Genomic DNA, 72,089 nt, shown 5'->3' with positions numbered 1-72,089 from the left:
GCCCCAACCCCCCCCCCCCCCCCCCCACTTATCTATTGCGGGGGCGAGAACTGGGAGGTTGCCCTGCTCGGCTGGGAGCCCTTCCAGAAATGCGGGTGTCTCCCGGACATTCCGGGAGAGTAGGCAACTATGCGTTAAAGAAAAGCAGCTAATGAATCTCTAGAGACTGAAGTGTCTTTTACATTTCTGTCTCCATTACTGAAGTCACGTTGTCTTACCTGTCAGTCTTTGATTAAATCTTGGTCTCCATGAAAATGGCCACCTCCATAGGCATCAATGCATGGACATAGGACACAATTTCTGAACTGTGTCATCATGCCACAGATGGCGAAGCCAACCACGTCTTGTACTGGCTCAGCATCAGGGAGAATGCCAGACTCTTCAGGGAGTGAGGGAGATCACCCCTATTTCAGGGAGTCTCCCTGACATTCAGGGAGAGTGGGCAAGTATGGTTGCACTTCTGGGTATTTAGACAGGCAGTCTTGATTTATGAACAATAATGGGATCTATAAAATGTTTTTTCAATGTTTATCAGAGTAAGAACACACAGTTAAGGAAAGTAAATTTTTTTAAAAAATGAGTAGCTTTACACCTTGGCAAAACCATGTTGCATTGGAGGGGGATGTAAATTTAAAATGTGATGGCAGATTTATAGTTGGGGTGGGGCATGTCCTAGATCAACTTAAAATTTTAGTGTACAAATAAAGCTATCAAGTATTTGTGTGCTACATGAAAAAGCAGCCAGTATTTATCTTATGTGCAAAATAATAAACTAATTTGCACCCCTTGCATTGTAACATGGTTTTGTCCGTGAGAAAAACTTACTCAGTTATTTACTTAACTTTCCTTAATGAATTAGGCCCTAGAATATTAACTGTTAATGCACACTAGGCTTAAAGAAAGGATTGCGCTAACAAGCTTGAAACATTGATGTGAAAGGGTAACTACATCATTTCTTACAGAAACAAGTAGTGATGTTATCACAATTACACATTTGCTTCTCTTTTCTTTTTATCAGCCTGCTGACTTTCTATCTCCGCTTATCTTCACGATAGAAAATCACTTATCGACGCAATTTATCAATGAAATATCGCCAGTGATAATGAATGACACTTGGCTCCCTTTGGCAACGCCGTCCTGGAGCGGTAAGGCTTAACGTACCACTTTCGCAGGCCAGTCACGGGGGATAGGCGCATGCGTGACACGACTAGCAGGTAACGGAAAGCAATGATTTTGGCTTTCAGTTCCACTTAGTACCATTGTAACATGGTTTTGTTCAGGAGAAAACTTACTCATTTTTTTTGCCTTACTTTCCTTAATGAATCAGGCCACAGACTGCAGTAGACACACAAGCTTAATAAAAGGTCACACCAGAACACAAGAAACTTTTATTTGATCCTGAAAAAACATAGTAACTGTTATTAGTAAAATAATTTATACATTTTAAATGTATTTATATATACACCAGGTAAATCTGAGAAGATTGCCAGAAAGAAGACTTTGTTCCAAGTCGGGTATAGTTAACTGATATGCCCCCCTGACGCCCTTTCAATGCCATGTGTGCCAACGACAGTTGCAGGGTCATTGAAAGGGATTATTAGAGTGGGAGCTATGATATTGGCTTAACCAATGTTATATTAAATATATACATTTCCTATACAGTGCTGCAAAATATGTGGTGCTATAATGATCATCCAACGTCTAGGGGTTATTTAAAAGTTCTATTTTTAAATCTCCTGGTCTCAGAGCATTTAGAAGACAGGTGACCTATACGGCTTCACCTGATTGGTCAGGTGATGTCAGCTGCAGCTTCCTATTGGCCAAAGCACAACTTTCCAAGTCATTATATTCACTGTCTACAGGAGTATGTACATTGTATTTATGCTCCATACCTATTTCTTTTCTGTGATCACTCATGTTTTTTATTGTATACTACTAAAAATTATAACAGACTTGCTTTCATCACAGAAATGTCTCTGTTGTCCCTCTGTATTACACACAAAATACCTTCATTGTACGGTGGCTCGGTGGTTAGCACTTCTGCCTCACAGCACTGGGGTCATGAGTTCAATTCCCAACCATGGTCTTATCTGTGTGGAGTTTGTATGTTCTCCCTGTGTTTGCGTGGTTTTCCTCCGGGTGCTCCGGTTTCCTCCCACACTCCAAAAAACATACTGGTAGGTAAATTGGTTGCTATCAAAATTGACCTTAGTCTGTCTGTGTGTGTTAGGGAATTTAGACTGTAACCTCCAATGGGGCAGGGACTGATGTGAGTGAGTTCTCTGTACAGCGCTGCGGAATTAGTGGCGCTATATAAATAACTGGTGATGATGATGATGATTGTCCAACATTGCAATAAAGTAATAAAGTAATGAAGTGATTGTGGTATCAGAGCCACGTTCCTTTCACCTTCAGTGGCTGTTTGAATTAATAAATTGACCAGACAGATGGGTTATAGCGTTACCACTGGATACAACTGTATCTGCACAGGCCAAACTTAATCTGCACGGTCCGTTAGAGCTTATACCAGTGGTGGTCTAACCTGTGACACTCCAGGTGTTGTGAAACTACAAGCCCCAGCATGCTCTGCCAGCTATCAGCTAGTTATCTACTGACAAAGCATGCTGGGGCTTGTAGTTTCACAACACCTGGAGTGTCACAGGTTAGCCATCACTGGCTTATACTGACCTGTATACAATTGCTGAGCCAAATCTGGCGACCGGTATACACTGCTCACCCCAATTCTGTACATAGTATACAGTTGCAGTCAGTGGAGCTTACAGTCTAAATTCTCTACCCAGGGCCGTAACTAAGGCTGTACGAGAGGGGGCGATCACCCAGGGCGCAACGCCGAAGGAAGGGGGGGGGGCGCAATTTTTTTTAGGTTCATTTGGTAAAAATTGAGGGCCTGGGGGGCAGTTTTCTTTCTCTCCCCGGACGCTAAAACTTTAAGTCACTACTCTGTCTCCACTACACAAGCACACACACTAACATTAACATCCATGCATGTTTTTTGACTGTAAGAGGAAATTGGGGCACCCCAAGGAAAACCAACCATAGGGCCTGAGTTACTAAGGGGAGCAAGGCAAAAAAAGGATTAAATATGGTTCTGGAGAAACCATGTTACAATGCAAGGGGTGCAAATTAGTTTATTATTTTGCACATAAGATAAATACTGGCTGTTTTTTTCATGTAGCACACAAATACTTAATAGCTTTATTATTACACTGAAATTTAAGTTGATATAGGACATGCCCTACCCCAACTGTAAATCTGTCCCCACATTTTAAATTTACCTCCCCCTCCAATGCAACATGGTTTGCCCAGGTGCAAAGTTACTCTTTTTTTTTTTTTGCTTTGCTCTCCTTAAAGACTCAGGTCCATAGAGAAGAAACATACTCTGCACATATAGGGCCTTGGTTGGAATAAAACCCACGGTCCCTACTGCTGTGAGGCAGTGATGTTAACCACTTTTTTGTTTTGATAGGAGGTGCTATTTTTTAACAAATACATGTGAATACCTTATTTTTTTCCCATTATATTTTATATATTGTGAATTGCTTCCTAGTCCTTTTAGCCTCTTCACCTCGGGCCTGATTCATTAAGGATCTTAACTTGAGAAACTTCTTATTTCAGTCTCCTCGACAAAACCATGGTACAATGCAAGGGGTGCAAATTAGTATTCTGTTTTTCACAGAAGTTATATACTGACTGTTTTTTCATGTAGCACACAAATATCAACTTTAAATTCAGTGTACAAATAAGCTATCAAGTATTTGTGTGTTACATGAAAAAACAGTCAGTATTTAACTATGGGCAAAACAGAATACTAATTTGCACCCCTTGCATTGTAACATGGTTTTGTCCAGGAGACTGAAATAAGAAGTTTCTCAAGTTAAGATCCTTAATGAATCAGGCCCTAGGTCTTTAATGATTGCTTTATATCGGAGGTCTTAAATTTTTATTGTGCCTTTACCCCTTTGGCAGTCTGGTGAAGCCTATGGACCACTTCACGTAGCCGCGGACTACCTGCACCAAATATGATATGAAAGTATCAGTGATTTCAGTGGTCATTTCAGAAATGCAAGATTTCAGTTAAGATGTCATTTTTATCCCCATCCAAGTTCACGGACCCGATGATATCTCTCATGGACACATCGGGGGGTCCGTGGACCCCAGATTGAGAACCCCGACTTTATATCCTATACGATATCCAAATATTTGAGGAAGCTTCCCAAGGATGCGGGCTTGTACGTCTTCAAACCATCGCCGTTTGCATGAATGGCACACCTGTGTTTTGGGCGCGGAGGGAACCTGTGCCTCTGACTCCAGACGCCATGCTCCCTTGTAGCTGGGATTTCTAATCCCAGCTTAGGAACGAAAGAAAAAACACTGCTGCAGATGTTCTGAATGCTCTGTTGGGAATCTCTCATCCCGTCATGCAGCTTAAACACTTTGCTGTTCACAGTCGGAAGAGGATGGTTTGGACAGGGGGAAAAAAAAAATCAGAGAGTTTAGGGGTCACGTATTGTTGAATAAACATTTTAAAATATGTTATGACATTTAGATCCAATGCAGCTACTGTCATTAAACAGAACTGGTACAACATAGCTTACTTCATTGCTGACAAGGCACGCTGGGACTTGTAGTTCACAGATGGCCAGAATTCTGTGTCAGGGCAGAATCATATGTTTGCATTGTGTAGCTACATCTAGGCTGGGTACACACTACAGCAGGGGTCAGGGAACTTTTTTACTTTCACCCCAAAATATATTTAGATACGCCGACGTTACCCCCCTTGATTTGAAAAGGAAGGAAATCATATATTATTAATTATTGTAATTCAAAATATTTATTGAATCTATTCAAAGTTTCTTTGAAAGCTTCAACTTCAAAACTTCAGGTTTGGAGAAATGATGTTGCTTTATTTTTGATACGAGAGCATCAATATTGGGGGCATTTTGATGTCAGAGCAATTTGGATACTGTCTTCAGCGTCCAATCGATTTCTCTGCTTTGTTTTTATGTTCGTTAGAGTGGAAAATCCTTGTTCGCAAAGGTAGGTTGTTGCAAAAGGCAGCAACTTTTGACTGCCCGCCTCGTGCAATTTTGAATGCCTTTGTAAGTTGTTCACATTCAAAAATTTGACAGATCTGCTTTGTTTTCAAATGCAATACGGGCTTCATTATTGCATCAAAACTCAAGAAGTGCCTCTGCCAACCCTTGAGGCTCTTCTGGTACAACAGCAATTTCACATTTAAAGGGGTCTACAATCCAACTGACAGCATGTGAATCGGCAGCATTACCCCCAGGAATTTCATTTTTACCCCATTTGGGGTAATTTACCCCTGTTCCCTGACCACTGCACTACAGGGTTTTCAGCTGATTATCGGGCCAATCACAACGATCGTTTGGCCCGATATCGCATTAGTGTGTATGCTCCAACGATTATCGTTCCAAAGCACATCGTATCGTCTCATTTGATTTTATAACGGACTAAAAATCTGGTTCAAACGATGGATCGATGACGTTCCGATTCTGCAGTGCGTATGTACTCAGCACCAGCAGTGTCCATAGATCTCTATGGAGTGTGCAGAGTCACCATCTTTTCAGCCGATGGTTATGACAGATGAAGAGCACAGATCTGACGGTAAATCTTGTAAAACGTGTATAGTGTGTGCACAGGAATCGGCTGCTGATCGGGACTTTCAGTCGTTGGTAAAATCGTTATAGATATCACATCGGGAAAATTTTCCTGTACTGTGTACCCAGCCTTAGAGCCAATGCACAAACTTATTTGCGCTTATTTGTTGACTCAAACAATGAAAATAATAATAAACTGGACAATAAAAAACATTTAAAGCTTCCCTTTAATCACCATTACAGCTATTTACATTAATGTAGCCTCTATTTCTGATGTACGCAGTTACTGGGATTTTTTTTTTGTATTAAATAACTTCAGACAATAAATAATTTCTAACCTCTTTGAGGGTTATCACTGATTGGAGAAGCCATGACTCTACCCATCTACTTCACTTGGCGACCTCCGATAACACTGCTTGTTTTAAGACTTACACAGACTTTTAGACCTACCCAATTATCATAGATTGTAAGCCTGCGAGCAGGGTTCTCTTACCTCTACGTATGTCTATATAACCCAGTATTGTCTTATTACTGTTTGTTCCCAATTTAACGCGCTACGGAATCTGCTGGCGCTATATAAATAAATGTTGATGAATATAAATAAATGTTGATGTTGATGATGATGATGATGATAATCGATTTTTTTTTTTTTAAGGAGATTTTTGGATAACTGAAATGTTTATTTCTTACCTTTTTACTTGTCTTCATACTGGTTACTGTCCGCCCTCGGCAAAAACAAGTTGGGATGTTTTCTAGCTGAATGACCCAACATCACTCTGTGTTTTCACTCAAAATGAGGGGCCAGCCATGGCTTTACAAGGCCTAATCTTTATTCACAGGTGGGTCGAAATAACTGGATGTCTGTGGAAAAGCTGCACCTACCACTTTCTTGTTAGCCGATGACCCTACACATGCGCTATGGAATTCATCATTCAACCTGATTTTCCATTCTGACAATCATAGAATTTGACGGCAGATAAGAACCACTTGGCCATCACGGTGGCTCAGTGGTTAGCATTTCTGCCTCACAGCACTGGGGTCATGAGCTCAATTCCCGACCATGGCCTTATCTGTGTGGAGTTTGTATGTTCTCCCCGTGTTTGCGTGGGTTTCCTCTGGGTGCTCCGGTTTCCTCCCACACTCCAAAAACATACTGGTGGGTTAATTGGCTGTTAACAAATTAACCCTCGTCTGTGTGTTAGGGAATTTAAACTGTAAGCTCCAAAGGGGCAGGGACTGATGTGAGTGAGTTCTCTGTACTGGTAGGGTAATTGGCTGCTACTAAATTGCCCTTAGTCTCTCTCAGTCTGTCTGTGTGTTAGGGGATTTAGATTGTAAGCTCCAATGGGGCAGGGACTGGTGTGAATGAGTTCTCTGTACAGCGCTGCGGAATTAGTGGCGCTATATAAATAGACGATGATGAATGATAGATGTCCGAAACAATCGGAGAATATTCTTACCTTACCATATCTGTAATATTCATTCTCCTGCCTGTGTTAGAGTCTATCCACTACTGATACCCTGGTATTGAAGCTTGGGGTGTGTATGTACTGAACTGTATTGCTGCAGTGCCCCCCCATCATTCTGCTAACGGATAGAGGATTTACAGTACACATGTTTATAAAGCTGGAATTCCTCTTTAAACTATAGACTGTGTTTTTGCAAGTGTCCCTCTAAATTTTCCACGCTTTAAGTAAAAATTAATAATCATTTTATTTTTAAGTACTTAGCCAGCCATCTGCTCCAAATGTTTCCTAATGTTCCCATCCCAGCGCAAATAGTATATTTAATTTATATTTATATGACCATGCTCTTTAACCATATTTAAATGCCCTCAACAATATAACCTTTGCTTCTCTCTGTTAAATTCCCAAATCTTTCTGATTTAAAAGGGGATCAAACCAGTGGTTGAAGGAGCACCTGAAAGCCACATTTCCTCAATGAATAATGACGGCGCAGTCTCTCTATCTGGATTATAAATCACCGGGAAAGCCTGAGGAATCTCTGACCTTAAGAGAAGGATTTCACTCCAGATAAAAGTAATGAATTTTACCTAAAAGGGATCCAAAACAAATTTATGTGACTGGTTGGCCCCTTGGCTCTGCTTGCAGTGAATAATGGACGTTCGAGTGAAAGATTTTATGAGCAATTATAAGAAACAGCTTATTTACAGTTGCCCCTTTGACCAACCGCAGAGCTTAAAAGGGTCCGAGAGATGAGTGTGTCTAGAAGCAGCAGCCGGATTTGACTGTTCTGCACTGAAGACCCTTCCTGTATGTGTCATCTCAGATTTGCTTTCCAAAAAAACCCGCACACACCTCATTTCAATCAGGCCCAGTCAGCGCGCTGCAATGCGGATTTATGTGGAACTAAACCCTAATTAAAATAACAAAAAAGAGCTTCTTTTAATAAAAAAAATTAGGAATATTTTCCAGAGCTCATATCTGCTGTGATTAATGTAGAACTAAACCTGAAAAAAAAAATAACAATTTGGATGTTAGAACAGCTAGGCTCATTTTAAAACAATAATTGAGTTGCTAAATGCATGCAGCCATATTTCTCTCAATGTCCACTCCACATCCTAAGTCATCAGGGGTCATTTACGAACCAAAACAAAAAATATAATGGTTACGTCTGGTTTTATACAGCTGCATGTGGGGGGTCATGTGGCAAAATAGGAATGTTTTGGGCAGATAAGGGAGAATAGATCTGCCCATTATGATCAACAATCTATTCTTGATTATGGGTGTCTGTGTGTAATTGACTAAAGTAAGATATTACAATGGATGCATGCTTAGAGTGGACCATATTGCGAATATCATATAGTTTGCAGCTTATTATTGCAAAGGAAACAGTGACATCACAGAGATAGTGTCTGGCGAATATTTGTAAGATACTAGGGCCTGATTCATTAAGGATCTTAACTTGAGAAACTTCTTATTTCAGTCTCCTGGACAAAACCATGTTACAATGCAAGGGGTGCAAATTAGTTTTCTGTTTTGCACATAAGTTAAATACTGACTGTTTTTCATGTAGCACACAAATACTTGATAGCTTATTTGTACACTGAAATTTAAAGTTGATATTTGTGTGCTACATGAAAAAACAGTCAGTAATTTGCATCCCTTGCATTGTAACATGGTTTTGTCCAGGAGACTGAAATAGGAAGTTTCTCAAGTTAAGATCCTTAATGAATCAGGCCCATAGTAACTAATAAATTGATAGGCTGCATTCTCACATTAGCCCACAAATTATGCATTGTGAGCTCAACATGTGCTCAGTATTATACGCACTTCGTATTAAGACTTTCTGTTCGCCCGAATTCATCAGGGCACGGACCTCAAGATCCATGCCCTGATAAATTTGGGTACAGGGCTATTACACAGGACGCTGCCGTAGCCTGTGGGTCTGGTGTATTACAGCGGCCGGACCTGCATGCTCTATACAGTGTAAAATAAAAAGTGGGTCTCCCCCTTCTAACGATATTAACCCTTGTGCTGCCAGCCTGGTGCTGGTAATAGCAAAATCGGGGGGGGGGGGAGGGAGGGTCAGGCAATAAAGGGTTCCCCCAGATTTCACAAAAACCAGCAGTAGATATAGGCAAATCGAGGAGGGGGGAGGGTTCCTAGTGCCTGGAAACCCCCCTACAACCCTGGGGCACTGTATAATTGAGGTGGCTGGACCCTGCTCCCGCTTCACACAGCTCTGCTTCAAAAGTGAGAGCTGCGTGCACCTAACAGTAGTGCACGCAGCATTGCCCCTGTATATTATGGGGATAGGAAGAGTTGGAGAGCAGCCAAGCACTGTCTACAATTATAGCCACGCCCCCATGCATGCTGGTTACACCCACTGGCGGCGTGGTGTAGAAACCCCCCTCTACAAATCCTGCGTTTGCCCCTGCTAGGCAAGCCAGTCAGGGCTGGTGGCATTATAGCTGGGGAACCCGCAGCAGGGGGTCTCCTTGCCATAATGACAAACCGGCCCCAGGCGGTTCAGCAGGGGGCTGAATTCTCTATGGAGTGGGGTCCGCAAAAAAAAAAAAAAAAAAAAAGTGCTGGCTCCTCTCTAAGGACATTCAGCCCCGTGATGAAAGCCCTAGGGTTCTTCTCACACCCCTGGGTGGTGGGTGTGGGGTAATAAAGTGTGAAAAAAAATAAAAATGTATAAAACACTTTTTTTCTTTGTGGAACTACAAGTCCCAGCCAGCCCAGGCTTCCATTAACAAGGGAGGAGCAGCAAGGTTAGGTGGAAGTAGGAGGGAGAGGGAAGAGAAGAGGAGAAGGGGGAGGAGCCAACTAGAGAATGTAGAGGAGGAATGGGCTGCGCCCACGGTGGAGACATCACTGGATACAAATGTGCAATAATGTCTCTTAACTTCCGTGTGTTTATTAAGACCTGAATGAGGGTTCGATGAGCAGTAGCTTAGGACAAATCAGGGGAAGTTATATTTAAAGGACCACTGAACCCCAAAGTCGAAATCACCAATTATGGTAAAATAATTGTTCAGTGTTACCCTAATATTTCCCCACAGCTCTGATATAAAGTAAAGGGTAATGAGTTGCTGTGATATCACCGTCTCTGCCCCTTTGTACCACGTACTTCATTTGTTCAGAGCAAGTCTGCAAAGCTGTTAGTCAAACTCTGCCTGCTCCGAGAAACACCTCCCTTCCAATATGAAAACCTGCTGCAGAGGAGTAAAAGAAAGCATACTTTTATAACATCACAGCACTCTTGTCTGACATATATCCATATAATTTGCAGTAGGTAGTGTATTATGCCATATATATTATTTAGCCAAATATTGTCTTTGTTTGCTCATTAATAGCAAATGGTCAAGGAGATAGTGCTACAGCTGGCCTTTTTTTTACCTCTGCAACACAGAGTGGTCTCTGCATGTAGATATAATTCAAATGGGGGCAGCGCGATGGCTCAGTGGTTAGCACCTCTTCCTTGCAGCATTGGGGTCATGAATTTGGATCCTGACCATGACCTTATCAGTGTGGAGTTTGTATGTTCTCCCCGTGTTTGCGTGGGTTTCCTCCGGGTGCTCCGGTTTCCTCCCACACTCCGAAAACATACTGGTAGGTTAATTGGCTGCTATCAAATTGACCCTAGTCTGTCTGTGTGTATGTGTGTGTCTGTGTGTGTGTGTGTGTATATTAGAGAATTTAGACTGTAAGCTCCAATGAGGCAGGGACTGATGTGAGTGAGTTCTCTGTACAGCGCTGCGGAATCAGTGGCGCTATATAAATAGCTAATGTTGATATTCCAAGTCACTGACTCCGCACATTAAGATAAACCTGCCTTGTTATATCCATTGTTCTTGTTTAGCTATAAACACAACAATTAAACAACTAGACAATCAGAACAGAGAATTCCCACTGTAGGTTTTTCTTTAACTTCGTATAGATGCAACAGACTACCAACCACTTTTCCAGACATCGTGCCAGCAAATGTTACGATTTTAGAACTGATATAAATCAGTATAAAATATTTTTGAGTGTTTACGTCACACATTAAAAGATGTTTATTATATTTAGCAATATATTAGATTTTTTGTGTGTTTTAAACTAGGCACAGTCTTGAATTATGATGTTGTATTGGATCTGCACTAAACTCCTTTAGTGAATAAGTGTGTATATCCCTTTAAAAAAAGGAGGAAAAGTTTTTATTTAATAAAGCATTTTGTTCACACGCGTGTAAAGCACATAAAGCTTATCCATATATCCTTAAACATTGTTTTTGTTACTGTGTCTGGAATGTAAATTGATAAAGTGATTTGTCCAAGTTCATAAGAAGATGACACAGGTTTAATAGCCAGACTTTACTGAGACATTTCATTCTCCATGTTTTAACATCAGAGATCTTAATCTCTGAGCAAGCTTCCTTAATGCTGCATACTATGGCCAGTGCTCCAAAAACAGAAAGGAGCTGGAGTGGAGTGTGAAGTAGCATATCGGAGCTGGAAGTAGTAGACCAGAGCTGGAACTACCATACTGGAGCTGGAGTGGAGCTGGAACTAGCATACTGGAGCTGGAGTGGAGCTAGAACTAGCATACCGGAGCTGGAACTAGCATACTGGAGCTGGAGTGGAGCTGGAACTAGCATACTGGAGCTGGAGTGGAGCTGGAACTAGCATACTGGAGCTGGAACTAGCATACTGGAGCTGGAGTGGAGCTGGAACTAGCATACCGGAGCTGGAACTAGCATACTGGAGCTGGAGTGGAGCTGGAACTAGCATACTGGAGCTGGAGTGGAGCTGGAACTAGCATACTGGAGCTGGAGTGGAGCTGGAACTAGCATACTGGAGCTGGAGTGGAGCTGGAACTAGCATACTGGAGCTGGAGTGGAGCTGGAACTAGCATGCCGGAGTTGGAACTAGCATACTAGAGCTGGAGTGGAGCTAGAACTAGCATGCCAGAGTTGGAACTAGCATACTGGAGCTGGAGTGGAGCTGGAACTAGCATACTGGAGCTGGAGTGGAGCTGGAACTAGCATGCCGGAGTTGGAACTAGCATACTGGAGCTGGAGTGGAGCTGGAACTAGCATGCCGGAGTTGGAACTAGCATACTGGAGCTGGAGTGGAGCTGGAACTAGCATACTGGAGCTGGAGTGGAGCTGGAACTAGCATGCCGGAGTTGGAACTAGCATACTGGAGCTGGAGTGGAGCTGGAACTAGCATGCCGGAGTTGGAACTAGCATACTGGAGCTGGAGTGGAGCTGGAACTAGCATACTGGAGCTGGAGTGGAGCTGGAACTAGCATACTGGAGCTGGAGTGGAGCTGGAACTAGCATACTGGAGCTGGAGTGGAGCTGGAACTAGCATGCATGAGTTGGAACTAGCATACTGGAGCTGGAACTAGCATGCCGGAGTTGGAACTAGCATACTGGAGCTGGAGTAGAGCTGGAACTAGCATGCCGGAGTTGGAACTAGCATACTGGAGCTGGAGTGGAGCTGGAACTAGCATACTGGAGCTGGAGTGGAGCTGGAACTAGCATGCTGGAGTTGGAACTAGCATACTGGAGCTGGAGTGGAGCTGGAACTAGCATACTGGAGCTGGAGTGGAGCTGGAACTAGCATGCCGGAGTTGGAACTAGCATACTGGAGCTGGAGTGGAGCTGGAACTAGCATGCCGGAGTTGGAACTAGCATACTGGAGCTGGAGTGGAGCTGGAACTAGCATACTGGAGCTGGAGTGGAGCTGGAACTAGCATACTGGAGCTGGAGTGGAGCTGGAACTAGCATACTGGAGCTGGAGTGGAGCTGGAACTAGCATGCATGAGTTGGAACTAGCATACTGGAGCTGGAACTAGCATGCCGGAGTTGGAACTAGCATACTGGAGCTGGAGTGGAGCTGGAACTAGCATGCCGGAGTTGGAACTAGCATACTGGAGCTGGAGTGGAGCTGGAACTAGCATACTGGAGCTGGAGTGGAGCTGGAACTAGCATACCAGAGCTGGAACTAGCAGAAGTTCCCTTTCCAATCTTAAGAAGCCAAGGAACAGAGGTGGTAGGGGATTTCCTGATATATTATCTAGCCTCCCATCTGAGTCAGTTAACAGCTACCTATGCCCCCATAATAGGTTGGCTTGGCTAAATATAGAAAGACACTTTCTCAACTTCAACTTTCTTGCTTCCATGTGAGGATTATCTGAAACCAAGAGACCCCATCTATTGAATGTTCTCCGTTGAATGTTCTCCATTCCCTCAAGTTTCTCTCAAGAACTGGGACTCAAGTAAGACCCAATTCAAGTTTTCATCTGAGTCTTCAACTACGACCCCAATCTGGGATAACCAAGACTACCCTCCAGGACTGTCAGGCCACCAGTTTACATGTTGGGTGCAATCAGGTATTTGAGTTATCTATGACCTGGCTGCTTGGAGACATTGGGTTGCTATGCAAGATATTCGGCGGAAAATCCCCTATTTCTTGCCTCTGTTCTTTTAATGTTTTCACAATAGACATTTCCTTGTGTCTCTACCCTTAGTAGATGTTCTACGGGACCCAAGTTCTTTCGAGGACATCTGTCTCCATTAAGGAAGGGTATGATCTCATCCCTTGACTCTCAGAGCCGTCATGAGGGGGAATTTGAAAGAGACTTGGGTACTCCACCTGACGAAACATGTTGGGTGGAGACCAGAGATAGAATTGCCCACAAGCATCATTTGCATCCGCATCAAAGAAACCGCGGATAAAATCTACTACATACGGTGTTACACATCTGATAAGACTTTCTATGATGTGTCCAACAGCCAGCCCATATTGCTGACGAGCAAGTGGCCACAGGGGCGCTATGGAATTTGCTGGCGCTATATAAATAAATGTTGATGATGATGATATGTGGCATTATCTACGTTCTCGACCCCCCAGGATGTTAAGGTAGACAGCCAAAAACTGTTTCTTTAATTTAATGGCAGGGGCTAAAGCGTTGATAGCTAAAAGTTGAAAGCAACTAGATCCCCCCTCTATTTTGGCTTTTAAGAATGACGTCTGGCATATTGCCATATTCCCGAAGTGACCCCTCTAGGAAGGCCTCTACCCACTGAGCCAGGAAAAGAACCTCCTCCATCATTTCTACAGAATCTTTCTTTGGGATCCCCGCTCCTGGCTTGACCGGACCCCCTGTCTTGATATCATAAGGAATGTTTATTTTCATTTTATTTTTCTCCCTTCTTTTTGAAGTTTATACGCTTTGGGTCTACAAATTATCTGCTAATATATGTTAAACAAATACTTAAATGGCATCCTGTACCCTCCCCCACTCTACTCCCCTCTTTCACCTCCCTTCCCCCCTTGTTTCTTTTTTATAAATACCATTTAAACATGACTTGAAGATAAGCAACGGTTTTGTGTTGCAAAGCTGTATTGTTGTATCTTGTTAATACCATTTTTTCAATAGAAAACAAAAATTAAATACAAAATTACACTAACATTTCTAATTATTAGTACAATTACACCAAATATGCTACATTTATTTTAGATGATCAGTAAACCGAAAAATAAAATCAGTTTATTATTAGCTGCAAGTAAGTAGCGGAGCTGCTACGGAGTTCCCCGGAGCCAGCCTAGAGCCAGAATTAGAGTCAATCGTGAGCCAGCACATCTGGAGTAATGCCAACCCTACTGAATGGTATAGGCACGCAATAGTGTGCAATGATATACTAGATAATGTTCACTCTGTTGTAAATTATAATGTTAATTTTCATCACTGAGGACCGTATGAAGGCATAGGGGTCTCAGACCGAGCATTTCACACTGTGCCTAGAGGTGACGGGTGGTATAATTATCTACAGAAGATGGTATGTTATTTATTATATCGTATTGGAGTAAGAGTGTCCATCGTCATCATATTAATGATCACGGTGTAATTAGTACAAATTAACCCAGTTTAAAAAAAAACAAAAAACATTTTTTGGTAACACAATATATATTGTATGTATGTGTCATTAATACGGTCAACATTATCCAGGCTCAAAAGGATAATTGTCTATAATTTGTGCTCCTGGGTTTCTGAAAACTATAACATAACAAAGTAGAATTTAAGGGCCTGATTCATTAAGGAAAGTAAGACAAAAAAAAGGAGTAAGTTTGCTCCTGGACAAAACCATGTTACAATGCAAGGGGTGCAAATTAGTTTATTATTTTGCACATAAAGAAAAAACTGACTGCTTTTTCATCTAGCACACAAATACTCAATAGCTTTATATTTACACTGACATTTAAAGTTGATCTAGGACATGCGCTACCCCAACTATAAATCTGTCCTCATCTCTTAAGTTTACCTCCCCCTCCAATGCAACATGGTTTTGCCCAGGTGCAAAGTTACTCCTTTTTTTTTTTGCTTTCCTTTCCTTAATGAATCAGGCCCTTAAAGTTTACTCAGGCCAGCGACAGAGCAGAACAAAAAAAGTGAAATTCCGATGAAATGTAATAAAATAGTTGTTATTGATAAATGCTGGAAACTGAAAGTGTGTATTCGGTGACCCAAATGATAACAGTCTGGTCTGATTAAACCTAAATGTTTTATAGTATTTTTTTATTTTTTTTTTGCTGCTCGTTAGTACACAGGATAATTTATAGAAGATTCCAGACCAGCAGTTCGTCAGCAACAAATAACCTCTTTTATTTTTCAGACTTATCCTACAGGACGGTAAAATCGCTCCTCTATTTATTTATTTAATTGCACCAGTTTCCATCCAGAAATATATTTAAGGACTAGATTGCATATGCCATGTTGAACCAGCAGACAATATTGTCATTAGTTCCTTTTGAATCTCTTCCACAATAGGAAACCTGCCAGAAGTATGGATCCAGCTTACCCAGTGCCACTTAGCTCTTTAAATGTCAGAACGGCTTCGGTTTCAGTGCGACTGCTTATTCTGTTACATAAATACAGTACATACAATAGAAAATCAGATCAGATGCAATTTAAGTATTTACATGAATGCAGAATACATTTAAGTTATATAGTCCTGATGGTGACTGCTGAATAATTGCAGGGATTATATATGTGTGCATTACTTTAAATTGTAAGATCCTTTCATTCAGGCTCTCAGTCCTATTTTGTCTATTTGTTTGTTAGTGTTTTTGTCCCAGAATTCCGTTTCAATAGCCAAAAAGGTATTTTAGGAGCTTTCTGAAGCCATGGACCCAATTATTATACTGTAATATATCTAATGTCATATTTAATTATTATATTGTCCTGTATGCATATATATGTCTTACTCTGTATAGCCTACACATGTGGATACTACTAACAGTGTAATCACAACGATTTTCTCCTGGAGAATTTGGTAACAAATTTCAGACTGTTAAAAAAATATATTAAAAAAAAAGGAATTGCAAAATCAATACTTTAAATTTATAAACGAATACACGTTGTACATTTTAATGCAGGCACAGGATTTAATTTACAACAAGTGATTATCTGTGTTCAAGGAGATAAACAAAGATAAGACATTTTTCAGCAATAATATAATTGCCGATGAGATTCACGATCAGCTTATAATTGCACAATTAATTCTTTCATTTCTTTATTTGCAATGATTATCTGTTATCTAAGTGACTCGGTGGCAAGATGATTAGCATGGCTCTATTTAGTCTATTTTAAAAAATACCAGTAACAAAACGAAAATAAAATAGGTGTTGATTGTAAATTTGCATTTGTGCAAGCGAAACATTTTTACGCTTGTGTCAAATATATAGTAAATATATACATAGTTTACATATGTTGCATTGCATACAAGTTGTAAAGTTTAATAAAATATAAGTATCATTTTGCTTTTCATACATTTAGCTAAATTAAGCAACAAAGCAGAACAGTAAATGCAATGTGCATTTGTGTGTTTCAATGCACTAAATAAAGATTTTTTTATTTGAAAAAACTACTTGTATAATATATTGGTGCTATTTAAAAGATAATAATAATAAAATAATAACAGTAATAATAATAATAATAATAATAATAATAAAAATAATAACAATAATAATAATAATAATAATAATAATAATAATAACAATAATAATAATAATAATAAAAATAATAACAAGAATAATAATAATAATAATAAAAATAATAACAAGAATAATAATGATAATAATAATAAAAATAATAATAATAATAATAATAATAATAATGATAATAACAATAATAATAATAATGATAATAATTATAACAACAATAATAATAATAATGATAATAATAATGATAATAATAAAACAAGTCTAATACATACTTTCTACAAACCATAACTATTTTGCTAAGCTCTTCCGAACAGACCTTTTAGAATATATCTCTCTCATTATTCATCTTTGCCATTCACTACATAATATTTTGTCCGTTAGATTGTAAGCTCTATTGTATGCTCTAAGCAATGGGACCTTCTGTCTTGGTGTATGTTCCTGTATTGTTGTAATTTTATCTTTACTAATATATTAATCTAATAAATAATATTTTTTAATTTTTTTTAAACACAATTTACTTGTATTAAGTATGAGATACAAAATACATCAACATGCATCTGTCAAAACAAGTAGAAACAATCTGTGGCTCTCCAACTACAAATTCTAGCAAGTCCCACCAGCCAGAATAGATGCGACTTGTAGTTCCACAACAGCTGGAGCTAGATAGGCTACCTCTGTATGAAAGGGTAGCTGGAACAGTACAATGTTCTGTAGATCTCTAGAGGTTAAAATACCACAAATGGGGAGGGTTCAAGTTTATAGGCTGTAAAAAAAAAAAAAATAATGACACCCCATATTATTTAATATTGTATATGACATACACTTGCAATTGCAGTGTTTAGTGCTATTAAAGAGGTATTATGGTATTGTGGTCACAGATAGAGCACTGATGCTCTTGAATAGCATGCTCCTTCCCTTTCAGCACTGTTCATTGGAGAGAAAGCCCCCCTAGCAGGTGAGTGAAGGAGACAAGGCAGCATGACACAGCCAGTCAGTACCCAAGCCCCCCCACTACCATCCCAGCCCCTGCAGCCAACAGCCAATCAACGTGCCTTGCCTGAGAGCATCCCAACTCCCTGCAAAATCCACGCACAGCCCCTTATATGGCTCGTCTGCCCAAATTTGGAGATCTCCATGGACACTGTGTAAATGAGACATACTGTCAGGAGTCCAGTGGCTTCCACTGCAGCGCTTAGGAACAGTCACTTCAAGCTGTACAGAAGGAAAGGGCAGGGTTTTACCAAGAGGCAAAAATCTGTGTCACTTTCCAAACTTTCCACCCACTCATTAGCGTGGGCTTCAAGCTGCACCATTGTCCTCTCTTTTTTTTTTTTTTTAACTGAGCCAGTCGCAATTTTGCAATAAGTCATCAATTTGCTCCTGCAGACTCGGGGGGAACATTGCCAGTAGGTATCGTCTTTCTTCTTCTTGTGCAATCTCATTACACTGAATGCTAAAGCAATGTCGTGCATGCATTATTTAACCCTCTAACGCCCCAATCTGTACACCTTACAGCTCCAAAGTTGCAAAACAAAATCCAACATTTCTTAGACGTCCCCTCCCCTGTGCGTAAAGTCTGCAAAAGCCTTCATTGCATGCAGAATGAATAAGCGTCTTCTCTATCAATGCAATGCTGCAGACTTTTTGCAATTTTGCTGATGTGTTTTCCTGTACTTTTCCCAGGTTGCCAGCTCTCCAGCACAAGACAGATCGCTGTAAGACCAAATGGACATTGGTGCGTTGTGTGACTTGCCTCTCCCTCCCTCTGCTGCTGGAAGGAGGATCTGAAGCCACATTCACGTCTTCCTGTTTTCTTGGAGGGTAATTTGGACTCTGGACACGCTTTTGGGGGAAGCCTGTTCTTGGACTGGAAGAGGATATACTCCTAAAACAACCAGGCAGATCCCACTAAAACAAGCCGCCGCTTTTTTTTTTTAATTCGTTTATTACGCTGCGTAAACTTTGTGACTTGCGAAAACCTCGTGCGGTTTTTCTCCCGGACCGTCTGACGTTTTTTTTTTTTAATTTTTTTTGCTGCTGTCTTCTTGGAGAGGTGGATCTCTGTTTCTGATACTGTATTATTATGGCCATGGTAGTTAACCCTTGGCAGGAAGACATTCCAGGGGTACCAGGTTCCCAGGTCAGCAACCCTCCAGGAATGTGCAATCAGGACCCGGGGGGCGCACCTCAGACACCAAATACCCCTAAGGGATCTGTGCCAGGGCAGGACCCTGTTCACTCTGGCGACAAAGGGGTGCCCAACGTTGACTGTATGGTATGTGGGGACAAATCCAGTGGCAAACACTATGGGCAATATACCTGTGAGGGCTGCAAGAGCTTCTTTAAGAGATCAGTCAGGAGGAATCTTACCTACACCTGTAGGGGCAACAGAGACTGCCCTATAGACCAACATCACAGAAACCAGTGCCAGTATTGCCGCTTGAAGAAGTGCCTCAAAGTTGGCATGAGGAGAGAGGGTGAGTACTGCTAGGGGTGGGGACACTTTTGGGCTGCAACATCTACAAGCACTCAACCCTAGCTATCAATGCTTCCTCCTCCCCAGTGATCTTCTTCAGAACATAACCCCTTAAACTCCTTTCTATGGGGAAACTACAATTACGTTTTTATAACAAATATATCAAATGTTAATTATGTATGAATGAAGACTGCCCTTATAGCCTTTGTTTCTACCCCAATCTATGTTAAGAGGCGCTGGTAACAATTTGTTTAGTTAAGATAATCTTCTTTTAGTGCAGAGGGTTTTATGGAACACTTTGTAAACTTTGCAGAAAAGCAGAAACCAAAGTAAGTGACACAGATTATTTTGTCTGTAATTCCATCCCTATCACTACAATGTGGTAATGTATTGCAGAATATATAAAAGATTACGTAAGATTACTGAAGTGTTTTGTAAAATGATTTCATTTTAAGTGTCAGGAGACTGTTCTATAACTGCTATATAACTCCAAGCGTAAACGATTAAAACAGCCATTAATAAAACTTAAGTGTGTACTTTAATATCTGTGCATGACCACAATAACTTCAACATTGTTTTAAGTACTTCAAATGTAAAACTTACTATAAAGTGTACATTAAGTACTTTATGGGGATTAATATAATGTGGAACAAATTAAAATAAATACCCAAAATTACTTCTGGAACAGATAGGCATGACAGCTGAGCAGACGTTTTTAATTACATTTGAGATTAAAATATCATTCAGCCTGTAGAACTTCAGGGTACTTATTACAATTGAAAAAAATAAACAAATATTGTTAAATGTATCAACTCAGGAAAATACTGTTTAATATAAGATCAAAAAGTTGTCAGACTTTTATATTATTTAAAAAAAAGTTGCTTAACAAATGGAATTGCCCCAGAAATATTACACATATAGTCTTATTATGGGCTGATAATTAACTGTAAATCAATCCCATTATACTGTGTGTCTTTATAGTCTGCCTGGTGGGTTATTTTTATTTGATTAAAGCTGACTATAGTCTAGCAATAAATTAATTTTCTTCAAAACCACTCTGTAATTTGTTAGACATTTCACATAAGGAAAAAGGCACGCAGGCTAATTGCAAGATATAAATAACAGGGTATAGGGTGTATATTGGACGTGTGGTTCCACTAAGTGAGCTTATCTATAAAGGCATTTAAATCAAATAAAATCATTTGTTTTATCTGAATGTTCACAAAGGATAGTATTAACTGTGTGACTGCCACACCAGTCAGTGTTTAATGGCAATGCACTGCAAACCAAAGTGATCTCTGGTAATGTCTGAGATCATAATAAGACGTCACTCTGTTCTGAATGGGACATATCATTTGTTGCAATACATGCAGGATTACATGTGTAAGTTTATATAGCAAAAAAACAAGAACAACCTGGTCTAACAGCATTCCTATAGCTTATCAACACCCATAAGTGTATACAGGGCTGAACAGCTACAATTTACACTTAGCACAACCAGTCAGCTTTTGCAGAGCCATGAGATACATTAAAATGCATTCATATTTTCAGCGTCTATAAATCTGATCTGCAGCAAGCAAAAAAAATTGAATTGCTGTTTCATTGTATCTTACCCAGGGGAAATATCACCTATCCCTGTCTGCTTATATATAATAATTTCAGCAGGAATATTTATATCCTATAGCAATTGTTTTGTTTTGTTTTTTTGCCTAAATGAATATGACACGTAATGAGAATTTTTAAAATGTTAATATTTTAAAAGTTAAAAACTGGAAATGAACAATTGTTCAAAGCAAAAGGTTGAAAATATTTATTCGTATGTGTGCTGATAAGTCTGTATATAAATATATATATATATATATATATATATATGTGTGTGTGTGTCTATATATATATATATATATATATATATATATATATACATACATGCGCAGTGCTATGGCGTATGCTGATGCTCTCTAAATAAATGTAATATATTAATGAAATATATTACTTTATTTATATATATATATATATATATATATATATATATATATATGCATGTATACATGCTTGACAAGCATGTATACATGCATATATATATATTAAGATAACTAGATAATGCTAATTACCAAAGCAGAATATGTCTGCTCACCTATACAATTCTGCAGATATTAAAGTATATTTCCATGTATCTAGGCCCCCCCAGCTGACTGTTTCCTTCCCTGAATTCCCATTGACACTGTGTTTCCCAGCAGTGTTCTGCAGCACTCCCTGCAACTTTATGAATAAGTCATCTACACATTTAATCTAACACGGATCCCATGTGATCATACATGAGACGTCTCATGATTCTTTACAGATGTGATAGTAAGAATCTGCCTGTGTCTGAATCCCAGTGATCATTTCAGATCTCCCAATAAACTCTCACACGTGTGCAGTTCTAATTAGTGTAGAAATAGATCTTTTTTGCATTTATATTTATTTTTCTCCAAAGTAAATTTTTGTCCAATAAGGAAAACAAAATAAACTAGATTTTACTGAATTATTCATAAGTATTACAATATAGCTGTATTATTTATAAACCCCTCTGTTTTCTTTCAAACTTATTGTTGAATATTGTGATTGATAATAATAATAATAATCATCATAATAATAATATATATGCAATTTTAAATATATTTATCATTTGCTGATCTTTTAAGTGAATTATTGTAAACTAAACACAAACACGTGTACAGAGCCCAAGAAAGAGCAACACATTTATACACTCACATTTAAACATAAATGTTACTAACATGTTTTTACTATAAAGTAAATCTGGAATATAAGAAATGAGTAATAATAAAAAAAACAAAAAAAAACCAGCAACACACAAATACAGTATAAATGCTCTAAACTGTTCTCATGTATTTTTCTTGAACAAACAGATGAAATACTTTTTTGATCTATAACCGTGTTATTAAATTCTCATAATACAAATTAAATGTAATATTGACATAAAATAATAACACAATTAAAATGACAAAAAAATGAATTCTGGTCATTCTTTCTGAAAGACAGATAAAATTGTCTTGACAAATCTCTTGTAAACCAGAAACCCTTTTTCTAATATGATTTGATTAAATCATTTGTCTTTTACAAAAATAAGTTTTATAGATAATGGTTTCAGAAATGTTAGACTAAACTTTGATTTTGTATTTTTTTATTCAATGATAAGAGTGTTATCATTGACCTTTTGAAAAGTGAATGTATTTGACTTATTGAATTATGTAAAACTTAATAATGTAACATACATTAGTTTCTGGTAGTGAAAAGGAGAGGAGTGTGCCCACCTTTAATCATTAGCTTTATAGGCGTTAAAGTTGAACATTTTAACTCTATGTCCGCCTGCCTAATTGTCCAGCATGTTTTTATTCACAAAGCCATTAGATCAGTATAGTCTGTTGTCTATTTGTTTCACAAATCTATCCAGAGTCAAATAGAATATGGTAATACCATTATGACTTCTGATATCACTTCCTGCTTTCACTTAATCCTCCAATTATTGGGGAACGTCTTCGCCAAGAATTAAAATATTTGTGGACTTCAACAGAACGAAATATTATTTTCCAATTGTTTTGGATAACTAGTTTGTTTTCTTAGTATATAACACTATGAACATTGTCTATTCTCCCAAAGCCTTAGCATGCCTTAAAGGTTTGTCCGGGATTAGAGCACCTGAACTCCTTGGCTAGTTACTTAAATGGGTTTAGTTGTTAAGGTGTTTTGTTACTATACTTGTATTGTTTTGGTTTTTAGCTGGTCATTCCAAATGGTTAAATGGTTATAAAGACTTCTTAGGATTGTGTTTGGGCTCTCGATCCCTATTGCATTAAATCCTCCCCATATCACATTACAGGGTCAAATATTTAACTGTAGACCATTACTTAAACTGGGTTTTGCAGTATATGTAAAAATAGAAGGGGCGCCATATCACACACTCCCTTCTGCAATGAATTGTGGGTGGATTTTTTTTGTTCCCATTAGACTCAATTTACATTGAGACACAATTCCTTTTCTGAAAAAGCCACCTACATTTTACCCTGTGTGGTTCCTCTTGTTGCAAAAAATAAATAATCCCTGGGAAGTTCGGCTATTTCAAAGAGCTCCCACCGCTTTTGCCAAGGTTGTATCTTTAAAATCCGCCTAAAACAACAGTCCTTGCAAGGCACAAACTGCTACTGAGAGTGAATAACTGCTGTCCTGTGATTGAATAACTGCTGCCCTGTGATTCCGTGGACTGACCCAGGGACTGTTGTGTTTGCAGAAATTTTGTTTTTCTAGCTCCTGGTAGCAATTTGTAAACATCCACAAAAAAAATACCAAGTTAACGTCATGCGTTTACAATAGTACAGAACCAAAGCTGCACAAGAGATTTGAAAAACATAAACAGATAAATAAAAAAAACTAAAACAAAAATTAAAATGACATAAATAAACAATTGTCAACAATTAGCCTTTATTTGATAAGATCTTTCACTAATTGCTGATCAAATAAGGTGGCACTTCTACAGAGCATTGTGTTAGAAAAGTTTAAAGACAGCTACTTGTCCCCTCTGTTATAGTGCATAGAGATTAAATAGTATATTTTGTTTTAAATTATTATACTTGCTCATCAGTTCTGATTAATGAAAGGGTACAGGATGGGTGCCATTTGATCCCCAATCTAAACACCTTCCAATTCACAGAGGGTTAATGGTCCCCATCGTCATCTGATCCTTACTGTAAATAAATTGCACAATATTAGGTCCCACCATTGAGAAAGCGTCTTGAATGACAAGCTGTCTAAAACAAATCAAGACAACTACAAGTTACTCTGGACAGTTTCGGAATTTTTTCTCGTCTTCACTTTTGACAGCCAGGTGAAGTTTTGTTCTTGTTACAATGTAATTAAAATAGCGATATTACAGGAGTCGAAAGTCCTGATTTTCTGGAGAGACAGGCAGTGATTTAAATGGCTTCAGTCAATCGGTTTTAAATTTTCTTTAAATGACAGATATAAGTGACTAAAACGGAACACTGTCAAGCAGCAAGAGACGTGCCTGAGGCATACAGTGCTGAGAGTGTGTATCAAACAAACACAAATAAAAAGTTATGGTGGGTTTGGAAGAACAAAATCTAGACTTTCGTAAAGAGAATATTTTGGATATGGGACAAAGTAAACGTCACATTTTGGAGCCATTAAACAAATATGTTCTTTGGTTTTTTTTTTGGGTTTTTTTTTTTAAAGGTAGAGGCAGACAAAAAAGTGTGTGGATTACACTTGGTCCAGAAACCTATGCAGATCTGTAACGATAAATGTTAGCTCCTGGGGCAAGAAGGAAATGTGACGCCCTTCTCCCCACAAACCCTCAATTGTAGCCCAATTAATGTAAAAAATTAATTCCCTGTGTCCCCCCTTTATATTTGTGCCCCGGGCGGCTGCCCGTCTTGCCCAGCCCTAGTGACGGCCTTGAACCTACGGGTAGGAGAATCAGCTTCTCACTAAAATTGGCCCTAGTATGTGTGTCTGTTTCTGTGCCTGTGGTAAGGTAATTAGATTGCAAGCTCAACTGTAACAGGGACATATGTAGATGGTCGAACATTCTCCTACTGTAAAGGGCTGTGGTATATGTAGGTGTTATATGACATAAATAATGTTTCATGCGCACTTTAAGGGTTATATTTACTAAACTGCGGGTTTGAAAAAGTGGAGATGTTGCCTATAGCAACCAATCAGATTCTAGCTGTCATTTTGTAGAATGCACTAAATAAATGACAGCTAGAATCCGATTGGTTGCTATAGGCAACATCTCCACTTTTTCAAACGCGCAGTTTAGTAAATCTAGCCCTAAGAAATTTTTTTTTTTTTTTTTAAAATGCCACCCTATCCATTTAATAAAAAAATAAATTAGTAATTAAATATGCAAAGTATCTTAATGAAACATCTTACACTTAATTTACTCAAACACAGCTGTTATCTCCCATATATTTTAAATTGGACCCCCCCCCCCCCACCATCCTGGTATTAAAAGAGGAATTTTGCTGCATATAAACAACAGATGAATAAGGCATTAGGCGTTTGTATGGAATCCAGCAATTGTACCAAGCTGAACGCTGCTTTCTAAAGAGCCTGTCAACTCGCCACAATAGAAACTACAGTACGTATCAGAATTCCTCAGCGGCCAGAGATGGATAAATTACTCAGAGGGTAAAAATACAGCTAGAGGGATTGTTTTTTTTCTTTTTTTGCATTTTAAAATGATGTCTCACTTTTGTGGATAAAGTACTGTAATGCATTGATGCTTATAATGTGGTTATTACCTCTAGACAGTGGACTTTGTCATTGCACATCTAGACTAAAATGACAGCGCAACTATTAATGCTAATTTTACAGTCAATTCATATTTCGAACATAAATTCATTATTCCACATATTAAAAAGAGAGGAGTGCTGTGCAAATTGCAATTTACAAGGGGGAGGAGACAAAAATCTATGCTCTAGATATATTAAACAATTAGGTAATAGATTAAGAGGGTGATTTATTAAAGGTGGGACTTTATATCAGTGTTCTTCCTGTTCAATTTGGTGGGGAATTAAAAAAACAAGACTCATATTCCGTTTTACCCACCTGATCGGGCAAAAAGGAGGTCCCAGGGATAACCATATCCTTTTTCTGAGCCGTAAAAATAAAGCAAAAATAATATCTTGGAAATGTTTTGCAGTCAGTGCATTAATGACAGTGAATATGTCACTGCATGGTAGCACAGAGGTTAGCATTGCTGTCTGACTGTGGTCATAGGTCAAACTAAATGCATGACGTTTGTATGTTTGTTGTTGTATGTATGTTTGTATGTTGTTTGCTTGGGTTTCCTGTGAGGGCTTCAGTTTTCTCCTACAGTCCAAAAACATTTTATTCGTTTATTTTTTAGATTGTAAGCTCCACTTGAACAGGGATCGATGCAGAGGATTTAAACCTTCACTGTGAAGCGCTGCATAATATATTGCCAGATAACATGGAGTGCTTACCTAAGAGGACATTAGGCTCACTATTAGAAGAAAGAGGGTTCACTATTAAAGGAATGAAGCTTCGCTATTAGAGGAATGAAGCTTCACTATTAGAGGAATGAAGCTTCAGTATAAGAGGAATGAAGCTTCCCTATTAGAGGAATGAAGTTTCCCTATTAGAGGAATGAAGCTTCACTATTAGAGGAATGAAGCTTCACTATTAGAGGAATAAAGCTTCAGTATTAGAGGAATGAAGCTTCCCTATTAGAGGAATGAAGCTTCCCTATTAGAGGAATGAAGCTTCCCTATTAGAGGAATGAAGCTTCACTATTAGAGGAATGAAGCTTCCCTATTAGAGGAATTAAGCTTCACTATTAGAGGAATGAAGCTTCAGTATTAGAGGAATGAAGCTTCAGTATTAGAGGAATGAAGCTTCACTATTAGAGGAATGAAGCTTCCCTATTAGAGGAATGAAGCTTCCCTATTAGAGGAATGAAGCTTCACTATTATAGGAATGAAGCTTCCCTATTAGAGGAATGAAGCTTCACTATTAGAGGAATGAAGCTTCACTATTATAGGAATGAAGCTTCACTATTAGAGGAATGAAGCTTCACTATTAGAGGAATGAAGCTTCCCTATTAGAGGAATGAAGCTTCCCTATAAGAGGAATGAAGTTTCCCTGTTAGAGGAATGAAGTTTCCCTATTAGAGGAATGAAGCTTCACTCTTAGAGGAATAGAGGTTCACCTTTAGAGGTAATAATGTTCACTATTGGAAGAAAAGTAAGTTCTTCTTGTATAAGATACTGAATATTATATCCAGGTAGAGCAACATTTGCTAGTAAAACATTGCAATACATACCCAAATGTTCAATAAGCATTTATTGGTTTACAAAACATTAACAACATCACAAAGTTAGTGATAACTGCAGCAAAGTCTTCACACTGCAAAATATTGTATTATGTGGACTTTGTGATATGTTAAATCAATAAGAGCAGTACAGTTTAACTTAACATAGTGTGTGTCACTGTTACTGTTTAATTCATTACATTTCTAGTTAGACTTAGAGGTCATTACTATATTTCTATAACCTAATCCGGGTTTCCCTGTCCTAATTATCTGTTTCGTAGCCAGATTTAAGAAAATAAATAAAAAGGACGATAAAATAACATGTGTGAGCTAAATTGGAATTTTTTGGAGGATAAAATAACAAGTTCGGTGTCCACAGTCTTAAATCACTATTCTGTATTGTTGTCAATGCTTAGAAGCTCAGATTGGTTGCAGGTTGTCGTAGCCCCTCCCACTTGGAAGTTGGTTAGGCATAGGCATAGAATAACAAGAGCATCCTGACTGGCTGTAGTATTAATCCAATCGGGGCTCAGCTGCACAGAAAATGTGTTTTGTGATTATAGGTGTTCAATCCAGGATAAAGATAGACTTTGAGTTGAGCAAATCCTACACCTTTAATTAAATACAGTTGGACACGTCATGTAAAGTATATAGTGGTGACTGACAAGCCACGCCCACCCATGACAAGCCGCGCCCCCAGATGATCAATCAAATGATTAATTTGCTGCCAAATCCTTTTGGGAATAATTAGAAGTTACATGTTTATCAGTTTGGGACCAGTTTTGTGCATACTTGGAAAACTCTCCCGGAAATGTCCGAAAGACTACCGAAATTCGAGTCGGTCTCACGGACTCCCGCATCCCGCAACTTCTTAGCCTAAATGACTCGATTCGCGGTGAATTGCGTCATTTTGGCCCCGCTCCCCGCGACAAAACTGCGTTTCCGTCGCAGGGCGGGGCCAAAATGACAAGTTTGCCCGTGCCCCGCCCCTCCCACCCTCTAGTCACGACCCTCTCCAGGACTACACTTGTCGAAAGTAGGCAAGTATGGTTTTGTGCCAGTCATTAAAACATGGGGTGTGGGCTTTCCTCTATTCCATGGGAAAAGAATATCTCCTTTTAATATAATTGTCTAACATTAATTTATTACTATAAAGTAAACACTGCAATTTACTGGGAAATGTAGAGGTAAAATTTTCAGAAAGAAGTTCAATGTTGATACTTTAAACCTGAGTCATTAAGGAGAGAAAAGCATAAAAAGAGAGTAACTTTGCACCTGGGCAAAACCACGTTGCATTGGAGGGGGAGCTAAATTTCAAGTGTGGGGACAGATTTATAGTTGGGATAGAACATATCCTAGATCAACTGTATATTTCAGTGTAAAAATAAAGCTATCAAGTATTTGTGTGCTAGATGGAAAAGAAGCCAGTATTTATCTTATGTGCAAAATAATAAACTAATTTGCACCCCTTGCATTGTAACATGGTTTGTCCAGGAGCAAATTTACTCCTTTTTTTGCCTTACATTCCTTACTGAATCAGGCCCTATATCTCAAACAAAATCATATTGTTTGCTAGAGATTTTTTATAAATAAAGCTAGATTTGGGAATGTAAACATCGAGATATCCCATCACCTCCTGGGAACCTTTCAAAATCGATAGCCAAAACGTTTCCACTCGACACGGCAGCTAATCGGTTAAACCATTTGCCAACATCTCATCAGCTCAATGAGCGCTTAATATATTCAGTTCACTTGACCTCTCTGGAAAATTACCATTTTATATCAGAGGATGGGCCTGATTTGCACTGAAAATAAGAGTCTAGCGAGAGACAATCCCGGCTGCTCTATGACGCCCGTGACACAATTAATATAGCTTTTCCCTTTGCGGTTTGCTTTTCAAAATGAAGAATCAAGTTCATTGGAACGGAGTATGATTTGCATGGCAGATACTATTTATTTGTTACTCTAGTAGTGATTTGATTATTATTATTATAACTTTTTGTTATAATGTGATTTGCAATTGATTTAGTTATTTTCGTGCTGTCTTCTGGTAAAAAAAAAAAAGGAAAAAGTTGTTTCTAACCTATCTACTTGTGGCCTAAAGATTTCAGCTGACCTTTTAGAAGTGAGTGTGAAAAGATAGTTGTGTGGGGCCTCTTACTTTGCTGAAACAATGTTGAAAAGCTCTGACGCTTCGGCCTCCTGCATGCACGCGTCAACTAGGCGGCTGGATGGCGTCAGCGGCACCAAGACAATCGCTCTGTGAATTACGGGCCGGTTCTTTGGACCCGAAGCCACGCTACAAGCAGCGGACGACAACTCTAATGCGAGCATTGAATTGGGACTTGAATGGGTTAATTGCTATTAACTTCCCGGGTTGCAAGAGAGACCTGGACGGTTGTTTCCCAAGCCCCCTTTCTCGTTATGACGTTGCAGAATTATGATCAATTCGCCTCTGTAATTAGATTGTCGAGCAGATGTGCAGACTGCACTTAAAGCCAAGTATCCATTATTGTAATGGGTCAGACTCCCAAGTGCTGTGAAAGGTCCTCCTCCCTTTCAAAATGCTAACTGGCTTTTATTATTCTATGTCCTAATATACAGAAGACATTATATATATATATATATATATATATATATATATATATATATATATATATTTATATATATACTGAAATTGATATTTTATGCTGGCTTTCTACCTCAGTCTCAGTGATTTTATTCTGTGCTGCAAATCAGTAGGTAGTTGTGTGATCAGTTGCTCAAAGCCCACGTGGACGGCATGGTGGCACAGCGGTCAGCATTGCTGCCTCACAGCGCTGGGGCCACGGGTTCCGTTTCAACCAGAGCCGTGTCTGTGTGGAGTTTGCACGTTCTTGTTTTTGTAGTTTTCTCCCTCAGAAGAGATAAATATACTGGATGGTTAATGTTAGTGGGTGTTTGTGGTATTAGATCGTAAGCTCTAGTGAGGCAGGGACCGGTGGGAGTGATTTAACATTGTCTGTAAAGTGCAGCGTAATATGTTGGAGATATATAAAGGATAATAGCAAAGAGCCTTCATTAGGCTAAGTAAACGAATGAGGAGCTCACCAGTTAAGACATCACTTGACCTGTTTATTAAAATAACATTTTATTTTAAAATAATGGCTGCCTGTTACTGTCGTGTGTTTAAAACCATATTAGTCATAAAGAGTTTATTTGAAAATGTACCATATATTTTTAAATGGCCACATTTAGAAGCCACTTGGACACAGATGATCCTCAGCTACCATTTAATCAGTATTTTGTTATGAGGTAATAAAACAAGATGGCTGAACTTATTACCCACAATGCAACCAGATGGATCAATAAGAGATGAATGTAAAATAGGCCTTAATTGCCAGTCCTTTGTGAGTTATAGGGATTTCTGTATCTATTTATTAAAGAGCCAAAAGCCCTGTTTTTGCCGGACATAGGGCATCGCCCTATCTATCAAGAGATTACCGCTGGCTGTGTTATTACTGGGGGGGTTTCCACACCACGCCGCCAGTGGGCGTGACCAGCATGCATGGGGCCGTGGCTATAATTTTATACAGTGCTTGGCTGCTCTCCAACTCTTCCTATCCCCATAATATACATGGGCAATGCTGCGTGCACTACTGTGAGGTGCACACAGCTCTCCCTTTTCGAGCAGAGCCGTGTGAAGCGGGGGCAGGGTCCAGACACCTTGATTATACAGTGCCCTAGGCTTGGAGGGGGGTTTCCAGGCACTAGGAACACCCCCCACCTTTTGCCTATGCCAACCTCGATAAAAGTTGTCCTGCAAGGCATAGGGAAGCCTGTTTGACAAGGCTATCCTTCACCTATTATCTCAGTACGGAAACAACAGAAGATCATCAATAAAAACTGCTTTATTATGTAAATAAAACATTTTTCAAATGGGCGTTCTGTAAATCAATTTTTTTTTTACAATTGATATCTATTTTTAATGACTTTTTTTATTTAGTTTTTTTTTACTAAGTGGAACTGAAAGCCAAAATCATGGCTTTCTGTTACCTGCTAGTCGTGTCACGCATGCGCCTATCCCCCGCGACTGGCCCGGTAAAGTGGTACATTAAGCCTTACCGCTCCAGGACGGTGTTTTCGAGGGAGCCAAGTGTCATTCAGTGTCACTGGAGATATTTTATTGATAAATTGCGGCAATAAGTGATTTTCTATCGTCGAGATAAGCGGAGATAGAAAGTCAGCAGGCTGATAGAAAGAAAAGAAAAGCAAATGTGTAATTGTGATAACATCACTACTTGTTTCTGTAAGAAATTATGTAATTACCCCTTTTCTCGTCAGTGTTTCAAGTTTGTTACCGCAATCCTTTCTTTAAGCCTTATGTGCATTAAAGGTTAATATCCTGGGGCCTGATTCATTAAGGAAAGTTAAGTAAATAATTGAGTAAATAGTCTCCTGGACAAAACCATGTTACAATGCAAGGGGTACAAATTAGTTTCCTATTTTGCACATAAGTTAAATACTCGTGTAGCGCACAAATACTTGATAGCTTATTTGTACGCTGAAATTTAAAGTTGATATTTGTATTTTTCATGTAAAAAGAGAGAGTATTTAACTTATGTGCAAAACAGAAAACTAATTTGCACCCCTTGCATTGTAACATGGTTTTGTCCAGGAGACTACATACTCAATTTTTTACTTAACTTTCCTTAATGAATCAGGCCCCTAATTAATAATTGTGCTTTAATAAAATTTCTGTAGAGATCTCAAGTTTACCCTTTTTATGTTATTTTGGGATTAAATGTGAAAAATAGACCCGGTTCCTCCATTATGCAAATATAACCCCTTTCCTATATCTGACCATTGAGTAGTTACACCCTTCAGTATAATGTATCTAACATGAGCCTGCGCTGGCGGTTTGTACTGAGTAACGCAGGATAGCTGGCTAATCGCGCTTCTAGGTCCAAACTAGATGTTTGTTTTGTGACACGCCAGGGAGGACCGAGCTTAGATGAAGAAGTGTGTTCTCCCAGTCCCAGCGTATCATAAACTGTGCAGGAAAAAGTAGGTTAGATACACTCTACTGTAGAGCGTATCTAACCAACAGTTAGAGACAGCATAGGGCTTACGTTTGCAACATAAATCTTCTAGGTCTATGTTACATACTTGACGGGGCTATTTATTATTAAGCATTGATAGAACTAGTTTTCTATCACTAATACCTTGCAGGGGCCGCTGAGTGACAATCAGCCGCGTCCTGAGATAGCGTTGGGAGGATTTGCCGGAGAAGTTGGGATTTAACCCATTGATAGAGATACAGAAGCAAAGTCTCCTGTACACGTTTTCCATGGAGGAAAGAGGTTTCTCCCTTTAATAGATCTTTTCCTTTAATTTACTATTAATTATTAATTAATAACTTAATCAGAGGTGAGGATTCAAAGTGATTATTTGATTTTCTGGTTGAAGAAATGTTACCCATCCTTGATCTAATGGCACCAAATTCAAGCCTCACGGACGTAATGAAAAAAAAGAAAAAAGTTACATGTATGTGAGCATTGGAGGAAGATTCAGTTGACGGCGCTGTGGTGCACAGACATTGCACCGCGCACATTCGTGGCATTTACGGTAGAAATCTCCGCCGTAGTGGAGTCTCGCGGACGTTCCGGAGAAACTTTGCGGCTAATTGAATCTTCCCTGTCCCTTGGTCAGGCTGACATTAAGTCGTACCTCACAAGATTTTAAAAAGCAAAATCGAGGAACAAAATAATCCTCTCCTACATGTACCCAGTCATTTTCTGATAGACAATGCTCCATTTGCGGTCAGAGAATTGGGAATCTATTTCCAATGCATAGCCTATGCATAGGACAAGATGTACGTAACAGTTTTTTGTTATGTATTGCAACCTAAAGGCACATGCTCCTAATAGGAATTACAGTCTAACACAATGTAAAACATTTTCTTGCAGCAAACTCGGGTTTCAAATACAATACGGCATAGATTACTCAGCTAGCTGATAATGCTTAGCTAACAGAGATCTTAATCATCTGTTCTCTAATTTACAATATATTCTATGGGGTATATTTACTAAACTGCAGGTTTGAAAAAGTGGAGATGTTGCCAATAGCAACCAATCAGATTCTAGCTGTCATTTATTTAGTGCATTCTACAAAATGACAGCTAGAATCTGATTGGTTGCTATGGGCAACATCTCCACCTTTTCAATCTCGCAGTTTAGTAAATATACCCGTAAGTGTATTTTATCAAATTGGAGAGATTTATAGTGTTCTAGTTAACATAACATTATTTTTAGGCTATGAGGTCATATAATACTCTTGTTGGTTGATTTTCGTTTATATATGCATGTATCATATATATATATATATATAGCAACAGTATATGAATATTGTGTATCAGATAAGCAGCTTTGCTTGTACACAAAAAAGAAAGGTGTTGCCATGGGTCATAACACACTTGTTTGATTTATACCTGTTTATTAGACACTGGTTCGGAGCCGTCACACTATTATTAGTGTATTTTTATCTTTTGGGAAAAAGCAGCCATTGTTTCCTGTCACAGGATTCTTAGGCCTTAGCGGGTCATGTGAATATTTCTTTGCTGGCTACTGGCTACGTCAATAAGGAAATAACTTACATGAAAATCATATGTCGGAGTTTACAGGCTAGTTAGGAAATGTCTCCTTTCGACACACCAGCCTGTGGTCTAGCCTGTGGCCATTTCAACGTAAATAAGTCCATAGCTATGTTAGGTAATCACTCAGGGCTTTAGTTTATAGTGAAAACTTGCAAAAAAATTAAAAAAAATTCTGTGTAAATGTGTAAGACGGCAGCGTAAATTCAATTATCCATCCTTCAGGACTTGAATAGTGATCCACTTCTTGTCTTCTCTTCACAGCAGTCCAGCGTGGACGAATGTCTCACCCACAAACCAGCCCGGGCCAGTACCCACTGAACAGCGTTGACCCTTACAATGGTCACTCGTACCTGACGGGATTCATCTCCTTGCTTCTCCGGGCAGAGCCCTACCCAACCTCTCGCTATGGAGCCCAATGCCTACAGCCCAACAACATCATGGGTATCGAGAACATTTGTGAGTTGGCTGCCCGTTTGCTTTTCAGCGCCATCGAGTGGGCAAAGAGCATCCCCTTCTTCCCCGACTTCCAGCTCTCCGACCAGGTCTCTCTGCTGCGCATGACGTGGAGTGAGCTCTTCGTCCTGAATGCGGCCCAGTGCTCTATGCCCCTACACGTGGCTCCCTTGCTAGCAGCGGCAGGCCTCCACGCCTCGCCCATGTCCGCCGACCGAGTGGTGGCTTTCATGGACCATATCCGGGTCTTTCAGGATCAGGTAGAAAAGCTGAAGGCACTTCATATTGACTCTGCTGAGTACTCCTGTTTGAAAGCTATTGCGTTATTTACACCCGGTAAGTAATATATTTATACACTCCTACAGTTGTCTACAGTCAAACAATAATAATCTACTATAATTTGAATTTATGAGTAGTGAATACTTGTGGAGTCTAGTCCCCATTGTCTGGAAGAGTGCAGTCTCTAGATTCAGAAACATCATCATCATCACCAGTTATTTATATAGCGCCACTAATTCCGCAGCGCTGTACAGAGAACTCATTCACATGCGTCACTGCCCCATTGGAGCTTACAGTCTAAATTCCCTAACATACACACACAGATTAGGGTCAATTTGATAGCAGCCAGTTAACCTACCAGTATGTTTTTGGCGTGTGGGAGGAAACCAGAGCACCGGGATGAAACCCACGTAAACACAGGGAGAACATACCAACTCCACACAGATAAGGCCATGGTCGGGAATCAAACTCATGACCGCAGTGCTGTAAGGCAGAAGTGCTAACCACTAAGCCACTGTGCTGCACTTAAGCTGGGCACAAACTGTATGATCATCCAATACAGCATTGTTTAACAAATTGTTAAAATCAGCCATAGCTTTTATTTTGTTTGGCCAAATCGTTCTGAAAATGTATCGGGTGGCTCGTTAAACGTCCATCGAACAACGTTGGATCAAAATGTTTTTTAAATCTTTGGGCTAGATTTACTAAGCTGCGGGTTTGAAAAAGTGGAGATGTTGCCTATAGCAACCAATCAGATTCTAGCTTTCATTTATTTAGTACTTTCTACAAAATGACAGCTAGAATCTGATTGGTTGCTATAGGCCACATCCCCACTTTTTCAAACCCGCAGCTTAGTAAATCTAGCCCTTTGTGTGAAGTCATTGGTCTTTTGTGATCACTGATTGGATCAATTAACGATAAAAACATTCCACAATTTGGTTGCCAAATTTGTACTTAAATTGGTTGGTGATCATTAAGCGACTGAATTGTCGGTCAGTAAAGAGTAAATCTTAAAATCCCTGGCCAGCTTTAGTCTAGCCTTTAATAAAAAAAAATGTCCTGCTCCCTTGGCAATGTAATGTAATCTAAACTTCTCTTAAATGAATGTTTAACACCAGGGGGTATATTTACTAAACTGCGGGTTTGAAAAAGTGGAGATGTTGCCTATAGCAACCAGTCAGATTCTAGCTGTCATTTTGTAGAATGTACTAAATAAATGATAGCTATAATCTGATTGGTTGCTATAGGCAACATCTACACTTTTTCAAACCCACAGTTTAGTAAATATAGCCCCAATGAATAATGATGGCCACAGACAATAACTTTCTTCCTTTCTGAACAATTTAATTGCTGAACAATGAAATGAAAGAGCAATTGAATCAAGCATGGAACCTTCCTATTTTCTAGCAATCTAATTGATGTGCAATCTGATTGTTCATCAACAACAGAATGATCACCATACACAAACTATAACAATACACAAACTATAACAATACACAAATTATTACAATACACATGTTTCAATCCGATCCTATCGAGATGAACATTGTCACTCCCTCCGTGATTGGATTTGTGAAATATTTGCCCATCTAGATATGGTTTGATAATTTCTTACCCATACACATAACTATTTTGCAAGGGGTGCAAATTAGTTTATTATTTTGCACATAAGATAAATACTGGCAGTTTTTTCATGTAGCACACAGATACTTGATAGCTTTATTTTTGCACTGAAATGTAAAGTTGATTTAGGATATGCCCTACCCCAACTATAAATCTGTCCCCACATTTTAAATTTACCTCCCCCTCCAATGCAACATGGTTTTGCCCAGGTGCAAAGTTACTATTTTTATGCTTTGCTCTGCTTAATGACTCAGATCCTTATTGTATAAATTGGCAACATATAGCGCTGTGTAAATGGGGATAGTGCCTTCGATTTCACCTTAAAGGTCCCCAAAATTGAAATTTTCAGATATGAACCATTAAGTTAAAATACCATGCTTAGTGCTGGCCTAACATCCCACTGCAACTCTGTTATAAATTAAAGTGTCACCTTTCCACTCCGTTACTGACAGCTGAAGCTCCTCCCACATCTATAGGACAGTGTCCTGATGGGATCTGATTTAGGTCAAAAAGCTTAAACTGCAGTGATTTGAACTGCTGTGACATCACAGGCCCCGTCCCTGTGCCTGAATTTACCAATCCACACAGTGCAGGTCTGGCATGCACATCTTCCAAGCTGTCAGTCACTCCCTGTCTGCTGACGTAGTGACATCCCTTCTAACATGGCAGCCTGCTGCAGAGGGGTGAAAGTGAACATGGCAGACATATTTAGTTACGTGATAACTTTACAGTTATTTCATGTCTATGACTCAGCCCAGTAATACACAGCCTTTGAGGTATAATAATGTTAGTCAGGCTATACTTGCTCTTTAAGGTGTTTATTTTGTATTCTTTTTATAGGCTTCTATAGGGTTACAGTACCCCAAATCAAAAAAAATTATTGCAAAAATTTCAATTAAACACACAGGATGGAAAAAAAATAGAACCTGTCAGCATAAATAATTTTAGCTGGATGTGACCTAGGGTTTTCCTATCACTAAATTTCTGAAAAATAACCAGAATTTTTAAGTGCATAGCAATTATAATCTTTTGGCTTTCTATAGTTAATCAACTCTGGGTGACTTGTAATCATATTTGCCAACTCTCCCGGAATGTCCGGGAGACTCCCGCATTCCGGGTGGGTCTCACGGACTCCCGGGAGAGTGTGGCAATCTCCCGCATCTGCCCACTTCCTAGTGAAGTGGGCACAATTAGGGCCAAATTGCTGCGATTCTCCAGGAATCGCGGCATTTGGCCCCGCCCCCACTGTAAAATTACGCGTTAGCGTCATTACGTCATGAGGGGCGGGTTCAAAATGATGCAATTTAGGAGCCCCGCCCCCCGCACGCCCACCTCCCCCAGAGAGACTCCCGGACGCCAACTCCAAAAAGTTGGGGAGTAAGCTTGTAATACACACACAGATTCCACGAGCTGTCCGATACATGCGCCAAATGCATTAACGGTGCATGCAGTTGCTCTGAACAGTCCTTCGTCCCTCTCTAGCGACCACACCCCCTGTAATTCCGCCACTGATTTGATTGCCACTTTAAACTGTATACAGTATGGGTAAAATTGTTGCACGGAGTCTCCCGGGGAAAAATTGTTACACGGTGCCGCCCGGGGAAAAATTGTTGCACGGTGCCGCCCGGGGAAAAATTGTTGCACTGAGCCTCCCCTGGGAAAAATTATTGCACGGAGTCGCCCCTGGGGCTCCAGCGAATCGTGCCCTGTGTAGGGTAATGCATCCTGCCTGTGAAAAGTCCCATGTTTAAAATGTTTTTTTCACGTAAATGTTCGACTAACATGCATGTTATTTAGTAAATCTAGCAGTTTCATATGATCTGTGTGCTGTAGCTCCTCAGCACCCAGTCAGAACAGCTGCCATGTTTTCACTATGTCAGTAAATACCTTCTCCAACCTGATAGCTGGGCAGACTGCATGATGGGAAATAACTCCAGGACTTGGTGATAACTGGGATCGTTCAGGTGTCACGTCCAACGTTTCACCTGCTGTGACCTTTCAAACCCTAGAACAAATATTGCAATCCACGTGTATAAGCTGCAGTAAATTACCCTGCGACGTGACTGCACGAGATAAAAAGAATAGCTTTATATATTTAAGGTATCATGTTATCACAATATACAAAGGCCTAGTGTATTTAATACTGGGGGGGCCTTTACCTCAGTGACTGTTTCCAGAATGTAAATTGAGGCTTTGTGCCGTGTTTTGAAGTGTGTCAGTGTGAGTGTAACTCTCCTGTGTCAGGACATCGGTGTCAACGGCTGATGGTGGCGACTCTCTGTGCCAGTGATTTATTGTGTGTGGAGAGGTTTCTGGCAGGTCAGATATGTAACATCAGGCAGCCATACACAGGCGCCCCCGGTGACATTTGGGGCTAGATTTACTAAGCTGCGGGTTTGAAAAAGTGGAGATGTTGCCTATAGCAACCAATCAGATTCTAGCTTTCATTTATTTAGCACATTCTACAAAATGACAGCTGGAATCTGATTGGTTGCTATAGGCAACACCCCCCACTTTTTCAAACCCGCAGCTTAGTAAATCTAGCCCTTGGAGTTGACCTTCAGAGTTCCCAGCACTCACAGTGACGGTCCCACCTGCTCCCCTTGCCCAAGTGATGGAGACAGCAGAAATGTCGGGCATTCCTGATTAAATTGAACGCTGGAATACCAGGCACGGGTCAACCCTCGATTCTTTCTTTTAACCCTTTTTCAGCCGATCCCAGAAATATCTCCCTTTTCGTTATTTTTTTTGGCATTTTATATTTTTATTTAATTTACGCGAGACTAGGTCTGCACGGGATATTTTTTTTTCTTGCACGTTTATATATCAGTATATTTTTGCGTGATGTAAAGGCTGCTGGGAGTTATAGTTCCACAGATGAATCGTCGCAGGCTTTCCAATACCTGACCTTGAGCCTTATAGTGAATCGGCAGTTTTTGCAGTAATCGTTTTTAGATGATTAGTTTACTAATCTCTCTCTATCATCATCATCATCACCTATTTATATAGCGCCACTAATTCCGCAACGCTATACAGAGAACTCACTCACATCAGTCCCTGCCCCATTGGAGCTTACAGTCTAAATTCCCTAATATAGACACACAGATAGAGAAAGAGAGACTAGGGTCAATTTTGATAGCAACCAATTAAGCTATCAGTATGTTTTTGGAGTGTGGGAGGAAACCAGAGCACCCGGAGGAAACCCACGCAAACACGGGGAGAACATATAAACTCCTCACAGATAAGGCCATGGTCGGGAATTTAGCTCATGACCCCAGTGCTGTAAGGCAGTAGTGCTAACCATTAAGCCATATCGGCAGAATCCGTAGCTTATTCCAGCGGACGATTTTAGAAACACACTGATGTGTTTTGCGAAAAGATGGTAAATCCTAGGAACCAGAAATCGCGTGAGATCTGTATATCTTTTGACCCCTTGATTCCTGCAACAACTGCAGTTCTTACGGGAATTCCTGAAACATATTCTCTTACAGGAAACTGTTGTCTGCCCCCGCTTTTTACACCCCTGGATGAATCAGCGACATATGATTTTTAATTCAGACATATGTACAGATATTTCATTTCCAGAAATAGTTTGATTTGCAAAACATGGATGTGCATTTTTTTTTCCACTAAAACCCTCAACAACACAGTAGAAATCATCAGTTTAGACTATTGAGCAAGAAAATTAGTAATTTTTTAGAGATTCATTCTTATAGTCTACGTATCTTTAAATACGTTACTTACAAAGTGTACATTCTGCCCCTGCACAAGGCTGATGCCAAGATGCCATCTTGCAAACAAACCATTACGCAGCACGCATCTGTTTGGAAGGCTGGGCTAGGGGGGGCATCTGCACCGTGGGCCGGTCCTATAGTGGGCTACCTAAGGCTGGGTCACAGGGCCACCTGCATTTTTTTTTTGCCTTTAAAATGTTCCTAATAGGCTGCTGAGTTGTGTCTTGCCCGCTGGGCTAAACTTTGCCAGCCCTCCCCTGATTGCCCATATCATAAGTTGCGTCTTGAGCAAAGTACAAATTTGCGCATTTGCAAATTGGCATCTTCCACTTCCAGCTCTAAACTGCCCCCTTGGTTTTTGGATTAGCAGTCAACAATAAATAATGAAAAGCAGACACTCTACTCTACAGGAGGGTCGATGGCTGTGTCATTATGGGGGCATGGCTAAGTCACTGTGGGGTGTGGTCTCATCCCGCTGGAGGGGGGCGTATCTAGCACTTCTGAAGCGCTACACTGCCCAACCCCCTCTTCTACATTATTGTCTGTGTAATTCCCGTGTACCCTGCATCCTTGGTTTTATATCTCCCTCTCCCGCCATAGTCTTTTGCAATCATACAACCTAAAATTCAGTAAAATATTATTAAGTAAAGAAGTAGCACAAATACAAACAAACATGTATTATAGCACACCCCAATAGCATCACCTCCCAACGTTCCAAGTCCTGACCGTCATAACAATCTCCTAGTATTCATCATGAGTTATTAATATAGCGCCACTAATTCCGCAGCGCTGTACAGAGAACTCACTCACATCAGTCCCTGCCCCATTGGAGCTTACAGTCTAAATTCCCTAACATACACATACACACACAGACAGAGAGACTAGGGTCAATTTTGATAGCAGCCAATTAACCTACCAGTATGTTTTTGGTGTGTGGGAGGAAACCGGAGCACCCGGAGGAAACCCACGCAAACACAGGGAGAACATACAAACTACACACAGATAAGGTCATGGTTGGGAATCGAACTCCTGACCCCAGCGCTGTGAGGCAGAAGTGCTAACCACTAAGCCACTGTGTATTGGGGGGAAAACGGCACAGTTTGAAGCTATGAATTTATGTCAACTAAATTTGCACTTACATCTATACGTTTCTTTTTGAATCCCTCGTAGATATTTAATGATAAACATAGGTTTCTGGGAAAGAGCGGGGGTATATTTAATACTGTTTAGATATTGTGGTACTGATTTTGCAGCTTGTCAGAAGCCAGATTTATTTTCAAGACGGCAAACGCCAAAAGACACCGTAAGAGATGACGAAAAAAGAAGAATGTCCGATTTTTTCTTTTGTAGTATTGTAAAGTTACTCCTTTGGCTCCCAAAAGTAGTCCTGTCATCTTATGGCGGAGAAAGAGCGGTAAAGAAGATGGTTTAATGTGTGAGTTGCACTGTGAAGAATTATCGCTCAGTCAACGCCAACACTGTGGAAACTGATTAACCGGCTACGGCTGTAATACCCGTTGGCACAGCCCGCTCCACGTTTGTTTTTTTAAAACATTAAAGCTGGGTACACACTACAGAAAAATTCTCCCGATGCCATATCTGTAACGATTTAACCAGCGTCTGAAAGTCCCAATTAGCATGCCGATTCATGTGTGCACATTATACACGTTTTACTGTCATCATCATCAGCTATTTATATAGCGCCACTAATTCCGCAGCGCTGTACAGAGAACTCACTCACATCAGTCCCTGCCCCATTGGAGCTTACAGTCTATATTCCCTAACACACACACACACACACACACACACACACAGACTAGGGTCAATTTGTTAGCAGCCAATTAATCTACCAGTATGTTATTAGAGTGTGGGAGGAAACCGGAGCAATGGGAGGAAACCCACGCAAACACGGGGAGAACATACAAACTCCACACAGATTAGGCCATGGTCGGGTATCGAACTCATGACCCCAGTGCTGTGAGGTAGAAGTGCTAACAACTGAGCCACCGTGCTGTGTTCCTCATTTGTCATAACCATCGTCTGAAAAGATTGTGATGCTGTAAATTCTATAGAGATCTGCAGAATTTGCCCAACATCGTTCCATCGTTTATGAAGATTTTTAGTCCGGTTATAAATCAAATGAAACAATACGACGCGTTTTGGATCAAACACGATCGCGGGAGCGTACACACTAATGCGATATCAGACCTAACAGTCGTTTATCGTGTGATTGGCACAGGGTGAATAAGCTGTAGTGTGTACCTAGCTTAACTGGTGGGGCAGGAGTCAATTTTTAAGCATATGTGACACATTCCATCTACCAGCCTGTGTAAATAATCACAACGCTGTAACATACGCCAGAGGTAGAACATGTAATAAGGGTGTAACGCATCTCTTCCCACAGAGAGGTTTACAGAGTAATCCTTGTACGAAGGACATGGCTTATTTGATATGGTCCATATAAACTAACCAGTGCCGAGTAGAACATACCAGCCAGGACATTGACTTGTGAGTGCAGTAGTTACTAACACTTCAGTTATATGGAAGTGAGGAAGATTAGCGCCTCTGCATTACTCTGCCATTCAGCCATGTATAAATCATTAACCTGATTACGTACTACTCCTTGAAAGCAAGACTCGGAATTAAGTCATATACAATATTTAACTTTCTATTGATTGTTTTGGTTTAGTGACTGTCATGCGTATTTTCTTGGCTCTTCTGTTCTTTAGTTTGAACAGTTACTGTGCTGACATTCATGGTTTAAAATAATGAATCATAAATCAGATTGCAGTGTACCAGTAGCCTGCAAACAGTGGGAGCAGCCATGATGTGGCCTGAACCAATTTTCCAGAGAATGCCATTAATTTACTAGGAACTAGTTACACTGTGTGTCTGAATGTCTCCGTGATGTCACTGGTTCCTAATGAATGGATAGGCTGCATTCTCAGTGATGTCACTGGTTCCTAGTGAATGGATAGGCTGCATTCTCAGTGATGTCACTGGTTCCTAGTGAATGGATAGGCTCCATTCTCAGTGATGTCACTTGTTCCTAGTGAATGGATAGGCTGCATTCTCAGTGATGTCACTGGTTCCTAGTGAAGGGATAGGCTGCATTCTCAGTGATGTCACTGGTTCCTAGTGAATGGATAGGCTGCATTCTCAGTGATGTCACTGGCTCCTAGTGACTGGATAGGTTGCACTCTCAGTGATGTCACTGGTTCCTAGTGACTGGATAGGTTGCACTCTCAGTGATGTCACTGGTTCCTAGTGAAAGGATAGGCTGCAATCTCAGTGATGTCACTGGTTCCTAGTGACTGGATAGGCTACATTCTCAGTGATGTCACTGGTTCCTAGTGACTGGATAGGCTGCACTCTCAGTGATGTCACTGGTTCCTAGTGACTGGATAGGCTGCACTCTCAGTGATGTCACTGGTTCCTAGTGACTGGATAGGCTGCACTCTCAGTGATGTCACTGGTTCCTAGTGACTGGATAGGCTGCATTCTCAGTGATGTCACTGGTTCCTAGTGAAGGGATAGGCTGCATTCTCAGTGATGTCACTGATTCCTAGTGAATGGATAGGCTGCATTCTCAGTGATGTCACTGGTCCCTAGTGAATGGATAGGCTGCACTCTCAGTGATGTCACTGGTTCCTAGTGACTGGATAGGCTGCACTCTCAGTGATGTCACTGGTTCCTAGTGAATGGATAGGCTGCACTCTCAGTGATGTCACTGGCTCCTAGTGAAGGGATAGGCTGCATTCTCAGTGATGTCACTGGTTCCTAGTGAATGGATAGGCTGCATTCTCAGTGATGTCACTGGCTCCTAGTGAAGGGATAGGCTGCATTCTCAGTGATGTCACTGGTTCCTAGTGACTGGATAGGCTGCATTCTCAGTGATGTCACTGGTTCCTAGTGACAGGATAGGCTGCATTCTCAGTGATGTCACTGGTTCCTAGTGACTGGATAGGCTGCACTCTCAGTGATGTCACTGGTTCCTAGTGACAGGATAGGCTGCATTCTCAGTGATGTCACTGGTTCCTAGTGACTGGATAGGCTGCACTCTCAGTGATGTCACTGGTTCCTAGTGAATGGATATGCTGCATTCTCAGTGATGTCACTGGTTCCTAGTGACTGGATAGGTTGCACTCTCAGTGATGTCACTGGTTCCTAGTGAATGGATAGGCTGCACTCTCAGTGATGTCACTGGTTTCTAGTGAAGGGATAGGCTGCATTCTCAGTGATGTCACTGGTTCCTAGTGAAGGGATAGGCTCCATTCTCAGTGATGTCACTTGTTCCTAGTGAATGGATAGGCTGCATTCTCAGTGATGTCACTGGTTCCTAGTGAATGGATAGGCTGCATTCTCAGTGATGTCACTGGTTTCTAGTGAAGGGTTAGGCTGCATTCTCAGTGATGTCACTGGTTCCTAGTGAATGGATAGGCTGCATTCTCAGTGATGTCACTGGTTCCTAGTGAAGGGATAGGCTGCACTCTCAGTGATGTCACTGGTTCCTAGTGAAGGGATAGGCTGCACTCTCAGTGATGTCACTGGTTCCTAGTGAATGGATAGGCTGCATTCTCAGTGATGTCACTGGTTCCTAGTGAATGGATAGGCTACATTCTCAGTGATGACACTGGTTCCTAGTGAATGGATAGGCTGCATTCTCAGTGATGTCACTGGCTCCTAGTGACTGGATAGGCTGCATTCTCAGTGATGTCACTGGTTCCTAGTGAATGGATAGGCTGCATTCTCAGTGATGTCACTGGTTCCTAGTGACTGGATAGGTTGCACTCTCAGTGATGTCACTGGTTCCTAGTGAATGGATAGGCTGCATTCTCAGTGATGTCACTGGTTCCTAGTGAATGGATAGGCTGCATTCTCAGTGATGTCACTGGTTCCTAGTGAAGGGATAGGCTCCATTCTCAGTGATGTCACTTGTTCCTAGTGAATGGATAGGCTGCATTCTCAGTGATGTCACTGGTTCCTAGTGAATGGATAGGCTGCATTCTCAGTGATGTCACTGGTTCCTAGTGACAGGATAGGCTGCATTCTCAGTGATGTCACTGGTTCCTAGTGAATGGATAGGCTGCATTCTCAGTGATGTCACTGGTTCCTAGTGAAGGGATAGGCTGCACTCTCAGTGATGTCACTGGTTCCTAGTGAAGGGATAGGCTGCACTCTCAGTGATGTCACTGGTTTCTAGTGAATGGATAGGCTGCATTCTCAGTGATGACACTGGTTCCTAGTGAATGGATAGGCTGCATTCTCAGTGATGTCACTGGCTCCTAGTGACTGGATAGGCTGCACTCTCAGTGATGTTGCTGGTTCCTAGTGAATGGATAGGCTGCACTCTCAGTGATGTCACTGGTTCCTAGTGAAGGGATAGGTTGCATTCTCAGTGATGTCACTGGTTCCTAGTGAAGGGATAGGCTGCATTCTCAGTGATGTCACTGGTTTCTAGTGAAGGGATAGGCTGCATTCTCAGTGATGTCACTGGTTCCTAGTGACAGGATAGGCTGCATTCTCAGTGATGTCACTGGTTCCTAGTGAATGGATAGGCTGCATTCTCAGTGATGTCACTGGTTCCTAGTGAAGGGATAGGCTGCACTCTCAGTGATGTCACTGGTTCCTAGTGAAGGGATAGGCTGCACTCTCAGTGATGTCACTGGTTCCTAGTGAATGGATAGGCTGCATTCTCAGTGATGACACTGGTTCCTAGTGAATGGATAGGCTGCATTCTCAGTGATGTCACTGGCTCCTAGTGACTGGATAGGCTGCACTCTCAGTGATGTTACTGGTTCCTAGTGAATGGATAGGCTGCACTCTCAGTGATGTCACTGGTTCCTAGTGAAGGGATAGGCTGCACTCTCAGTGATGACACTGGTTCCTAGTGAAGGGATAGGCTGCACTCTCAGTGATGTCACTGGTTCCTAGTGAATGGATAGGCTGCATTCTCAGTGATGTCACTGGTTCCTAGTGAAGGGATAGGCTGCATTCTCAGTGATGTCACTGGTTCCTAGTGAATGGATAGGCTGCACTCTCAGTGATGTTACTGGTTCCTAGTGAATGGATAGGCTACATTCTCAGTGATGTCACTGGTTCCTAGTGAATGGATAGGCTGCACTCTCAGTGATGTCACTGGCTCATAGTGACTGGATAGGCTGCATTCTCAGTGATGTCACTGGCTCCTAGTGACTGAATAGGCTGCATTCTCAGTGATGTCACTGGTTCCTAGTGACTGGATAGGCTGCATTCTCAGTGATGTCACTGGTTCCTAGTGAATGGATAGGCTGCATTCTTAGTGATGTCACTGGTTCCTAGTGGCTGGATAGGCTACATTCTCAGTGATGTCACTGGTTCCTAGTGAATGGATAGGCTGCATTCTCAGTGATGTCACTGGTTCCTAGTGACTGGATAGGCTGCATTCTCTGTGATGTCACTGGTTCCTAGTGACTGGATAGGCTACATTCTCTGTGATGTCACTGGTTCCTAGTGACTGGATAGGCTGCATTCTCAGTGATGTCACTGGCTCCTAGTGAATGGATAGGCTGCATTCTCATGACCATTGGCTTGACCCAAACCATGGCTGCCTTCTCTGCCTGTAGGTGACAGGTATACTTTAGATGCACATTGTACTGCAATTTTCAGGATCTTTAGGTTCTGCTCTCCAGGCTGAGAATTCTAGGAGTTTTAGGTGTTTAAAACTTCTATACTTTTACACTCGTGTGAGACTGATACTATGGGGGGAATTCAATTACCCGTAAAGTGTCTCTAGAATGTCCGTGAGACACTTTGCGGAAGAGATTTGAAATAAATCTACTCTCATTATTCGGGTGCAGGGAGAAATGAGCAGAGAATTGTACCGTAATTGACGGCAAAGTGCTCAGCGCAATGTCAATGCTCCACATGCCGGCAATCGAATTTTCCCCTAAGTGGTCTATTTGTTAGCCCTAGATCCGGTGAAAAAGGGAGTTCTCATTATTTAACAAAGTCTCCTGGCAGTAGGGGAAGGCTTTTGCCTCCAATGAAGTTTCCCCTTGTAAAGCATGGGGAAGCCCAAGTTCCAGTACGCAAGCCAAGTCATGATCTGCAGATTGACCACTCACCCCTCAGCTGCCTCGGTGACATTTTCTTGTTTAATTGGACGGAAGAAGACCCAATATTAATCAATAGACCCCCTAAGTCTCTACATAGTGTGAGTCTTGTTAGGTTGGTAGCGCAATCCTGATTCTTTAAAGCGTAGTATCTTCACCTAAAATCCATTATCCATTCATTACTATTTACTGGGGGTGTCGTAGGAATGAAAAACAGTACTTGCCACCTTCCTCCACTGAGACATTGAGAATGAATGACACAATAAGTCCTGCCTCCTAGGGGTAAACGTATCAAGCTGAGAGTTTTTCGGCGGGTTTGAAAAACCAATCAGATTCTAGCTATCATTTATTTAGTACATTCTACAAAATGATAGCTAGAATCTGATTGGTTGCTATAGGCAACATCTCCACTTTTTCAAACCTACCAGAAAACTCTCAGCTTGATACATTTGCCCCCTGGTTTGCCCAAAACCTGCCCATATCCCCATAAACACCCACTTTTAGATGAAAGTCCACCCATTTCGGCAGAAGCCCATCTCCTATTGAGGTCCACGATTCAGGACTGTCCCACCAAAACAAGGACAGTTGGGAGGTAGTCAGTTGCCATCGGTATACTTGGTCCTCTTTGCAACAGTAATCCTATCAAGCTTGCATAATTACCGCAGTGTCGGTCAACAATGACTCACTATGGCAAAAAGTAACTGTAATTGTGATTTATAATATATACTGACTACATTTAAACAATAATAGTATAGAATCTCTTATTATACTTGTGGTATGTGGCCAGGAAATCTTTATTGTTTTTTTTCAATGTTCACGATATTTGTCACTAGATGCTTGTGGTTGAAGTATAAACTATATATAACTGGTGTCCATTTGTCTTTTAGATGCGGTGGGATTGTCTGATATTGGTCACGTGGAAAGCATTCAGGAAAAATCCCAGTGTGCGCTAGAAGAGTACGTCCGAAACCAGTATCCCAACCAACCGACTCGATTCGGCCGGCTTTTACTCCGCCTGCCGTCCTTACGCATCGTTTCCGCCCCGGTTATAGAGCAGCTCTTCTTCGTACGTCTAGTTGGGAAAACGCCCATTGAGACTCTAATTCGAGACATGCTCTTGTCTGGGTCCAGCTTTAACTGGCCTTACATGCCAATACAGTAAAGAGGTCTTCTCAACCTCTTGGACCTCCGATGTCCAATAAACCCGTTGGTTTTCTCAGAAAACTTTCCACTTCATCCAAGAAGAACAGACACAGATGTGTAAGAAAAGCCTGAGAGCTACGTGATGCGGTGGATTGCCACCTAAACTGGTAGGGCATTCCTGTATGATGCACATTACTATCCCCGAAGGATTAGGTCTTTCTTTACGAAATCATATTTTCGTACCTGCTGTCAAGGTTCAAGGGCCCAACTGGTGGGTCTGCCAAGAAGTAGGTCCCGCCTCGACGCGTCAAGTTGAGATTGAATGAACCTGATCTTCTGCCACTGAGACTTCTCTGTTACACACCTGTGCAATTCAGACAATAGTCCCACGGTGGTAAATATTTCCAACTGTTGTTCCATATGTACCAGCGAGCGTTCTGATAAAATTTTATGCACTTTTCTACAGGAGTTTGCAGGATTTTCCAAAACATTCTACGTAACAGAATGTGAGAAGAAAGCAATCCACGTGTAGACTTAACAAAAGAAGAAAACAAAAAAGACTGCAATTGTTCGTAAAGGAATTGACACTTGTGAATCGGTTACTTCATGTCAAAGACTGGCTAGCACTGCAATCTACAACATAAAGCACTGAATCAGCCTTGGCCACTTAATCCCCCCCACCCCGTCGGGGTGTTCCACAATAGACTATTTATAAAAGAAAAGAATGGGCATTTGAGACGTATGAACTGCCTGCTTTTTCACAAAATTACATGTATATTTTTCCTCTCCACCCCCACCCCTCCCATTTCCCCCCCGCCCCCTGCTTTTTCCTTATATAAGTATGTTTGTAAGATATTTTTTGGTGTGCAAATTGTGGAATTCTTTTTGTAACCTGGCAGCAAAATCTTGTTTATTTTGCTGGTTGATCTGGCTAATTATTAAATACAGTATCAGTTATTAATGTTTGAGTATTTGTGTTATTTTGTGCTATTCAAAATGTTACTTCATCATCAGCTATTTATATAGCGCCACTAATTCCGCAGCGCTGCACAGAGAACTCACTCACATCAGTCCCTGCCCCATTGGAGCTTACACTCTAAATTCCCTAACATACAAAGAGAGACTAGGGTCAATTTATTAGCAGCCAATTAGCCTACAATTATGTTTTTGGAGTATGGGAGGAAACCGGAGCGCCTGGAGGTAACCCACACAAACACGGGGGAGAACATACAAACTCCACACAGATAAGGCCATGGTCGGGAATCGAACTCATGACCCCAGCGCTGTGAGGCAGAAGTGCTAACCATTGAGCCACCGTGCTTATTTTAAAATGTATATCCATGTTCAGGGTACTTAAAGGATAACCAAGTGACATCTTTTTCATGGCTATGACCCTCGTATCGTAGGGAGAATGCTTAGGGGAACCAGGTGAACACAGAGTTACCTAGCACCATACAAAAAGCCTGCATAAATTCAATATGGGGTGTGATTGAGCTTGGAACAAACGCTGGAGTTCACGTTGTATCCAATTAAAATCTTTCTGAAAGCTAATTGTAGAAGCATGAAATCAAATAAGGAGAGAACGTTCGCCACGATTGGCTGTCCGCTGGAATGCCTGATGTTTTTCACTAGGGGCACCAAATCATATGAAGTTAAACAATTTATAACAAAAGCCGCCAAGACACACCTACATCAAACAACCAATCAAAATAATCCTTCCAAATACAAATACATGATACAATAGACCAATAATCAAAGAGTTGCAACAAACAAGTAAAACAATGCTATAGGGGGAATGCATTACTAAAATATTACTGTATAAATGTATTTCTTATATCACTATTAGAGATAGGCAAACAATACACATCCCCAAATAATATTTGTAGATGTTAATTTAGGGAAGTATTCCTTAATACCAGGAGCCAGTCATGGGGATTACATACCAAGAATTCTGTGTTTTTACATATCAGGACATAATTAACAGTCATCTAGTCCTTGCAAAGTGGTTTATTCAACAAAAAATAAGCCAACGTCAAGACTCCAGGGGGGCATATTAACTAAAATGCTGGTTTGAAAAAGTGGAGATGTTGCCTACATCAACCAATCAGATTCTAGCTGTCATTTTGTAGAATGTACTAAATAAATGACAGCTAGAATCTGATTCGTTGCTATAGGCAACACTTCCACTTTTTCAATCCCGCAGTTTAGTAAATATACCCCCAGGTGTGAAATAATATAGCCCACGATTCAGTAGCTTGCAGAACCAGCAAGAACTGGCAGTAATCATTTCAGTATGAGTCTATCAGTGTTTTGCATCATATGTGAGGAATTTTTTTCCCCACGCATAATTACAACACTGATTCAGTACATTGGTGTTTGAAGACATTGGACGTGGTGAGGACTAGATGATTATTAATTATGTTCTAATAAGTAAAAACGCAGATTTGAAAGATGGTGTATTTTCTTTTTCACATCACTGTAATCCCTAGCTTGTCATGTCTCCACACAAGGATAAATGATGGGCCTGAGCCATTAAGGAGAGCAAAGCATTAAAAAGGAGTAACTTTGCACCTGGGCAAAACTATGTTGCATTGGAGGGGGAGATAAATTTAAAATGTGGGAACAGATTTATAGTCGGGGTAGGGCATTTCCTAGATCCACTTTAAATTTCAGTGTAAAAATAAAGCTATCAAGAATTTGTGTGTTACATGAAAAAACAGGCAGCATTTAACTTATGTATAAAATAACAAACTAATTCGCACCCCTTGCATTGCAACATGGTTTTGTCCAGGAGCAAACTTACTCCTTTTTTTTGCTTTTCTCTCCTTAATAACTCAGGCCCAATGTCTCAGGGACTGTGTGGAACAGTCAAAAGTCAGGATTTTAAGTACCAAGAACTGAGGAGTTACCAGAATTGAAAGGTCTGTGGAGCAGGTCCACCGTTTTTACTCCTTAAAGAAAAGTCAATAGATCACGTGGAAGAAAATCATCCCCTGACCCAGGTCCATCTTTGATCTTAAGTGCTATTAGTCACTAGGCGCTAGCAGCACACTACATACATTTGCATAGAGGCCTGGCCTCTCCGATTATGTTTTAAACACAATTAGAGCAGCCGGTTATCATCCACTGCCTATTTCTCAGCCACCACGTCCAATCAGAGCAAAGGAGGGGGCAGGGTTGGACAATCAGAGCAAAGGAGGGGCAGGGTTGGCCAATCAGATCCAAGGAGGGGTAGGGTTATGCTAAACCACCTCTCCTAAAAAAAGAGTCGAGGTCCGCTCCTGTGTTAACCTGTTCCGTTTATGATTTCAGTGCCATGGTGTATACTGTTGATGAAGTCCAATCACGACATGAGGAGGAAGAGAGGATCAAGTGAACTGAAGACGCAGACTGGCACCTGCGCCCAGTAGTCTGTGTAGGCAGCAGATGGGGTTATCTAAGGTTCAAGGAGGCTGGTGCATGCAGAACCAGCATTTGGCACACAATACCTTTCCTTATGCAACTGTCCGCTTATCTATTTCTTCTCACTTTTATTTATTTCTGACAGACAAAACTGACCAATAAAAATTTGTTCACAGCCATTGTGTGATAAAACCAATTGGCGACAAGGTAGTAGTTTTAGCAACTGTGCCAAAACACCATGTCCCAAAACTGCTTGCAAACCCCAGGGGTGCCTGGAACCCCCCCTCCAAGACTGGGGCACTGTATAATTGAGGTGGCTGGACCCTGCCCCCGCTTCACACGGCTCTGCTAGAAAAGGTTGAGCTGCGTGCACCTAACAGTAGTGCACGCAGCATTGCCCATGAATATTATGGGGATAGGAAGAGTTGGAGAGCAGCCAAGCACTGTCTAAAATTATAGCCACGACCCCATGCATGCTGGTCACGCCCACTGGCGGCGTGGTGTGGAAACCCCCCTCTGCAAATCCTGCGTTTGCCCCTGAGAAATGTTATGTAACTCCAGTTAAAACTGTACAGGGGCTCAACACAGTCAAATAAAGCTGAATATTGAAACACAACTTAAAAAAATGCCAATAAAATACACATATTGCTGGGTCTAGTACTTAAGACGTGACTATTGGAATCTGGGTGGAATTTTCATTTCAGGAGTTTAGGGAGTTTACATTTGTGATCTGAATGTATGCTGTACAGTCAATATGTATTAGGCACATTGTAATGCTTTTTATGCATATTTACAAAGCCCATTCAGTTCAACCCTCAAAACCTCCAGATGTTCCAAACAAAATAACTATATAGCATAGTTCATCTTGACTTAAGAATTGAAAACAATCTTCCTGTCTCCTTACTGATAACTGTAAAGCATACTGTATTGTGTTATTAATGCGAGCAGTCCTGTATATTATGTTTTGTTAGGGAAATGTCCAATACTTTATGTACCAGTTCCTTAGAATACCAGTTCTTGTAGGAGTGCGGTTTTACATCTCTTACAGTAAAGAATCCTTTCCATAGCTGGAGTTTACACCCCTTACGGGTGGTCAGTGTCCTATGTAGGGACATTAAACTAAACAGCTTGATGCAGAATCACCTGTATGGGACATTAATATATGTATATACCGTGATTATATCCCCCTTATTTTTCTATACCTTGGTGCAAATAAGTCTAATTTGGGCAGTCTTTGCTCATACATGAGATCTTCCATATCCCTCTGTACTGTTTCAGGACAATCTTAATTGATGCCCAATATTGCATATTCAAGGAGACCACCAGGCTTATAGAGGGGCCAACAGTGGATGTGGCATATGAAAACGTTTGGGCACCAGGTCAGTCAGTCCTTAATAACACATCTTATGCCAGAAATTACAGCTTCCAAATGTTTCTTGCAGACAGCTAAGGGGGGGGGGGTATTCAATTGACCGTGAGTTTTTTTTTTCCCTGCAGCGTTAAAAAAAATAAAATCTCCCGTGAGTTTTTAACTGCAATAGCGACCGTTTTTAGTTAATGCAGCGCGAAAACTGAAGGGGAGTTTTAACGCGGTCATGTATAACACGAAAAAAGGTTTTGCATACATTTTCATACATAGATTGCATTACACATTGATAATATCTACATTACAGTACTTTCTTTAGCATATTTTTTTATTTAACTATTTTTTACTATAGAATCATCTATACATGTTAAAACACATTAGTACATACATATTTGTACCAAAAACATACATAAATATAAATAATTAGTGATTTTTATTTTTTTTCTTATGGTTTTTTTTTCTGTTATTTTTTCATAAGAAAATCAACTTTTACATGTTAGGCATTACTGATAAACATAGTTTATCTTTTTTTTTTTTCATTATTACATGATTTCAAATACCTTTCTTAGGTTTTTTTATTTTTATCACACCCCAAAGAGGTGCGAGATAAAACAGCATATTGGCCTGTTTAACGTGCCGTGTTAAAAAACAATTGAATAGCTTTTAACGTGGCTGCTTCTCGCACACCCTATACTTTCAATAGACCTCCTACTGGAGGGCGAGAGATCCGTTTCATGAAAAAACACGTAGCGTTAAAAATGGAATTGAATCACGGGTAAAGTTAACCCACTCAAAAATGATAAAAACAGCGTTAAAATGACGCGGTCTTAACAAAAACCTCGTAGTCAATTGAATACCCCGTCTTTCTATGCCTTGAAAACTTTTCCCCACTCTTCCTTGCAGAACACTTCCAGCTCGGAGAAATTACTAGGGGCAAGATTTACCAAACTGCGGGTTTGAAAAAGTGGAGATGTTGCCTATGGCAACCAATCAGATTCTAGCTTTCATTTATTTAGTGCATTCTGCAAAATGACAGCTAGAATCTGATTGGTTGCTATAGGCAACATCTCCACTTTTTCAAACCACAGTTTAGTAAATATACCCCTAGGTCTTGTTGCACGAACTGCATGTTCTAGCTCTCCCCATAGATGTTCAGTATATTAAAGTCTGGGGACACTGAAGGCGTTTGCAAGTATGTATGTTGGGAGGTATGGAATATTAGCGTCTACAACTTGATAATTAGTTGAAGCCATTCTTCCTTCCAGCGGGACAATATTTCCTGTGCCACTGGATGCCATACAACCCCAAAGCATAATGGACCCACCTCCATGTTTAATGGTTGGCAAGATGATTTTTTTTTTCTCTCCAAACACTTCAACTCTTTTTTTTCTCAAATGTATATTTTGTGTTTGTAGCCCAAAAATTACATTTTTGTTAAATCAGTCCACAGCATTTAGTTCTAAAAATGTCTGCCTTATTTAAGTACCGTTCTGACGCTGACATTTGGGATGAGCTTGTAAGAAAGCTTTACTTCTGACAACTCTTCCATGAAGATTATTTTTGTGTGGACCGCTATTCCAGCATCTGCAAAAACTTTCTGCAGGTTTTTCCAGTGATAAGTGGGTTCTGCATTATATATCTGCCCAGTTTATGAGCTGCTCTATCAGAGGTTTGTTTGGGTCTTTCAGACCTTGCCTTAACTTCCCCTTAAGTTCCCCTAAGTTCCATTTGTTAATGATGTTTCTGACAGTGGAAATTCCAAGCTGAAAACAATTCCATATCTTTGCAAAACTGCTTTGCAACGGCCAATTATAGTTCTTTTCCAGCCCAGCTGCTTAAAGGAACCTATTGGTGGTTGAGAATGTGCACAACATTCTGAGAGGTCAGAAGTATTTATTAAACAGTTGAACAGTCATCACCTGGCTTAATTTGAGGCCAAAAGAATCAACCAAGTTTTGAGGTGTCTAAAAACAATTGTTAACTCCTTGAGTGCTAAAGACGAGGGGGACTCATCCACTACATGACCCTTAAAGTGCCAAGGACAAGCCATTTTTGCACACAGCTGTACTCAGATTTGTCTCCGACATAAACTCACCCAATAGTGCTAAGGTGTGAGTTGCATATAATTAGTCCCCAAAGGTACACTCTTAAATGTATCATTGAACTTCATTTGCTCAATTACCCAACTTTCCTAGGTCTCTAGGTCCTAGGTCTCTTATGGTTTTGTATATTGTGTTTACTATCTTGACTCTTTTTTTTCTTTTTGTATTTCAGTTTTCGGACTGAGAGGGTCAAAGAAAATGCCCTCGCTAAATGGTGACATTTTTTTTAAATGGAGGCTTGAACAATAACTCACGGATGACCTAGGTCAAGATATTGTCTGGAACTGCTTTGAAGGGAACATCATTGTGTGTCAACTTACACCATATCTTGTAGGCAAGATCCTAGGTCTCTGAGAAGCTGCCCCTATTACATCCTACTCCCATCCTGGAGCATGTTGTACTAATTGAGAGTTAGGTAATGCGTCATGGAACACATTCAAAGATCATGTGATACAAGTAGTCAGGGTGTGTTTTTATAATCACAGGGGGGGGGGGGGGCAAACCTGAGTCTTCAACAACCATTGTTGAAGCAAAAATGGAGCTACATATACAAAGAAAATTGATCTGTCCCATTGCATTTTACCTGCTACTCACTCAATGGTACCTGTTACTCTCTCAATGGGGATGGGGTACGGCATAACGGCGCTGAGTACACCGGCAAGATTTACCCCGACATGTTCAGTCCGAGCGGCTGCTTCCCGACGAGGATCTATGACGACTCTTCTGTGCACCGACTTCAACCAATCCCGATGAAGCAAGACGACGTCGCGACTTAATGGCGTCACTGACATAGGCAACGCTGTTATCCCTGGTCTTAAGGGGGTAATGTAAGTATGCGCCCATGTACAATGTAGAACCCTTTCTAAACTACATTGTACGTGGGCGCATACTTATATTACCCCCTTAAGGCATAACGGTGCTGTCATGTGATATCATGAAGTCGCGCCAGCATCCTCCTTCATCGGGATTGGTTGAAGTCGGTGCACAGAAGAGTCGTCATGGATCCTGGTCGGGAAGCAGCATGAACATGTCGGGGTAGGTCTTGTCGGTGTAGTCAGCATCGATATGCTGACTACCACCACTCAATGGTACCTGTTACTTACAATGTAAGCAACCCTTTTATGGGCTGCACCAATATTCAGCTTATAAATTAACTAAGAACTAGCAACACTGATAGAAAAACTGAAGTATGTGCTTTCTCTACCCAAGTGCGAAAAATGTCCCTCCTGAAAAGCCGCAGTCATTTTCTCCCCAACCGTTGGGGCCACAAGGCTCCTTAGGAGGAAATACTAGCAGTGTCCCTTTACCCTTTGGTTCCATCAAGGCCTTCTCCATGGCCTGAATCTCTGATTCCCTCGTAACGAACAGCTCCTATAAGGGTTAGGGGAATGAAAATCTGAAGGCCACCTCTTCACTTAGATCTTGGGGACAGGGTACCTTCTCGTTCTCAGTGAAAAAATTACACACGTCAGAAAATAAAAAAATATATAATAACGTGAATTTATAGCACCTGGGAGGGAGTTGGAGCAGGCAGCAAAAGGGGGCGACCTCACGGACAAATGCGTTCATTAATATCTTGCGTGGGCAGGGATGGGGGCCAGCAAAGTGACACCAACATGGCTAAGGTCATTTTGGGGCTCCTCTCTACCCGAAAGTCGTCAGTATTATGACTGCCTATCCAGTTTGGGTACACAGGACCCACAAGTGTCTTCTTGGTGCACTGCACACCCTACACCCATCAGCATTTTAAATGGCCAATCATGGAAGACAATTAGTTATGGTTGCAAGAGGACATGTACAAATCAATAAGAGAACCTCATTTGAATGTGGGAAACTTTAATTGGACATTTATTTACACAGTGTACTGCTTGATCTACAGGGCCACAGTGGTGTTTTAGAAAGCCACAGCGATTTCGCTATCACGGACTGATCATAAACTTTTTTTCAAACGTTGCAGTTCCCTGGCTTTCTAAAATACCTGTGTAACCTTATCATTAGAAAACGAAATAGAACAAATATAGCATATGTCTGGTAACCCATACCAACCAATCAGATGACAGCTATCATAAGTCTGTCTACACCAGACTGCTACAAGCTGATGTTTGATTGGTTACTATGGGTTTTAGCATATGATTGTGCTATGTTTAATAGAGTAAATATACAAAAAAAAAATGGAGCATTTGTTATGCACACACTCTTGTCATCTATATTTAAGGAATTCTATATTTTAGCAATTAATATTGCTATGGAATGGAATAGTATTGATCGACCATGGAGGTATGGTCCCGGGAAAAGTAAATATTGTATATGAAGTCATGGAATAGTAAAGATTGACCATGTTTTGGCACAATAAAGGCAGTCATGTTTATGGAAGAGTAAAGATCGGCCAATAAGTAATGGTTGTGGCATAGTGAAGATTGACCATCATCATCATCATCATTTATTTATATAGCGCCAACATATTCCGTAGCGCTTTATAATTGGGGACAAACACAGTAAACTAATAAACAAACTGGGTAAAACAGACAAAGAGGTTAGAAGGTCCTGCACGCAAGCTTACAATCTATGGGACAATGGGAGTTTGACACATGAGGTTAAGTCTACATTTTGCATTTCGGCCCAGCCAGGCTGCAAAGGTAAAAGTGACTCTCCAGCTAAATGATCCTGTCTCACAACAATGTTGGTCAAGGGGTAGTTGTCTTGTGTGACACTGTGTAACGGGTGGTAATAGTGTAATGTAGTGAGGTTAAGAGGGTGGTTGAGGAATATTATAAGCTTGTCTGAAGAGGTGGGTTTTCAGAGAACGTTTGAAAGTTTGTAGACCAGAGGAGAGTCTTATTGTGCAAGGGAGAGAATTCCATGATATATATCTTGGAATGATATATATCTAACATCATATCACATGATGTTATAACCCTTATTTCCTAACATTTCCTGGTAGACCACTCGGTAGCTGTGTCCCGACATGTTTTTAGGAATCTGAATAATAACAATAATTAATTTAATGGGGGGGGGGGCACGATGGAACCAGAGAACAACTCCCAAGGGCAGAATATCAGTAGTTAATTTATAACACAGGATGGAAATGTATCTGGCACCCGTTCTCTTCGTATATATTAAAATACCTTTTAGTCAGAATTTATTGTCATGGACAGAAAGTGCGTGAAAATTAATCCAGTGACAGAATGGGTTGAAGAAGAGGAGGAGGGGGTGGAAGAGAGGTGTGAAAGGTCCTTATTAGTGAAATGGGTTGGGTGGAGGTCACCGGTGCACTAAACCCATCTTTTAATTGGGGATATGCTGGAAAGAGCCCATCTGAATGGGCACCATATGCAAACAGAGGGGGTAGCGTCACCAAAGCTGGTGTTGCAGGGTGGGTTGCTGCGTGAGCCTTGTAGGGAGGGTGGGATTCGATTGTAAGAGCCTGGGTGGACTTGTTTGGTTGCTAAGAGACTGGAGAGCTAAGTGGTCTCTCTCTAGGCATAGAGATGACCTTGATGTAGTCCGCCTGTCAGGTGCAGAAAGACTCGTTTGATTCATTGACATGTTGCCAAATGAGGTCCTATAGTCTTGGGGAAAGAGGTCTAGATGTCGAGAAAGGGAGGAGGGGGGCAATGGGAGAAATCTCCAGGGCTGTCGAACCAGTGCACATCACACACACCAACGTTGCATACTTTATGTGTTAACGTAAGTCTTTTAAAAAGACACATATAATCCATTTATATATTCTTGCATTGAGTGTTGAATGGCGACTGTATTGAGAAACACAGGCAGCCACAAATTGACAATCTGAACTGTTGTCAGCCACAAGAGTTAGCATTCAAATAATTAACTAATTAGAGTGCTCCCAACCAACCCCCCGTTTATAACGCAACCCTGGCTTACCAACGGGGCTTTTAATGTGCTTTACGATGCATTAATTCCAACATGTTTCACCCTCTTTATAAAAACGCCCTCACTGTCAAACCGGTAACGGTCCTTCTCTCTGCTAGCGTTATAACGAGGGAGCACTGCATTATAAGACTTAAATGGAACAAATAAGATTTTTCAGTTATGAATGTGATAGACAAGATTGGGCAGCTTGCATGCTGGGACATGCTCCTTGACAGCTAGAGATCCACAGGTCACCCAATTTATGCGTGAAAGAGCGTGCAAACGGGGACCTGCTGAAGAATTAAATGCCTAACCTTGTGGGTGTTGTTAAAGTTTTGTGGCAGTTTTATTTACATGGCTTTATTCAAACTTATAGATGGATGGTTCATTTTCCCCTCGCGCAATTTAATTTTTTTCTTGAAATAATGCTTTAAATGGCTACGTGAGGGCTGTATTTAAAAGCAAAATACGTTTTTTTTTTTGCGCTGTTGCATAGCCCGACATCCACATTAAGCTATTTGCATATCCTCGACTTGCGTGTTTCAACGTAGGGCAAGAACAGCAAAGGCGTGTTCACATACTTGCTGCGTATTTGAAGGCAAGACTTCTGCAGATATGCTTGATAGTAGCCGTATCCGTTGCGGGTGCTCGACCGCTGGCGGACGATCTGGGCTGATGACGATCATGGGCCTGAGTCATTAAAGCATAAAAAAGGAGTAACTTTGCACCTGGGCAAAACCATGTTACATTGGAGGGGGAGGCAAATTTAAAATGTGATGACAATTTTATAGTTGGGGTAGGGAATGTCTAGATCAACTTTAAATTTCAGTGTACAAATAAAGCTATCAAGTATTTGTGTGCTGCATGAAAAAAGCAGCCAGTATTTAACTTATGTGCAAAATAGTAAACTAATTTGCACCCCTCGCATTGTAACATGGTTTGTCCCAGAGAATATTTACTCCTTTTTTTTGCCTTACTTTCCTCAATGACTCCCATGAATTTAGTGTCCCTCTGTCATGATATCACACAGCGAGGGCCTACAGGGAAAAATGTGCCTCCGTGCTGAAAGCTCCAGGGTGTGTTTTGGGGTAATAAATAGTTAAATTAGATATTTCAGCATATTTTGCCGGTGGTCTGCTGGTCACAGCAATATGGGCAGCGTAAGCAAATTCTGGTCTGGGATCAGTCGAAGCTAGTTGCATTTGTTTTATACGTTTTTGGAAATTGTTGAACCTCTCTGGCAGGGTCAGCCTTACGTCACATTGTCTGTTACAAGCTTTGGTTTAGTTCCACTTTAAAATGTACCCACCACCTTTGTGCCTCAGTGACGTCACTGGTTCCTAGTGAAAGAACAGGCGGCAGCCTCGTTGATTTAGTCCGCGAAATGCGCGTAGGTGACGGCTGCTCTTTGAACTGTGAAGTAGCTGCAGCAGCAGCAGCAGAGAATTTAAGATTTATAATGTATCTGTGAGTTCCGATAAATGGACTAACAATTCTCATGTGTCAGACGTCTGAATCATCGCACCGGCCTCTTCTCTTCCCACATCGTGATCTAAGCCAACAAGTCCAGAGTGACTAAAGCGGCGTGAATCACTGATGATTAATGGCAGCGATACTGCAGGCGCAGGCTCCATCAGAGGGCAGTCACATTGCTGTTTTTACAGTGGTATAAATAAAAAAAGTTCTGAAGACGTTTTTGGTACAGTTCATTACTGTTAGCTACAAGTTAATACTAAGTATTTTATTTAACCTTCCACCCCAACCGGGGGAACAAGTTTGGTAGCTGGGGACGGTTGACTGTAAAGATGGGCTGTGTAAGGTTGTCACAGTGGTCGCTGGTGAACAAGTGTCCAATAAGATATGATTCAGTTATGAGCATAGAGCTATTTCCATTGAATGTTATGTTCTCTCCGCGTTCACGTGGGTTTTCCGCTCACAGTCCATACTGGTAAGTTAATTGGCTTCTGGGGAAATTCATTGTGTGTGATTGCGGTAGAGAATTGGATTGTGAGTTCCACTGGAGCAGTCTATAAATACAATTCTCAGATTATACTGCGCTGAGTAAATATGTTGGGGCTGTATAAAAAAAGGCTAACAATAGCCTGTCACATGTTCTTCATATACTTGTTACTTAACACCTCCTCGTTATTTAAAAATCTCGAGTACGAAGAAGTCACAAAACTGCATTGCAAACATTTTTCTAATGCAATTTAGAATATATATATATATATATATATATATATATATATATATATATATATATATATATATATATATAATCAGTTCAGATATGTAGCATGTATTCCTATTACAGATGAACCTATGCATGCATTAACAAGCCCTCAAGATATCTACAGAGTCCTTTCAATCCAAGACTCAATCTTAAGGTGATCCTGCATGCTGCAACTAGATACTGAATTAGGCAGTTTTAGACCTAAATGGCCACTAATTGCCACATGTATAGGCACAAATAGACCTCAGATCCCAATCTACATCTGTTGTGGAGCAATCAAATGATGATTGGGACAGATGGTAGATCTGGTGGGATGACTGTCCTAATGAAGCTCTGCCAGATCCAAACATTCAGCCCACCTGGATTTTTCAGATCTGCCCATACACGTCTATGTACATACTTGCCCACTTTTTGAACCTCCCCTCCAGGAGATCCCAGAGGGGAGGTTCAAAAGGGGGGGAGCAATCGACACCAACCCCTACTGCACGATATTTAGTGATAAAATCACATCATTAGTGGTGTTTGAGTATTTTAACTTTACTTGATAATTATCAGGCGGACGTGGAGACTAGGAGGTTCTATGAACATTATTGCTTCACAAAGTTTTCCCTAAGAAAAACATGCTTGTTTTTACCTGAGGAGAATGGGGAAGCATGTGTTGGCATGACAGCCATGTTATCAGATGTGTGTTAATATTAATAATATTTCAAATGGCATCAGCTGCAGATTTTTTAAATTATTTAACAATTTTTTTTTTAACTTGAACAATTATATAACCAGATACCTTAAACGCAAAAATGAAAGCATTTTGCCCAGTACATTGAAAAAATGGCACTGTATACTGAATAACATCAGTTCTATCATCTCAACCTTTGACCTCACTTGAAGTGGGAGGTACTGTCTTCATACTAAAGTGCTCAATAATCTGAATACAGACATGTTTGGTTGATGGCACTGGGTAGTGAGGAATGGAATTTGCAAAACTGTCCCGCGAAAAAAATTCACCTTATTCCATATTTGGCCATGACATTTTTTGAATGTTTTGATTTTGGCTTTAAGTGTTTCCAAGTCCTACCCCCATGCACATCACACAGCTGAATGAACTGACCACCATCCCAGCTGGCATCACAGACTATAAATACTGCAAAGTGTAAATTTACAAATATAGCGTGGAATACCATTCCATAGAATGCAAAGCAAAAGTAGAACTTGAAGACTGTATCATGGAAACTTCCCACCTGTTCTTCCGCAAAACTTGGATTTAGCTCATCTATAATGCAGACAGGGCCACCATCAGGGGGGTGCGGCCAGTACTGCTGTGAGGGGCCCCACAGTCACCAACCGTGCTGCCCCTTTTTTTTCTTACTTTCTTCTCCACAATGCTGCAGCTCCGCCTCCCAGACTCTGATAGGCTGGGAGCGCGGGTGACGTCATCACTGCACGCAGCACTCCCAGTATATCAGTGACCGGGAGCTGCAGCATCGCTGAGGAGAAGGTAAGTTAATTAGCTATTCTTTTTTTGAGGGGGGGGGGGAGAGGGAGAGCCCTGGGGACCTTAACTGTGGAGGAGGGGAGGGAGAGCCTGGAGGACCATAACTGTGGAGGGAAGGGGGGGAGAGGGTGAGCCTGGGGGACCTGAGGGAGAGCCTGGGGGACATTAACTGTGGAGGGGGGAGGGAGAGGGGTGTTGACCGTAATTGTGGAGGGGGGGGCGAGAGGGAGAACGGGACCTTAACTGTGATTGGGGGGAGAGGGGGATCTTAACTGTGATTGGGGAGAGGGGGACATTAACTGTGGGGGTGGGAGAAGGGAACATTTACTGTAATGAGGGAGTGGGGGGGAATGTACTGTGATGAGGGATAGGGGGTACATGTATGGCGAAGAGGGAGGGGGGCACATGTATGGGGAGGGGGCACATGTATGGGGAGGGGGGCACATGTGTGGGGAGAGGGGGCACATGTCTGTAGAGAGGGGGCCCTGCCAGATTAATTAGTACTGGGCCCCACAGTTTCTGATGGCAGCCCTAAATGCAGACACATTGGCTGGAACTAAAGTCACTTTTATCATGCACTCCTTGGGGCCAATTCAATTTCGGCCGCGTTATTCTAGGAATAACGCGACCTGCGCACTATTACCATTACTATGGTACTAGTGCGCAGCATTACCGTCAGTCCAGCAATTTTAACGCTGATATTTGCTCGCAGTCCTTGGGGCCGCTGGCAAATATCCGGGTTAAAATGACCGTATTAGCGGTTATACTGTCAGAGCCACGTTATTCCTAGAATAACGTGGCCAAATTGAATCGGCCCCCTTGTGCCAAACATGTTACTGGGCTCCATGTAGCATTAGGGCCCACTGGTAGATCACTCACTTTTAAAGGTCTATTTTTGGACACTCCCTACAATATGGCCAAGGCCACCTCAATATAGCTGTTAAGGCCCCCAGCCTAGGACGTGCATTATTTCCTGCATTCAGCTCTCAGTCCCACTGCGCTAACAGCATGCAGATAAGAGTGCTGCCAGGGTGGCTGGATGGGAGGTCCAAATTTCAGCTAAGAGGACAGGAGTTAACCTTCTGCACACAAATCACCCGCATCCCAGCTGTTTGTAGAGACAGGATGAATTCAGTTCACTATTTAGGACAGCAATGCCCTCTGCCTGCTGTCAGATGCCATGGAACGGGAGCCAAATGCAGGTAACAGGAACCCAAACCGAAGAACTTCATGGGGTAGGATAAATATCTACGGTTGTTCTAAAGTGGACAACTACGTTAGGTATAATGGCCCGAGCCTATCTTGAGAAATACAATAGCTTTTAAAGAACTAAGAAATGATGTTCTCATTTATACCGAGCCACCAAGGAAAAGATTTAGGAGTGCTATTCAACTCCCCAAATGCACTGATATTTTTAGATATAGCTCCCCATAAACATTTTCTAATACCCACCCAAAATAGGTTCTTAATTACTAACACGGTGGCTTAAGTGGTTAGCACTCCTGTCTCACAGCGCTGGGGTCTTGAGTTTGATTCCCAACCAGGACCTTATCTGTGTGGAGTTTGTATGTTCTCCCTGTGTTGGCGAGGGTTTCCTCCGGGTGCTCCGGTTTCCTCCCACACTCCAAAAATATACTAGTTTAGTATAGTATTGACCTTAGTCTCTCTCAGTCAGTGTGTGTGTGTTAGTGAATTTAGACTGTAAGCTCCAGTGGGGCAGGGACTGATGTAAGTGAGTTCTCTGTACAGCGCTGTGGAATCAGTGGCGCTATATAAATAGCTGATAATGATAACAATAGGACTACGGATCTACTGAGCTTTAAACAGGTCGGTTATGCCAAAGCATTGTGTGGATTAAACTGCCAGTAGAACGTGTCTTCTCGTCTGTGAAGCTGATCGATACAGATGCCTGCAAAGATTTATATAAAATTAAACTAGGTATAAATCAGACTTAAGTAATACAGAAGCTGTTCTCCAGCTGTTCCTCTTAAAATAATAACATCCACCCAATCTGTCTTCATTGGGCCTTATCACGAGGTTTATCTAGGCTTCTTACATGGTCTCCCCAGTTCCCAGAGAGCATTATAATACTCAGTGTTAAGTGACAAGGAGTGCTGGGCACTGGGAGAGGGGGGAGCATTGATAGCCTTTTGTGGTATTAGCTACCTTAATGTGCGAGTGAAGGATTAGCGAGCAGGGGATTGCACTCCATTAGTAGATTAGTGACTCCATAATGGAGTTTATAAATTAAATGGTGTCAGTTCCTACATTAAGGGGGAAAAAATGACGGAGAGGGAATCAGGATTTTGCTAAACAGAGTTGAACTGGACCGTGCTATTCATTAACATTGTTATTGGGGATGGTCCGAATTTCCTTAGGGTTTCCACTTTTTGTATAAGTGACCGGATATATGTGTACAAAGACACACAAACATTTCCCATTTCTTGAGCCGTATAAAGAATGTCAAAGTTTAATTTGGTAATCATCATCATCACCATTTATTTACATAGTGCCACTGATTCCGCAGCGCTGTACAGAGAACTCACTCACATCAGTCCCTGCCCCATTGGAGCTTACACTCTAAATACCCTAACACACAGACAGAGAGAGAGACAAAGGTCAATTTTGATAGCAGCCAATTAACCTACTAGTATGTTTTTGGAGTGTGGGAGGAAACCAGAGCACCCGGAGGAAACCCACGCAAACACACAAACTCCACACAGATACGGCCATGGTTGGGAATTGAACTCTTCACCCCAGCACTGTGAGGCAGAAGTGCTAACCACTGAGCCACCGTGCTCTCTACCTGTCTTCTTTTACAGACCAATAGGAGCAGCCCAACATGTTTCGTGGCTTGCCACCCCTAAAACCTCTATATATTACCAAATGAAAGACCAATTTTTGCCGAACCACCCCCACATCATACAATTCACTTGATCAGACTATAAAATAAAAAACGAATGCATGAGAAAATGTGAAATGTCTAGTATATAAGAAGAAACACAACGACTCTAGTGAAAAGTAAAGGAGCGTAAAACAAGAGGGCGCACCGGTCAATAACATATTCAAATCCCAAAATGTAACTTGATGCCAATCTCATAAAATACATTTTTAGAACTTTAACGTTCCACTGCAGCAAAATATATCACATGATTTAACACTGACATTTTTTTTAAAGTATTTTTTACCTAATGAAGTTAAAACAAGAATATGTAGAATGCAATTAGTGATTAACCTCGGGAGATTTAAGTTAAAGGGAAAAGGTGAAGACTTAAACGACCCAGCCACACTCAGCGAGAGTCTTAATGGCCCAGCTGTATTAATTGTCTGAAATCCAGGCACCTGTACTGCGGAATTATGGTGCATGTTTTTCATTTGAAACAGTTGAGTGGGTCGTCTCTTTCGACTTCCTTCCTAATTAGTATTTTTCCACCTCCACAGATCATTGTTGAATAACTTTCTGTTTGATCTCACAATTAATGAGCAGGCAGCCCGACAATTAGTCTGTGGCTACATTTGATGGAATTAATGAGAGGTCCGTGCTCTTACCAAGTAACAGATGTATCTCAGGGCTGGTGCGCTGGTCTGTAATTCTTGCAGAAACCCGTCTGCCGCTAAAAGATGGCATCGGAAAAAGATACAAGGGAATGCGTTCTAACACCTGCCAGCTCTGATGAAGACTCCCGACCTGACAAGGTTGTCACCACTGATTAGCCCACAAGCGCTAATTGTCCGACTGCGCAACAAGAATCTTCCTGAGCATCTGACTGTCGATTAATGAAAACCAACTGATCCAAGGCGCGGTTTAGGGCCAATGAATTATTGCTTATAGGTGTTGGCAATTAGTCCGATTTCTGAGATCCTTGGTTCACCTTCCTCGATCTTGCAGGGAATACTGTTAAGGTATCACGGTGGCAGACTAAACCCACCATTGGACTAAAGCCATGGACAGTACTCACGCCATTTTGAAATGAGAAACCAGGACACTCATGTGCTCAACATTTGCTCAGGTCTTGAGATCTGCCCTGTGCTTCCTTTTGGGTGCCAAGCGAAATAAAACAATATTGAAACGAATGCCAAATTATCATGTTGATTTGGGTGCAACAGGAGTTTTAATTATGGCAAAATAACTATTTTGATTTGGAGATTTTTTGTTGGAAAAAGGGGCAGTTCTAGGAAAATCTATATATAATAGAAAGCCATATGTATGGGTTCCCACAAGATATGCTGTTTGGTACTTGATCACCTACCAAAACACGGATGATTCTTTAACGTACACCTTGGACCACTTATTCGTTTACATTTTTGTTAGACTGGGCTACATAGATGTGCAGGATTACCAATGCTGTACTGGTGAATTGGTCTCCGTTCCGACCAGGGAGATATTTGCATGGCGTTTGCATGGTCTCCTGGTGTTTGCTAACAGTTTCTCCGGATGCTCATTTATCCAAATGAATGCTTGTAGGTTAACTAAATTGGCCCAGGTCTGTGTCCATACTGGAAGAAAACTACATTGTAAGATTCATTGGGGCAGGGACTGAAATTAACATTTTCTGACTGTACAGATCTGTGGATTATCCTGGAGCTATGGGCAGCACGGTGGCTCAGTAGTTAGCACTTCTGCCTCACAGAGCTGGGGTCATGAGTTCAATTTCCGACCATGGCCTTATCTTTGTGGAGTTTATATGTTCTCTCCATGTTTACGTGGGTTTCCTCCGGGTGCTCCGGTTTCCTTCCACACTCCAAAAACATACTAGTAGGTTAATTGGCTGCTATCAAAACTGGCCCTAGTCTGTGTGTGTGTGTGTGTGTGTCTGTCTGTGTGTGTATGTTAGGGAATTTAGATTGTAAGCTCCAATGGGGCAGGGACTGATGTGAATGAGTTCTCTGTACAGCGCTGCGGAATTAGTGGCGCTATATAAATAAATGGTGATGATGATGATGTGGTTTGCAATGAACAACATGAGCATCTCCCCAACTTCATTGAAATGTACAGCAAGTCCCGTATCATATACTCACTTTATCTCTTGTCAAGGTGACACTTGCAGCACTGAATTTCATTGGGGACCATGTGGGACCCCGGACCACCTTCCCAAACCGCCTTATTAAAATCCATCACTATATATTATTATTATATATTATTCCAACGTTGAACACACGCAAGATGTGTTCTGTGGTGAACAAACAAGCTATACGGCAGAAGATGACTTACCTAGGGGTCAGTGACCTTGTCTCGGCAATATGGAATGACAAATGGTCTTGTAAATTCTCCTGACAGTATATTGTAACATACGGTATTCTTGGCTTGCCTGTACACCAAGCAAATGTGATAAAGCCTCAAAACAAAATAGCTTTTCTTACTTCTCATGCGTTTAAAGTATTATGGCTCCATTATAATATGTCAGGAACCGAGAATATAACCAAGAAAATAATAAAAAAAACAACAACCCATAATAAAAAGCAAAATAAATAAAAACTCTTCTTTAGATAGAGGTGCGTTTGACACCATATCTTCCTGAATAAGTGTGACAGGAGCCTCATATCATTATTCTGTGCTGTTAGAGTACCCTGCTCCTTCCACTATCTAACTCTCAGTCTGTGGCTTCCTGCTGCCTCCATTCCCCTCCTCACGTCATGTCACTGCCCCTGTCACATGCAGCCCTGTCCTCACTAACACATCACTCATCTCCTGATATACTCTGTGCTGCTGGGGAACCCTGCTCCTTCCACTATCTAACTCTCAGTCTGTGGCTTCCTGCTGCCTCCATTCCCCTCCTCACGTCATGTCACTGCCCCTGTCACATGCAGCCCTGTCCTCACTAACACATCACTCTTCTCCTGATATACTCTGTGCTGCTGGGGGACCCTGCTCCTTCCACTATATAACTCTCAGTCTGTGGCTGAGAGTTATATATGTCTATATACATATATCAGCTAGGCGTTGTCCCAGGGCTAACTGCGCATGTGCTGGAAAGTCCCGTGTGGTCAGGATTCTTTAACTCCTTGCAACCGATCAGTGGCTCTCCAGCAACGGTGCAACTACAAGTCCCAGCATACTCTGCCAGCCAGATGGGATGCCCTATATAATTTACAAATGCTTTTCTCTTTCTTTTGCAGAATCTAGATGCAATCTCCTCCTGGCCTTTGCCGAGTTGAAACGGTTAATTAGATTTAATCCACTGCAATCTGCTCCCCTCTCAGATCTGCTTAAATCCCGTTTAAGCCTTAAATAGTGAGGAATCAATACACCATCGAGTTATTGTGCTCTTGTGTTTCTTTAAGTGTTTCCCGTGTGAGGAAACCGTATGACGGCCCCGAGGTTAAAACCATAGGCTGCAGGAGAAGTGCGGGGCCCTAATATTTAACCCCGCTTCTGCCGCCCCGAAATTCAGACACGAAGAAGTTAACAGCACATTCACTACATAAATGGATAAAGAGATTTAGCGCTTTCAGTTAAGGGGATTTGTGGAACTAATGACAAAGACACAAACCGGTCTGTTTGGTGAGGTGTAAATGGCGAGATAATGGTGGTATTATGATGCATTCCTGTGTGGTAATACGAAGGAAATCCTCTAATATAGCTCTTACCGTTGGAAATTTACCCATTAGTTCTAATCACCTTTCCCCGTGTCATAAAACACAGAAAACTCACCTTTTCCCACCAACATTCCTCAATGATCTCCTTCCAACGTCAACATTGTTGACCAATAATACACTGCTAACTTGTTGGTTAAAAGTTTCTGTTGATCATTGTCATCACCATTTATTTATATAGCACCATAGATTCAGCATCGCTGTACAGAGAACTCATTGACATCAGTCCCTGCCCCATTGGAGCTTACAGTCTAAATTCCCAAACACACACACACTAGGGTCAATTTTGATAGCAGCCAATTAGCCTACTAGTATGTTTTTTTGAGTGTGGGAGGAAACCGGAGCACCTGGAGGAAACCCATGCAAACACGGGGAGAACATACAAACTCCACACAGATAAGGCCATGGTTGGGAATTGAACTCATGACCCCAGTGCTGTGAGGCAGAAGTGCTAACCACTGAGCCACCATGCTGTACCTTTGATGACAGTTTCTCATGGCTAATGACCACTCACAATGTTGTCATTCTGACACCCTCCCATTACCGTGACTACACGCTTAAAGGGACCCTTTTTTTTATTTTCTCTTTGTATTAGTACAATTTGAACATTTAGGGATAGATGTAAAAATATATTCTTGTAATAGGACTATTCTTATTTTCTATCATGGTGCTAGTAAATCGACTTGCAGAGCTCATCATTCAGTATTAGGCTTTGTTTCTCAGGCATTGTTTGTCTCCTCCCAGAACCAAGTAACCGTCATCATCAGCTATTTATATAGCGCCACTAATTCCGCAGCGCTGTACAGAGAACTCACTCACATCAGTCCCTGCCCCATTGGAGCTTACAGTCTAAATTCCCTAACAGACACACTGACAGAGACTAGGGACAATTTAATAGCAGCCAGTTGACCTACTAGTATGTTTTTAGTGTGTGGGAGAAATCCGGGCCACCCGGCGGAAACTCACGCAAACACTGGCAGAACATACAAACTCCACACAGATAAGACCATGGTCAGGAATCAAACTCTTGATCCCGGTGCTGTGAGAGCAGAAGTGCTAACCACTGAGCCACCGTGCTGCCCGTTTAGTGTATGTCACTTGCAGGAGCAGCAGCGAACTGAGGTCCAGGTAAGCTGCAAAGCTTTGGAGCTGAATCACAGGTGGCGCGATGGTCTGCAGGGACAGGATGAAGGGAGCCGCATCTGCACAGGCAGAGACTCAAAGATCTGGCACCAAAGAAGTGTTTCAGGTCTGTCAAATAGTTTGATAGGCATTAAGCCTAAACCAATGACTGGGGAGAGAAAGAGATAAATGGAATTCCAGATGGCGGCCACCATGAGCGAGCCGATGCGCCCAGCGATGAAGAGAAGACCGGCGGGGGTACCGAGGTAAGTGCACTGGACCACGGCCGGGAGGTCTGCGGGTCCAGTGTGTGACAGAATAGCAATTACGTTATCAGAAATAACAAGTTTGTCATGAACAAGCCCAAAAATTTCTGCCAGCCAGGGTTCTTATTAAGAGGGGGGCAATGAAATAAAAGGCAATGAGGGGGCAATCAGGAGGGATAAGAAAAGAAAAAGGTGGTGACCCAGGTCCTGGAGAGTCAGACCATCAATAGAGCTGTGTGCGGTGTTGTAGAGGGAAAATCAGAGTGCCAAGGGAAGATGGGTGCTGAAGTGGGTGGCTCACAGCTGCGTTACATCCTTCTGAAGTATTGGGAATATTAGCTGCCACCAAAAGAGTGAAGCTTAGGGCAAGACCATAAAATATGAGGCAGGATGGTCCCTGGCTGTCCAACTGAGAGTGTACCATGAAGGAACCTACGCTGGAGGAATTAATAGAAGGTGGGCTTTCTGTGAGGTGGGCCTGGAGGTCCAAGAACGTTGGAAAAGACGGGATCAAGATAAGTCATGTGAAAACCTTACGCCACCTGCTAGCCAAGGATCAAAAACCAAAGGACTTTGACCAGACGAAGTCTGGGTTGCCATAATTTGGTGGTGAGGCTTAGGTAGCAAACAGTTTATTCGTGCAATCCCATATTGCGAAGCCATGAGTCTTCTTTGGGTATGATTTCATTCATCCAGGACGGTGATGCCATGGAATCCAGAAGAGAGAGTAGGGCGTCCTCTGGAGTGCTGAGGCCCGTAGAGTTGTTTTTGGTGTGGAAGAACTTGACTGGCCTTCACAAAGCCTTGACCTCAACCACATGGAACACCTTTGGGATGACTTGTAATGCTGACTGCGAGCAAGGCAATGCCCAACATCAGTGGCCAAGGTCTCGCTCTTGTGGCTGAATGGAATGTGAATACCTGCAGTCTTCTTCCAAACCCTAGTAGAAAGCCGTTCCAGATAGTAGATGCTGTTATGATCATCATCACCATTTATTTATATAGCGCCACTGATTACGCAGCGCTGTACGGAGAACTCACTCACATCAGTCCCTGCCCCATTGGGGCTTATGGTCTAAATTCCCTAACATACACACACACACACACACAGATAGACACACAGACTAGGGTCAATTTGATTGCAGCCAATTAACCTACCAGTAGGTTTTTGGAGTGTGGGAGGAAACTGGAGCACCCGGAGGAAACCCACGCAAACACAAGGAGAACATACAAACTTCACTC

The 72,089-nt window shown here is 41.2% G+C and overlaps 1 protein-coding gene across 4 annotated transcripts; it reads left to right on the top strand.

The window, feature by feature from the left end:
* The first annotated feature begins 18,224 nt into the window (after positions 1–18,224).
* LOC142108184 (nuclear receptor subfamily 2 group F member 5) lies at positions 18,225–49,358 on the top strand. 4 transcript variants are annotated; one of them, XM_075191806.1, is made up of 4 exons: positions 18,225–18,512; positions 18,790–19,583; positions 34,336–34,860; positions 48,142–49,358. In XM_075191806.1, exons 2-4 carry the CDS (start codon positions 19,190–19,192, stop codon positions 48,414–48,416), a joined length of 1,194 nt encoding a protein of 397 aa, XP_075047907.1. In that variant the 5' UTR covers positions 18,225–18,512; positions 18,790–19,189; the 3' UTR covers positions 48,417–49,358. The 4 variants fall into 4 exon arrangements, with proteins under 4 accessions (XP_075047907.1, XP_075047905.1, XP_075047906.1 ...); XM_075191804.1 differs by having other exon boundaries at positions 18,226–18,512; positions 34,333–34,860; XM_075191805.1 differs by having other exon boundaries at positions 18,226–18,516; positions 34,333–34,860.
* The last annotated feature ends 22,731 nt before the right edge of the window (positions 49,359–72,089 follow it).

Source organism: Mixophyes fleayi, chromosome 12 (assembly GCF_038048845.1).
Source record: "Mixophyes fleayi isolate aMixFle1 chromosome 12, aMixFle1.hap1, whole genome shotgun sequence".
In the NCBI taxonomy this organism is placed as follows: domain Eukaryota; kingdom Metazoa; phylum Chordata; class Amphibia; order Anura; family Limnodynastidae; genus Mixophyes; species Mixophyes fleayi.
Note: the sequence above shows the minus strand (reverse complement) of the source record. Positions and strands in the feature narration are given on the sequence as shown.

What these genes read in the sequence shown, in the direction of transcription:
- LOC142108184 (XM_075191804.1), top strand. Translation starts at nt 19,190, where the DNA reads ATGGCCATGGTAGTTAACCCTTGGCAGGAAGACATTCCAGGGGTACCA. An exon ending in AGTTGGCATGAGGAGAGAGG is followed by an intron (nt 19,584 to 34,332) that starts GTGAGTACTGCT and finishes TTCTCTTCACAG; the next exon opens with CAGTCCAGCGTGGACGAATG. An exon ending in TATTGCGTTATTTACACCCG is followed by an intron (nt 34,861 to 48,141) that starts GTAAGTAATATA and finishes TTTGTCTTTTAG; the next exon opens with ATGCGGTGGGATTGTCTGAT.